Raw genomic sequence first — 72,089 nt, forward strand, 5'->3', positions numbered from 1 at the left:
AATGTAGCGCAGGGGTTTACAAAGTGACAAATCTGCCTAGATGTGTCACTTTGTAAATATGGTGTAACATGGCGCATTATTTACGGCACCGCTGCATCAAAAAATGTGACTCAACAGCGGCGCAAAAGTGACGCAAGGGCTCATAAATAAGCCCCATAGTCTCCTACGTCAACTGGTTTAACACATACACTTTTTCATATTGTAATAGTCCTTTTATTTATGTTGTGCAATGGTTACATTATTTTTCACAAATGTGTCCATACTCTGAACAGACAGATGATTCAACCATCTTGACTTCCAACCTGGCTTGAATTAAGGGGCCGATTAGGATGGCGGTGAATCCATATCCTCCGGGCTGGCGGAAGCCACCGCCGGCCTGGAGGATGCGGATTCACCGCTGCGGCTACAGACATCACCCACCGCCAGATTAGGATGGCGTGGGATTGCAGTAGGACCAGCGGCGGACAGCAGGTCCGTCCACCGCTGATCCGCGGGGTGTGGAGGGCTATTTGGTGGTGGTGTCTGCAAGACACCGTCAGCCAAATTAGGATGAGCATTGACACATGCTTTTCCACTGTGGCTTTTCCGCCGTGGAAAGGCATGTGGTCTTTGGTGTTTGGGGGCCCATTGCGTGCCCTCAGGGTGTCGGGGGTGGGGGGTGCACATGGGGGGTACCTATGGTACCCCCTATGGTACCCCCCAGCATTTACATGCACAAAGCGGCAGGCACCGCGCGGTGCCTGCCGCTTTGTGCATGTAAATGTTAAACATGCATTTTTAACCTTGCGGCGGGTGCTGCTTCAAGCAGCACCCGCCGCAAGGTTAAAGATACAGGATGTGACCGCCAGAGTGGCGGTCACATCCTAATTCCACCGGAGGTACCGCCGCTGCCCCTGCGGACGGTCCCTCCACCTCGGGGGTGGCGGACGGACGCAGGTCCGTCCCCCAACCTAATAGGCCCCTTAGTTGTGTGTTTTCTACCCCTTAGCAGCTTGAAAGGGGAGAGATTTGTAGATAACTGAAGTGTGGTCCTGTAGAACCATAAAATGTTTCAGCCCACTGCGGTTACTACACATCTGTTTGACAAAGCCCAATACACACATTCTGCCAACACACAGTTGAACCACTCAACCAAACTGTTGGTTTGGGGGTGATTAAGTGAGCTCATGAGATGTCTGATACTACTCGACTCCAGAAACTCTTCCAATTCAGATGACACAAATTGAACCCTATTGACAGAAACCAAGATTTCTGGCAAACCTTCTCTCAAGAACATATCTTTTAAAAAATTCAGTACAGATTTAGAGTCTGGTTCCCAAACAAATCTAACCTCTGACCACTTGTTGTAAGAATAAATTAGTACTAGGGCATCACGTGAATGGTTAGGAAGAGAGTTAAGTGGAGTTAAAGGGGGATTAGATGTTCTCAAAGTTTTGTCACTGGTCGAACATACAACACAATCTTTAATCAATAGGTCGATCTCCCTGTCCATTTGTGGCCACCAAAATGCAGATTGCACCCTGCATTTCATCAATGTGGCTCCCAAATGGCCATCATGCTCACTTTTCAGTATCGACATCCTGAGTCTCTCGGGAGGGATCAATTTGTCAAGTCTCATAATTAACCCATCCTCCAGAGACAATTCTTCTGACACTTTACTAAAAAGCTGGATACATGAATCAAGGGTTTTTAGCTTAGGCCATCCTTCCTTGATGTTTTTAGAGATTCGACACAGGTCAGCATCTTCACTAGTGTCAGACTTCCATTCCATCTCCGAAAAAGGGCACACCTTCCTGACCTCCACTACTGTGATTATCCAGTTTTCATCATCATTATCATCATCCACGGCAGCCTCGCCCTCTTCATTCTCTTGCAACCCTATCGTACTGAGAAAACATGACAAATATTCTGCTCTGTTTTTTTTCCCCAGGAATTTGAAACTGGAAACAGGAAATTGAAACTGTAACGTTTCAATACTTTATTCGACAGCATTGTCATAAAAGCATTTTCCCCTATCCTAAACAATTATAAATACTATGCTAACATTAAGATCAATCTAAAATACACATTAAATACAATCAAGTATGATAAAAATGCTGGCGAATATTTACATTTTAAAAATACATTCAATTAAAAAGAAAAATCAGAGTCACAGTACTTAGTTCATGAAAAAGTGGGGCTAGTCCTAGAATAAATATAGTTAATCAGTTGGATTTTAAAGTGCGCATCCGAATTATCCAGGCCCATCCCAAGTATTTGGCTAAAGCGATTGCAAGATTAGGAGCACAATTTGATCTCAATATTCTCAGTGCTTCTCGGTGCTTTCTTGTACCCAGATTTCTGCAAACCGGTTTTAGCCATCTACTTCTTGGTGCAGCATATGATGGGCCAACAAACAAAAAATGTGGGATGTCTTCAACATGTACCTTACAGTAACAACATGTATTTACATTGCCTCGTGACCATTTAAAAGTGAAAGCATTTAAAGGCAGGGAACCAACTCTAAACTGGAAATACAGCTTTCTGTCCATGGGTTTTGTAATCAGATCCCAGTACATTTCATATTTTGGGATTGTTTTCATCTCCAAGTACTGGGATACCATCATGGACGAATGATCGGAGATTAAAGCGGAATGACATACCATGTCCCAGTACATTTTTTTCAATATCGCTTTAGATGGAAAAGCGGAGGGGTCAATGGCAGTCCACAAGTGATCTAGGTGCAACTTTTGAAGCAAGTTCCTAATTTCTTTGAGCCAAGCTATTTTATGGAACCGATCAGATTTAACAATGTCCATAAGAGCTGACGCATAATGGCTCAATTCCGGGGTAGTCTTTATGCGCCTCCAATATAGAAGTGGGTGCAATCGAGCCATGTCTTCAATCTTTTTCCTCCCAAGGTCATAAAGGAGCGGAATCGATGGAGTACTCTGTGGGACACCAACCAGTCGGCGAAGAAATTTATTCTCCGCAATAGTCAAAGCGCTCAGGTTGGTAAAGCCCCATAGCTCTGATCCATAGAGACAAGCGCCCAACACTTTAATACTATAAATCTCCATTATAGGCTGAATAGGTTTTGTTAATGAAGGTTTATATTTTTGCGCTATGGCCCCAGCCAGCTGGTGGAATTTTAAGATCACAAAATCCAAATGAGATTTCCACTTCATATTCCCCTGCAAAGAAATGCCAAGGTAGGTAAAAGCGTTCACCTCTTCCAAAGGACACCCATTAAAATATATTTTTCCCTTGAATTGTTTAACGGGATTCAAATTCATGAACTTGGTCTTTGTAGTATTTAGCTCCAAACCCCGAGTCCGACAGAATTCTCCAAATGCATCAATTGTCTTTTGTAGGCCACTGGGGGTCCGTGAGACCAGTAAAGTCTCATCAGCAAACATTAATACTGGAACCCGCTCCCCATCTAACAATGGAGCATCTGTTGGAGATTTCTTTAAAAAATCTACTACACCGTTAATATAAAGAGAGAACAAGGCAGGGGCCAGGACACATCCCTGCCTTACCCCACGCTCCACGGGGAAGGAGTCTGTGATGTCTCCCTGTCCCCCCCACCTAATTCTTGCGTAGTTATTTTCGTGCATACGCACGAGCAGAGTCAATAACTCGGGGCTAATGCCAAGATCACTTAAAACAATCCAAAGTTTTTGTCTGGGTACTAAATCAAATGCTGCCTTCAAATCTACGAAGACAGCATATAATGGGCCATTTGTCAGAGACACGTTTTTCCAATAGAGAGTTAAAAAGTGGAACACCTGGTCAACGGAGCTAGTTAATGGTCGAAAACCGGCTTGGTACGGAGAAAGGATATCCCTATCATCTATCCAGGCTTGTATTTTATTTTGTATCATTCTATCCATCAGTTTCTGTGCTGTGTCGATAAGGCTGATGGGCCTATAGTTATTTGGTAAAGCCTTATCCCCTTTTTTAAAAACAGGAATAATCTCCGCACCCTTCCATGAAGATGGTATCATAGCTCCTTGTGCAATAGCATTCGCAAGCCATAAAAAATATTGGCACCAGTTTGCCCGGTCAGATAAAAATACATCTGCCGGTATACCATCAATACCTGGAGCCCTGCCTCTGGTCACCCCGTCCAATGCTACATTTACATCTTTCAGAGAGAATATTTCATAACTGTAAAAGACCATTTTGGGGAGTGGAAGGGGTGACGAGATTAAATTATCAGCATATTGGGGTTTAAAAAATTCCACCCATGCTTCTTTTGGAACATAATTTTTCGAACACTCTGCCATTCCCCCTCTACCCCATTTTAAAATGGCCCAAAACTCTTTTTGTTGTTTAGCTGCACAGGCTTTTTTGAGATCTAACCATTGATTCTCATCCCACAACCTTTTTGCCCTAGCTTGTACTTTCCTATACTCATCCCTGGCCTCCAGCACACCTTCTTTAGTCCTCAGGGCTAGGCTAAGGTTCTGCCGTGCCTTTCTACAAGAGTGGTCATACCATCCTCGATATCTCTGAGGGCCGGCGCCTTTCCCCTTATGTGCCTTGTTTAGGAAAAACCCCTGTAATTTAATAACTTAGGGCCCGATTCACAGAACTAACTTAAGACAAAATCCTAAACTTACTACTTTTGGTATTCACAGAAGTTAGGATTTTGTCTTAAGACAGACTTAAGACAGACTTAAGACAGACTTAAGTTAGGATTTTGTCTTAAGTCTGTCTTAAGTCTGTCTTAAGACAAACTTAAGACAAAATCCTAACTTCTGTGAATACCAAAAGTAGTAAGTTTAGGATTTTGTCTTAAGTTAGTTCTGTGAATCGGGCCCAAACTTAGGATGTGACTCTTCAATGAATTTGTTAAAATTTAACTCATTACGGTAAACCTGCAAGCTACTGACCTCTTTCTCAACAGCCTCCATTAAGTCCTGCATATCCCCTGGGTTATCCATCAGAGTTGCCCATTTAATATGTCGGAGGTTGTTGGTAGAGATCACATCTAGCGGGATAACACCCTCTTCCTGGATCGGTGAATTTTTATTTTGGTCCTGGTTAAAGAGCAAGCACAATGGATTGTGATCGCTCTCTAATTTAGACATCACTTTCATGTCTATTATCTTATCCCAGACCCTGACATCTACAAGGATGTAGTCTATCCGACTACTTGACCTTGTGTTGTCAAAGGTATGCACACCCTGAAGGTCTGAAGGGGTGCGGCCGTTTACTGCTCTCAACCCCCTTGCCAAGCACATACTCTTAACTTGTATAGCCACCTCAGTCCATTTCTTTATCACTGGTAAATCCAGATGTGGGACTCCCCATTTGATGTCTTCTTCTAGGGACAGTTCGTTGTCCTCATTGCCTAGAGGTTCAAACGTGGTATTCATGTCCCCCCCCACTATAATGGTGGTATGCGGTGAGAGATTCTCTAAGTCATTATCTAGTGCTACTACTACCTCGGAAGCTTTACCCCCTTGGGTTCCTCTGGCGTAAATGTTATATAGTGCCATGTCTTGGTTATCAGCCCATGTTATCACAATTGGGAGTAAATCATTGTTGCTAACTGGCCTCACTTTAATAGAACATTTTAGAGATTGGCGTACCCGTATAATTAGTCCCCCTGAGGGCCGCCCTTTTGGGTTCTTTTTTGCAGGGGCGAAGAAGTTTAAAAAGCCCTGCCGATAAACAGGATCCACAGCCCATGTCTCCTGCAACATGATAACATCATGGCTGTCTATAAATTCACACCACTCGGGGGACTCAAGTTTAGAATGGATTCCCGCCAGATTCCACGAAAGGAATTTGAGACCTGTCTTTAACTGCCTATCCCTCCTGTGAAGTGACATTACATGGGGGGAATTAGTCAGATTAGAGGGGGGGCTAATTTCACCTCTGCATTCAATGCTGTGGTGAATCGGTGTCAAGTGCCCCACAGTGCTATAATGATCCCATTTAGAGCTAGGTGTTCCCACATTGCTAGATTTAGTTGCATTAGACTTCATAACAGTACCTATTCCCCTTATTTGTAACCCTGCAGTTATATCCGCATCTATGCTCATCCGCCCTTTCAGTCAATCACACTCATTGAGATCGGAAAGGGCAGAGAATCTGTTCTCTATGGGTACACTCCAATTATTTGTTTTGAGAAACGGTTTACCTTTTTTCACTACGGGGTTCCATTTTGTTTTGAGGACTGTGGGGTTTATTAAATTCCCTTTTTTTGCATAAAAGAAGTCTAGTGTTAATGGAACTATTTCTGTGGATCTACGCTGAGGGGGATATGTATTTGCAAGAATGTTTGGGAGCACTTCGGGGTCAGAGAGATGTAGCACCACACAGTCCCCTTTAAATTTTTTAATACCACCCCCGATCCATTCTACTCTTCTAGCTTTTACTACTTCTTGAGCCAGCTGGTCCATGCCTCCCGGGGCAAAGGCCATATTCTTGGATAACCAGTGAAGTGACTTATTTATCAGGGAAGAAGTATTCTCTGCATGCCCGGGCTCTAAAAGAGGAACATTTGCCAGAACGAGTATCAGGGGAGATGCCTCCACAATTAGTTCTACATGCCCTTTCTCTACATTTGGATCTACCTGGTTATCCCTTAGAACCAATCCTTCTGGATCACCAATAATAATATCTGATCCCTTAACAGCCCCCCCTCCCATATCAGTAGTCAGCATAGGGATAAGAGGAATATTTTCCAATAGTTCTGTTCTTGGGATTGTCTGTGTAGTTTTCGATTCAACTCTAAGAATTTTCTGGTTAGGAATGTTGGTAGTCTCTTCTAACGATTTTTGCAAAAGGACCCCCAGTCTATTCACCTCTTCCGTAAGATGGTCTATTTTACTTAAGAGGGGTTTGATGATAGTTTTAATTTTATTATCTAGGGCGTTTAGCAATTTCTTGAGTTGTTCTTCATCCAAGAGTAACTTCCCTCCAGGAATTCCCCTTGTATCTTCTCCAGTATTTTCGGATAAGGATGCATCGGGACGTTTTTTACTTGAACGAAGCCCGCCCCGTTTTGAGAGATTCTTTCCACCCCCCTAACAGCTCTAGGAGCCGGTACCGGAGCAGGGGGCTCCTCTTCTACCAGTATTATTTCTTCCCCTGGAATGCTCTCCAAAACTGAGTCTTCAATTGCTACCAGTAACTGGGTTAGGGGGTTAATCTCTGGAGACTGAAATACCTCATTACTGATATCAAGGGTAGAAGTAGGTAGGGGTGTGTCCTCAAGTAGCAAATCAGGTGAAAGACTCAACCCCAATGACGATCTTCTGTCGCTGTTAATTTTTGCAACCTTCTGGACCATATAATTATCAATAGTATTAACTGGTGGGATCGGTTTTGCCTTTGACATGATGAGTGGTAACGTGGGGGTTTGCACAAGGTGATGCAATACTAGCTGGACCCTAGGAGGCTTTCTTGAATGAGCAGATACGTTGTAAATAAAAGTGACTTACGGGCAATGAATCTGGCAGAGTTTCTGGGCCCTGTCCCTGTCTCTTCCTGCCGATGAGGGCCGTAGAGGGCCTGCCCTTTGCCCGGGCTGCGCCCCGGGCGTCCCGCGAAGTGGGGTGCAGCGCAGCTTTTGTGCGCCTCCTGGCGCACCCGCGGCGTCACAGAGCGCGCCGCCGCGTAGGCTGCCGGGAATTGTAGTCCCGGAGCGGCGGCGCGAGTAGTCAGCTGTAGGATGACTCCTGGAGGTGGCGGCGTGCTCCCGAGTGCCTAGCTGCCCCTTTGAGACTCCAGGCGGTGGCGGCAACTCTCCTGCAAGTAGGTAAGTGGCGGCTTTCTCTGGCTTGTAACAGTCTTGTAGATAACCTGGCTATTCTACATGTGTTACTCTTTGAATTGATACTGCCAGGAATAAACACTAAGGGGCAGATTTACAAGCCCCTTACGCCACGTTTACGCCGCCTTGCGTGACGCAACAGCGGCGTAAACGTGGCGCATCCCTGAGAGGCATTTCCAACGTGACGCATCTGGAGAGATGCGTCACGTTATAAAGCCCAGCGTCACAATGGGGGCGTTCCCACACAGGGTGGGCGTTCCAGAGCCTGTGCGCCTCGCAAAAGTGCCTGCGTGAAATCTACTAGATTTCACGCAGGCACTTCCGCGACGCTGCTACGTCAATTCCTTACGCCTGCTTGAAGCAGGCGTAAGGACTGACGCAGCATGTTAAGTATTGGGCGGCCCTGAGCATTGCTGGAGTTGCGTCTCACTTGCGATGCGACTCCAGCGATGCGCCGCCCTTACGTCACGAGATGTCTGCCTACCCTTGCGCCACGGCGCATCTGCCGTGATGCAAGGGTAGTTTTGCGTGACGCATTTGTTCTGGCGCATCTCTGCTGATATGCAGAGATGCGCTAGAACTCGTAAATATGCCCCTATAGCCTTGTGATCAGTCTGCAAAACAAAATGCCTACTCCACAGGTAGCTCTGAAACTGTCCAATGGCCCACCAACAAGCCAAGATCTCCTTTTCGATAATTGAATAGGGTAACTACACATCATGGAGTACTCTTAATGCAAATCCAATAATGTGTTACTCCTTTCCCAGTCTTTGTGTCGACACAGCCCCCAATCCTAGGTTGCTGGCATTAACTATCAACACACATTGGAGCAAGGGATCACAAGGCCTAAGCGTCTTGACACTTGTTAACTGAGACTTCTTCCAATCAAACGCTTTCATGTACTCCTAATCCCAGCAAAATTCAATGCTCTGCTTCATCAAATTGGAAATAGGTATATCCTTAGATGCATAATCTGGAATGAAGGACAAATAAAACTCACTTAGGCAAAGCGAAGACTTCACTTTAGATTTATCAGTGGGAGGTGGTGCTTCTAAGGTGGCTTTTACTAACCCTGACCTAGGTTGAATCCCTGAACTAGAAATAACATGACCTAAGTATTCAACAGTTTATTATAAAAAAATTACATTTCTCCCTTTTCAAAACAACTCCCTGCTGCTGAAAATTGGTGAGGACTTGGCTCAATACTGCATCATGTGTCTGGCACTCATGCACATAAATCAAAACATCATCTTGAAAGATAGCTACATTTATTAGTAATGTGAACTTCACCCGTTGCAAGGTTGAAGGACCCGACGCGAAACCAAACGGCATGTGACAGTACTGATACCTCCCTCACAGAGAGACAAAAGCAGTGAAGTGTCAGGACTCTGGATCCAATTCAGTCTTGTGGTAGGCAGATGCTTATTCAAGTTTGGTGAAAAACGTTTCACAGGCAACTGTAGCCAACATCTCATTTATCTTCGGAAGGGGATGAGAGTCCGCCCATATCTCTTTGTTGAGACTTCGGTGAGCTATGCATATCCTCAACTCCCCATTCCTCTTGCATGCAACCACTAAAGGGCAGAGCCAGAGTGATTATTCCACAGGCTCAATGATGTCCTTTTGCACAAAGTTTTCTATTCCTTCTCCAGATCATCCCTTACAATGAAAGGCACCACTCTCAACCTGTGTCTAATGGGTATCACTCCACCCTTGATTTTAATCTTATGTCTTATGTTTGAAACCTTTAATATTTCCTCGTTCCCCAGAGAAAACACTTGGGAAATGATTTAGTATCTCTTTGACTATGGCTGTGTTTTTGATACTCAGCACATTGTTTTTCCTCACATCTTAAAATCATGCTAAACAAATGATAATGGAACCATCCAAGTGTGTTCAGACCTTTAACAGCAAACCTTGGGGCAGATTTATGAAGGCCTTGCGCTGCCGGTGCGTCACTTTATTTGACGCAACGGCGGCGCAAACAATGCGCCCTATTTACAACGTGACGCATCTAGGAGATGTGTCACGTTGTAAAGCCCTGCGCTATCAGGAGGCATTCCGGCGCAGGGTGGGCGTTCCGGGGCAGGTGCGCCTCGCAAAAGTGGCTGAGTGAAATCTATAAGATTTCACTCAGTCACTTTCAGGACAATGATGCGTCAAAAGCCTGCGCCTGCTTGAAGCAGGCGTAGGTCTTGACGCAGCATTGTGGAGATGGGGCACCCCCGAGCCTTGCTGGAGCTGCGTCGCGCTTGCGACGCAGCTCCAGCAATGCGCCACCTTTTCGGCACAGAGGCGTCACGCATCTGTGCCGTTTTTGCCCCATGGTGCGCCGCATTGTAAATGCGGCGCACCATGGGTGGCGGAGCAGGGGCGCAGGATGACTGGCGCATCCCTGGGGATGCGCCAGTCATCATAAATCTGCCCCATAGATTTTACCTTGAGTGCACCTAACCTTATAAACTAAGATGTCTTTGAAATAATCCAGCAACTCCATGCCAAATCCTTCATAGCACACTGGTGACCAATCTGGGGGCAATAATAGTCTGTCTTTCCAGGTGGATTGAAACAAGTCTTGAGTAATCATGGGGATTATCGCACTTTAGTCAACTAATAAACATATCACTTTGTCCCCTACCTGGATGTCTACATAGGGATCTACACACTCAGATGGATCACCACACTTCAGTTTACTATCACACACATGGACTATATCTTTCATATCACTAATAAGATCTTTGGAATCACTCTCTGTATCTTTAGACACTACTGCCACCTTCCCACTCCCGTGTTTGGTGCCTTGGAACACCTTTACAAAATATCCCAATTTAATGAACAGTCTACAAGACACATCTTTAGCTGGGCATGGTTTGCCACCATTTGTGCGAGATTGATTCCCACACCTGGACATACATTAGTCTGTTTTAAAAATAGGTTTGGATGACTTAACAAATTTGTTTGATGAGGTTTTTTCCCCTCTCTAATATTCTTCCTTACACCGAAATAAGTTTACATGTTCACTGATTTTATCATCTAATTCCTTAGCAGATTTAAATGAGGCCTTGATACTTTTAGCTATTCAAATGGTCTTTAAGTACGAAGGATTACTCAATGAAAGGAGGTTCTGCAGTATGTTTCTATCAGTACAATGGCTAATGAATTGGGCACAAATCAGTTGGTCACTGAAGTTCAGCAACTAGTTTGGACAATTCAGCGACTAGTTTGCGTAAAGCTGAGTTTTGCATATCCACATCCTCACTGGGTTTTTGGGTTCTCTTTATGAACTTGTGCCTAGAAACCACCAAACTTGGTGGTATATCAAATCTGTTCACTAGTTTTTTTAACTGCTTCCTGACGCTTGTCAAGTTCCTCACCCTTCAGTAACTCCACATCAAGATGGTGCTTAGACGTGGACCTTTCCTCGAAACCTAGGAAGTAAAGTAACAAAAATGTATTTCATTCCAGTCTGAATCTTAATCCCCCAATAGCCCCTAAATACATCTCAAAAGCGTCAAGCCACTGCCTCCAGGGAATGGGTGGTTCCCGTGGAGTGTCCATCCAATCATGGTGGTGGAGGATTCCCTGACTGCATAGTTTCAAGAGCTATTCAACTACATGAATAGTCCATATGAGGTCAGGACACTGTTTGTGTTTGAATATAGGAAGTTGACCCTACAATCAATAAAACTGTAGTCAACCCAATACTCATAGTATACGAGCATATGTACAGATTACTCCCTAAATTATGTGAAGAGCTGTGCACATCACCATGTAAGATATACGTTGACGTATTTTGTCACAGACCATTAGATGTTAACATCACCGTCAGATGTGTCACTAAAGTTTTCATAGAAGCAACATGAAGAAAGATAATTAAAAACAAGAGTACCTTTTTAGTCTGCTTGTATAAACAGCACACAGTCTCTGTTCTAAATGACACTCGAGAGAAACAGACTGGAATGCGACGCTGCAAGCATCAGATGTATCACTACATAATGCACCCTGGCAGAAGCCATTCGTAGAGCGTAACCAGTTTAGAGTTGAAACACAGTACGCATGCTCCCAGGCTGCGTTACGTCGGATGTAAAAACTCACAATGTACTCCCTCCATTCGTAGAACTCACCCAGCTTAAAGGAGAAGCGCAGGCTGATACCTTATATTGGAACCAGCAGACCAGCATGCATGTGCAGCAGACCATCAGCACCTTCTTCTGATTCCGCCTAATTTCATGAAATCAGTTGACATCAGATATTTTCAGGGCAGGACGAATGTACGAGCAGGCTCATACTCATAGGATGGTTTCTCGATGCTTGTTGCCAGATTTCTTATGTTGTATTCACGCACACAAGCCAAGCTTGAGTTGAAACCTGTTTATTCTGAAGTATTAAAGGCTGAAACCACCCAGAGCTGCTGGCATGAACAAACCGCTCTGTCAGCTCACCAAATCGGCAGTATCTTTCAAACATAACATTCCATGTCACAGAGTGGAGTGTCGTAGAGTAGACTGTCATAAAGTGTCATAAAGTGGAGGGTCGTAGAGTGGCATAGAATGGAGTGTTGTAGAGTAAGGTAAAGGGAAGTGTTGTAGAGTGGCAAGTCGTCGAGCGGAGTGTCGTAGAGTGGAGTGTCATGGAATGTCGTAGAGTGGAGTGCAGTAGAATGGAGTTGAATAGAGTGGAGTAGAGTCGAAAGTGTTGTGGAGTGTTGTGGAGTGTCATAAAGTGGAGTGTCGTTGAGTAGAGTGTTGTATGGTGGAGTATAATACAGTGTCGTACAGTGGAGTGTCATAGAGTGGAGGGACGTACAGTGGAGTGGAATAGAATGGAGTAGAATAGAGTGTTGTGTAGTAGTGTATAGTGTCAAGTAGTAAAATGGAGTGTCAAAGAATATCGTTTGAATTTTTTTTTAAAAGGATCTCTAGTTCAATATTAGACTAGAGAACAGTGAGAACACAACCTTCCCCAATTGATTTTTAATGTACATAATATTAATATTTTATTGTAAATTCCTTTTGTAAAATTGGTTTAGGCATTGCATCTCATATATGAATTGTATCTCTTGCTTTTATGATAATTGCTTTGCATTCAGGACCATGTATATTTGCACAAATGTTTCCTCCCCATGAATTAGCCATCTACTGTTGTGAATATTACCAAACCGGATCTAATGAATGTGTTCCCTTTCTGCACTAATCTGATTGCACTTTAAACCATGTATTGCATATTTGCACAAATGTAATATTGTACACTTTGGCAATCTACAAACTGTGAACATATTTTAACTATTGAAAAGGCTTGTATATTTTATGCTTTGTCTTCTTTTATGATTCTTTGAATCGAATAAAGATATTTTGATGATGGATATCATTGAGGGGCATAGAGTGGAGTGGCGTAATAAAGAGTGAAGTAAAGTGTCATAGAGTGGAGGACCATAGAGTGAGTGCCATAAAGTGGAGTGCCATAGAGTGCAGTGGTGTGGAGTGGCATAGAGCAGAGGGGTGAAGAGCGGAGTGCTTTAGAGCGGAGTAAAGTATTGTAGAGCAGAGTGACTTTGCATAGAGTGGAGTACAGTTTGGTAAATTGGAGTGGTATAAAGTGGAGTAAAGTGTCATAGAGTGCAGTGGCTTAGAGTGGCATAGAGTGGATTGTCGTAGAGTGGAATGTGGTAGAGTGAAATAGAGTCATAGATAGGAGTTCCATAGAGTGGATTGTCGTAGAGTGGAGTGGCATAGAGTGGAGTGGTTTAGAGGAGAGTGGAATAGTGAAGGCATAGAGTGGAGAAAAGTGTTGTAAAGTGAAGTAAAGTGGCTTAGAGTAAAGTGGCATAGCGAGGTGTGTCATAGAGTGCAGTAAAGTGGTGTGGAATGTAGTAGAGTGGAGTTGCATAGAGTAGCGTAGAGTGGCATACAGTGTCGTAGAGTGGAGTGACGTACAGTGCTGCATAGTAGATGGCACAGAATAGAGTGGCATAGGGTGGAGTGGCGCAAAGTAGAGTAGATTGGCGTTGAGTGGATTAGAGAGGAGTAGTGCGGAATAGAGAAGATTGGTGTAGAGTCTCGTGGTTTGGTGTAGAATGTCGAATGAAGAAGGGTAGAGTGGCATAGAGTGGAGTAAAGTTGACTATCATGGAGTGTAGGGGCATAGAGTTGAGCGGCGTAAAGTGGAGTAAAGTGTCATAGCATGGCATGGAGTGGAGTGGTGTAGAATGGGATGGCATAGCATGGAGTAAAGTGTCAGAGTCGATGGCGTAGCATGGAGTAAAGTGACATGGAGTGTCATAGAGTGTAATAGAGTGGCATAGAGTGTTGTGGAGTGGCATAGATTGAAGTGTTGAAGAGTGGAGTGCCACAGAGTGCAATATGGTGGAGTGGCAGGTGGTGGAGCATAGTGTGTTGGAACAGAGGGGCATATGTACAAGCCCCGATCGCCACGGGCGATAGGGGCTCCACCTTATTTACAAGGCAGCGTTAAGCCACTTAAGGTGGCTTAGCGCTGCCTTGTAAATAAGGCCCGCTTTCACACTATGCTTAGCGTGAAAGGGGTGGACAGTGGGTGTTGCATGGGCATTCCACTGCAACACTCATTGATTTTGACGCTGCCCCCTATTTACAAGGCTGGCGTAAATTAGAGGCAGTGCCAAAATTAAGACCTGGGAAAACCCATGTGTGCTGCCTTGTGCAGCACACATGGAAAAAGCAAAACACCTTGGATTGTTAATGTGTAGGAAGGTGTACCTTCCTGCACATAAACAATCTTTAAAAAAATGTGCAACTTCCATGTGTGCTGCATTAAGCAGCACACAGAAGTGACAAAAAGGCATTTTAAGATTGTATATGTGCAGGAAGGGACACCTTCCTACACATAAACAATCTTCCCCTGCACGCTAAGCTGTTAAACTTAGCGCCAGCGCAGGGGGAAATGCAAGGCTGCACCATATTCTTGTAAATATGGTGCAGCCTTGTTTCTGAAGTGGCGGAGTAAGGCGTTAAGCCATGACGGCTAACACCTCACTCCGCCACTTCTATTTACATATGGACCAGAGTGTCATAGAGTGGAGTAGAATGTCGTAGAGTACAGTGTCAGGGTAGAGTGCAGTAGAGTGGAGTGGCTTAGAGTGCAGTATGCATGGTGTATTAGCGCATTGCCATTTTAGGTAACACATTTTCAATTGAAATGACCATTACGTTTGCACTTACAGTTTTAGTGAAAACAATATACAGATCACAAAATCACCTGGTGTACTGATTTTTTTTGATCGTATTAAAATATTTGTTTCCACCACACTTCAGAATTACAAAAAAGTGCTGCGATTGTACTTTTCTAAGATATATTATGAAATATTTGCACAGTTCATTTACAGACATTTATACTTTGCAGCGTCCTAGAACAAACATTTTTCTTTCCCAGTACACAGCAAGATTGTCCCATAAATCCTCCAACTTTGAAGTCAGAGAAAGAAAAGTGAACACCAAGCTCCCTCGGAAGACAGAGCCTGACATTTGACCTCTGTCTTTGAACATATAGCAAATGTGACAAGATAAGAACAAAATGTAAAGGCCTGTTTACAGAAAGCTAGCAATCACTGAAGAATACAATAAACAATCGAAGCTCCACAGGAAGGACAAAGACATGCTGAACAGCCTACAACAAATAAAGCCAGCAAACATAAAGCCAGAAAATATGAGTTACAATTTACAAACCACAAAGCCAATTGTAAGCAATAGGTGAATACATTCCAATGGAAGCTTTCAGAATGCCTAAAAGAAGTATTTTCGCAACAAGATAGCTCATATACCTCGACCTAAAAGGCGAGAGACCAATGAAGTGAGAGAACAAGAAAGAAGAAAGGACATAACATTGTAACTAAGTAAAAAAGATGGTCAGAAAGAAAGGTAGCAGGATTGAAAGAAGTGACTAACAAATAAAAAGAAGGCAAGGAGAAGATAAAAAGAGTAGGAAACAGGTTGAAAGTGAAAAAGGAAGAAAGGAAGGAATGAAGCATGTGAAGAAGGGCTGTGAGAAGGAAATAAGGAAGGAACAAAGAAGCAAAAAAAGATATCTGGAAGAAGAAAAATGCATAAAAAAAGCTTGAAACAGAATTAAATAATAAAGAAGAACAATAAGGAAATCAGGAATGAGAGACGAAGGCAGGAAAAGACAGGAAGGAAAGACAATGAAAGAAAGGAAACAATGAGAGAAAGATAGAAATAATTAAACAAGAATCAAAATAATGAAAATAAGGGGAGGGGGTGGATAGGAAGATTATAATGGCAGACAAAATAATGAATGAAGAGAGAGGGTAAGGTGGAAAAAGAAAAGAAAAGAAAAGAAAATGATAGAAAGATGGCAAGGAGGTGAGACCGAATGAAGAGAAAAGAGAGAACAGGATTGAAACACGAATTTAAATGAGAACGGGTAGAAGGAAAGAAAGAATGATATACAGAAAGAATAAAGGAAAGAATGGATGACAGAAAAAGAAAATACATGGATGACAAACGAAAGAAACTAAATGAAAAGTAGAAACTAAAGAATGAATGAAAAAAGCTGTTTGGCGGAATTCTTTTAAAAACATGCTATAAATGCATCATTTTGTACCTTTTTCCCCTATGGAACAATTCCCACAGGCCTTCATAGAAAGGCTTGGAAACCCTCACTTGATCAGTGCCCTTTTGTTGAAAGGTATAGAGAGAGGGGAATGCTATTTTTCTGGCTACTCCCTTGTGTATCCAGAAAAATAATCAAAACGGAAGCAAAGCCTCTGCACCTTTGTTGCACCAGCTTCAGGTAGAACATGGCCTGGCTCATTGCGCAGACGCAGTCAGGCCCTTCTGTTGTTAGGTCTCGCCTGGCGTTGCAGCGGGAAGCGCTGCCACCAGCGAGACTTATTGTCAGCGTGATGCCTCTCAAGGGAGACAGACCAGGGCACACGCAGATTCTGGTCTGTGAACGAGCAGATTCTGGTCTGTGAACGCGCCGCGCACACACACACAGCGTTACTTAGGCCGGCCAAAGGCACGCACACACGCGCATACACACACAGACAGACACACACACACACGCCCACACACACATACACACACACTGCCGCCGCCCCCCCACGCACACACACACAGACGCAAACACACGCCAGCCGAAGGCACGCACACACGTGCATACACACACAGACAGACGCACACGCGCACACAGACACACATACACACACACTGTCGCCGCCCCCCCACGCACACACACACACACACACACAGACGCACAGACACACAAACCGTTGCCGCCCCCCCACTCCCCCTCCCACGCCCCTTCCCTCCCACAACTAAGCCCCACTTACCGCATCAGCGGCCTCAGCCGCCACTCCTGACTTCTGCTGCCACCGCGGTGCTCTCCCTCAGGCATGGGCTTCTCGCAGAAGACGGAAGCCCCGCCCCACGACAGGCTTGGCGCTCCCAAACTTCCGGTTTCTGGATGTGCACGCTCACGGCTTGTGTTGAAAAGGTGACTGGGATGTGTATGGAAAATAGTAAGTTGTATTTAAAAATAATTGCTCAGAAAGTCAGTTCTTAGAAAGATTCTGAAATACGTTGTTAAAATTCTACTCTAACGGTTCTCTCGAATAACAGGGTAACAGCCAGGAAACGTATCCTATTTACCGTAGAGAAAGTCCGTCATCCCGATGACCATGAATTGGGGAGAGCATTTATTGGTTAGAAGAGTTCTTCCGAATGTCCATTGGTTGTTGCTCTACACAAAAAATACAGGGGCAGTCTGTTTCAACAGCTTAGGACATGCCTCCTTGTTTTACTCTTCAGTGGTGGCGCAAATGCTCTCAAGGATGTGTGCGCGCCAATCACAAAGCACTGCGCGCTCGGGGGCACTGAGGTGCGCCCGTGCACAGGCGCGCACGCTCGAGGGAACACTGGTTACAACTCCCTGCCTGTTTCTACATATTTCTATGTCTGATTGGTCCTACCCCCTTGCTGTGTCACACTATCCATGTATCTGTTTCCCTTTACAATGTTTGTTCATCCCTGCCTCTGTACTACTTGTTGTTAAGTATGTACCTCCAGGTTTCCACATTTGTGTCTCTGTGTCTGTCTGCGCAGTCGTGTGCAGGTCTGTCCTTTCCTATCACCAAATACTTGCTGCCATATTCCAATTGTCCCATGTTGTCCCTTCCTGTCCTCCTTTCCACGTCGCCCCTCTGTGTTGGTGTATTTTCAGAGTACTGGGATGCCTGCCCATGTCCAGGCGCTCTTCCTCTCCCTGTTCCCGTGTCTACTTCTGTCTTAGATCCCTGGTGTCTCCATGTCCCCATGCTCCAGGGACCTTGCCCACAAGAACACCGTCAACCATCAAACTGCTGACATTGGTTGGACATCTGAACTCCTGGAAAACATACTCAGAGTGTTCGGACTCTGTTGAGGTATCTCTTCCTCAGTATGTAGGTTGTGTATTAGGCAGGAGATTTAAGTGCCTCCTAGTCTCAGTTTCATCCGGACGGATGTTTTGGATTGGGTAAGAAATGGCGTCAGTGGGCATTTTTGGCTGGAGGTTTGCAGTGTACTGGGCATTGGCAGCGGTCACTCCTCCTCGATGGGTAGTGGATTTATTAGCTGGATTGTGTGCAGTCATTGGATTTCTAGTTGTGCCTGGTCAATGTGCTTGAATGTGAATTACTTATGGTCGGGTCATGCAGATGGCAACTTGCATCTCTGATAAACGGCACCCAAAGGATTTTTTGTTATGCCAAATAGTTACTAGGAAGTCAGGGTGTGGATTGAAGTATCACCCATCAGTTGTCAGTCACCTGATATGATGTCGGTTTTGGGTGGGTAGTACAAGCCTTAATGCATTGAATAAGAAGTTGTAGGAGTAAGTTGTGTTCTTGTGAACTTGGCTGTAAAGGTTTCAGTCGACTAGGTCAGTGGGGTGACGAGAGAATGAAAACACTTCGGTGCGGGTTAGGTATGATGGCTCATAGTTTGAAGTTTATTTTATTATGCTTGATTAATTAAAACCATTGCATACAAAAGATAAAAATGTCTTGTGTTAAAATTGTTCTGAAATGAATGATTTTACAGTGTATTAAAATAACACAAATTATTATCACAAATTATTAAAACATTCTGTACTTTGGGGGCGTGGCAACGACAGCCGGCATGGCGGACGTGGCTTAGTAGAGCTCCGTCCCGCCGCAACTCTCCTGCTCACACTATCCTGCCTTCCCCCTTTACCTGACCCTCCCCAGCGGCAGCGTAGGTGGCAGAAGACTTCCGACGGCCGCTCTGAAAGTCCTGGCGGCGTCAGAGGTGGTGTGGCTGCGTAGCGAGCCCCGGAGGTGGTGAGGCCTACACCGCATACTGAAGCCGGGACCTCGAGTTTGGAGGCGCCCGGGGACGCAGCGAGCACCGGCGGCCGGCTGGGCTGGGTGAGGGTGCGGCCCGCCTCTACCTCCGGAATATTGGGTGACACGCTGGAGCTAGTGGCAAGCCTAGACGACCCTGATACAACGCCAAAGGCCTAGGACGAGGCCCGGAGGCTGGGACTGGCTGGACCGGGACTGGACGGAGGGCCCACGCATAACGTCACCCCGGCACAAGGTAGCCTGCACTGCGCTTCCATATTTGGCGCTATTGGTGTTGTGGGGTGGTCCGAAGGGCTCGGCGGTCAGGTCGGGGCCGCGGCGAATTGGGCCGCTGTGGCGCAGGTAGCTGGTCCCCCTCATTACCCGGGCAGATCCTTACAGGGCCTCGGTGGTTGGGTCGGGCCACGGCGTGCTTGTCTGGGGGGGGCCCCCCTGCCTGTACTGCGGAGTGGGCGCTGTGCCCCCTTATCCCTGAGCAGAGTATATTGGGGAAGCCTGCGCAGCTTGGAGTGACGCCACAGACCGCGCCTGGGGGTGTGGAGTGATTGCACGGGCCCAAGTGTAGCGGCGGCCGGAGGATTGCGTGGTTGACCTGCCACTATTTCTGGACCTGGGGTGCCGGGGCCTAACGGCGGGGGCCTAGGTGCGGCGACTGGAGGAGAGGGGCCCCCCTTGAGTGGAGGAAGTGTCACAGTGGGCCCACGAGGTGGTATCATCGTAACCTTGCCCCCGCCGCTCGCCAACCATGACCAGAGGCGGGAGCGGCAGCGGGGCCTCAAAACAGGCTACTCTGGATAAATTTACCGGCGCGGGGGGAGCGGCTGGTGCTTCCGGGGGCCCCCCGCCCCAGGGGCCAGATAATGCAACGCTCTTGGCGGCCATTACCCAGTCCAGGGACACTCTCGACGCAAAGATTGGGGCTGTGGGTGCGGACGTGACTCTGTTGCGCCAAGACTTACGCACTGCGGTGGCCCGGATAACGGAGGCTGAAACTCGGATCACCGGAGTGGAAGACGGTGTCGTAACCCTTAAAAAGAAGGTTGCTGCCATGGAGGGTATTCAGAAGGGCCTAGCGCTCCGAGTGGAGGATGTGGAGGGGCGGGCCAGGCGCAATAACCTCCGCTTTGTTGGCTTTCCGGAGGATTGCGAAAAAGGAGATATGGAGGCCTTCCTCACACGCTGGTTGGAGGGCTGGCTACCATCGGAGTCCCTGTCCCGCTGCTTCGTCATTGAGAGAGCCCATAGGGCGCTGGCCCCTAAACCACCAGTGGGGGAGCAACCACGAGCGGTGATCACCAAGTTACTCAACTATCACGACCGGGACACTATCCTGAAACAGGCCCGATTGAAAGAACCGCTCATGTGTGGGAACCAACGGATCCTAATATTCCCGGACTACACAAAGCTAGTTCAGCGCCAAAGACAATCCTTTACGGATGCCAAGGCTCGCCTGAGAGGCCTAAAGATCCAGTATGCCCTGCTCTAGCCGGCCCGGCTGCGGGTGATCTTTCAGTCCCGCACTTTCTTCTTCAACTCTCCGGAGGAAGTATTCAACTGGACGGATGAGACGGTTCGGGTCCGGCCGCACACTCCACCGGCTCGGGATTCGGACTCTTCCTCTTCAACGGCACCGAAGCCTACACATCGACGATCTCGGAGTAGAAGTAACTGGAGGTCCCGCTCTACTAAACGCTCTCCCGCCAAGAAGACTGCAGCGGAAGGGACCGCTTCTTTAGATAATCAGACTGTGGACCCGTGAATGGGGGCGCGCCGCTCCTTGGTGCACTGAGGTGAGATCGGCGGGTGGCCCAGAGTCGCCCGGCCGGGGTAACGGGTGTCCCCGAAACACACCGACATCAGTGGACAAAACTGTGGATTTTGATATGTGATGTTGGGGGAGGGGGGGAAATGTAGGGCGGACATTTGCCTCAGGGTACTAGTCGTCCGGGTTTCCACGGGTGGTAATCGACCCCTTACGGGTCTAGTTAGAGGTTGTGGGGTTGGGTTATGGGGATCCATTGGAGCGGGTGGCCACTGACCTCCCGTTGGGGGCGGTGGCTCGCCCACACCGCGACTGATACTTCAATGTTGCTGAGGTATAGGGGGGGGTGGAGGGGGTTTGAGGAGTTGAGTTTGGCCCAGGTTTGGGGTGGGGATTTGGGAGTCAGCGGGTGTTCGGGGTGCACAGGGATTGTTCATTGCTACACGATGGTCCAGCGGGTTCGATTGCTAGATTGCAGGCAGACTCGCCTCCTGAAGCTCAGGCGAATATACATGTACTCGAATGATGGCGGATAGAGGCCCGGTTCCGGAACTCCCCAGGGTGGCGCTACGGATCATGAGCTCGAATGTTCGGGGCATGCTCGATAAAATCAAGAGGGGCGCTGTGCTAAAACAGGGGAAGAGGGGGAAAGCAGATTTACTCTTCTTACAAGCAACCCATCTCCTGGGAACCAAAACTCTTAGTTTACAGCGATTTGGTTATCAACAGGTGTACCACGCAGGGTTTGTCCGAGGGTCACGGGGTGTTACGGTACTAATACATCAGAGGGTATCCTATATACACTCAACACAGTGGGTGGACGCCCAGGGTAGATATGTGTTTGTTCAGGGAACGATTGATGGGGAGTCTTTTGTTTTTGGCAGTGTGTATGCCCCCCCCCCGCTACAGTGGTCCCTGGTGGAGAAACTGTTTGCTGTTTGGTCTGAGATCCCGGATGCCCTGGCGGCGGTTGGAGGGGACTGGAACGATGTGATGGATGGTGCGTCGGACCGATTTCGACCGGGTGGTGTGTTGCCGCTGCCTGCGTCTACGAAGTTGTGTGATATGGTGCGGAGTTTGGGTTGGACGGATGCCTGGCGCTATCAACATCCAAATAGTAGGGAATTGTTGGACAGGCCACATGAAGGGCCGCTCTCCCCCGGCCCAACCAGGCCCGAACCAGCCACGCAAGTACCACACACCACCATTACACGTCCACCGTCCCCGCAGGGACCCCTACACTCGAACCTGTTGACCGCGTAGGCCGACCCACTACCGGCCTGCGCGCCCATCCTGGGCGCCATCTTGGACACTCCACCACGAGGCCGCCTGGCCCCCGATCGACCTCAACCCTGGGCCTGGCCAGGCCTCAGACATTCCGGCACCAACATCCACCCAGGAGGTGAGCGGGCTACTTGGTCAGTCAATGGGAGCAAGAGGTGTCGATGGCTCTCCCCCGCCAAGTACCGCTCGCCCATCGCCTCCCCGGGCGCTGGCTCCACCCCCCTGCTGGGTGTCTGAACCCCCTCATCCCGGACCTCCCGACCTCCAAGTGCGAGGGTCCGGACATCAAAGCACACCAGCCCTATAACTGGGGCAGCTCCAGAGCCGGACGGGAGTTGTATCTTGGAGTCGAGAGACGCAAAGAAGAACTCATCCTTGACGGACTACTGGCGCTGCCGTAGCTCTGTCTTGTGCACCCTCGTCTTGCCTGCTGGCGCTGCCGCGGCTTTGGGAACCACCCTATCCTTCATCGTCGTCGGGACCTGCTGGCGTGGCCGCGGACCGTTTGTAACCACCACCTTCATCGGGACCTGCTGGCTCTGCCGCGGACCGTCGTCTTCCTTCATCCATCACGGGACCTGCTGGCTCCGCCGCGGCCCGTTCATCTACACCACCGAGCTCGAGGATTGAGAGCTATTTCCATCTCTTTGGTAACAAGACTGTCCCGCTACCCTTTTCCCAAACAGAGACCAGAATAGAGGGGACCCCTGAGTCCAGACCTCCTTGTACCATTCTACCGTACTTGAAGAATTGCCTATAAAGTATCGTTGAACTTTATCATTGTGTGGTGTCCGTCTGTGGGGGGGGGGTTACTTGTCTGTACGATTCACTGGAGACGGCTCTCCCCGGAGACCTCTCCCCTTATCCTCGGCCGACCCTCCCGGTCCGTCTAACATTGGTGGCAGCGGTGGGATCCGAATCACCGCATAAACCGTACAGAGAGTAGCTCACCCCACGGCGAATCACGATGTCAACTAAAGACAGCGGATCAACGGAGAAATTCCAGATGGAGAAATTGGACGAGTACAGCCATCGTGAACTTAAACAGTTCTGTATCGAATTAGGTATCGCTACCACCGGACTAAATACCAAAGATGACTTTAAGCAGGCCCTGGAATCTTGGGCAGAAACCGGGGCTGCCGGAACCCCCGATCAAGACATCGCAGCACAAACCCCCATGGCCCCTGAAGAACGAAGAACGGGTCTCTCGCCAGACGAGATCCAGGAACGAGAAAGAACCCGACTACACGAGCTGGAAATGGCCCGGCTCAAAATGGACGTTGAACTAAAGTTGGCCGAACAGAAAATCAACTTAGAGCACCTGCGTCTCCGAGAAGAAAGAGAGGAGAAACAGAGACAAAGGGAGCTCGAGGAAAAGAAACTGGCATATGAACATGAGCGGAAATTAGCTGAAATCGACCTACGCAAACAGAATAAAGAAGCAGGGGTGCCCGAGCAACCCCACACTCCAGGGGCAACAGAGAAGAAGGTACACATCCCCAAGGATGTCGTTCGAGAATACTTCCGAGAGGACGACATCCAGCAATGGTTTAAGGCCTATGAAATCGCTATGACTGCACACCGGATCGATAGAAGCGATTGGGGGGCCGGTCTGTGGGGGAGATTCCTCAATGAGGGCCGCGACGCCCTGCTGCAACTCCCGGACCACCAGATGACCTCCTATGACCATATGAAAGCTGCACTCCTCACCCGCTATGGCCTCACACCCGAGATGTACCGTCAGAGGTTCCGAGACTGCACCCGCATCCCAGGTACAACTTGGGTGGACTATGTCAATTACTTTAGCCGAGCCTTCGAGGGCTGGATCAAAGGAAGCAGGGTCACAACCTACGAACAACTGTTCAATCTTATGGTATGGGAGCATCTGTCGAACAATTGCTTCATTGAACTTCGTCAGCACCTCCTCGACAGCAAGTTAACGGATCCCCGGCAGCTCGCAGCCGAAGCAGACCGGTGGGAGATCACCAGAGTGAGTCGAAATGGGTCCTCCGAACAGAACCGGAACAACAATGGTCAGCACCGTCCCCGAGGAGGTGGAGGCCAAGGACGCGGAAGAAGCAACGCTCCGGTCACCCTCACTACCAGCCCCACCCCCCCGGCCAACCGGGGCAGCACCCCAGCGCGACCGGGACATCGAGCCAATGTTACCTGCCATCGATGCCAACGAGTCGGACACTATGCAAACGACCCAAACTGCCCCCAGTACCAGAGCCCAAGACCCCGCCAAGTAGCCGCTGCTGCTCTGGGGGAGGAACAGATCTCAGAGGAACAAGAAGAATATGAACAGGAACACCAAGAATGGGAGCCAGCCGCCATGGCTCTCGCCTGCCTAGGGGGGAGAGACATGGTCCCGCGGGTCCCCCTACCCGCTAATACCCAGAAGTACAGCCAATGGGTGGGCATCAATGGACGCCGGGCTGAAGCCCTTCGTGACACTGGGGCCAGTGTAACAGCCGTCCGCTGTCACCTGGTGACCCCCGAACAATACTTACCAAACATTCTCTGCCCTGTACGTTCAGCCGATAACTCAGAAAGTCTGTGTCGGATGGCCTGCGTCCCCTTCGAATGGGGAGGGGTCTCCGGCATGTTGAAGGTGACGGTCCGAGATGATGCCCCCGTAGACTGCCTCCTGGGTAATGACCTGGAAAGCTCTCCATGGGCAGCAGTCGAACGAAAAGAGCACCTGGGGATGCTGGGCGTCCCGGACTGGGCGTGCGTCACCACCCGGTCCATGACCGCCCGTGCCAACACCCGCCCAGAGGAACTCGAATGGCCGGCGCCACCGCCTCCGGTCGCCCCCGCCGAAACCACCGACCGTGACGTCCCCCCCGAACCAGCTCAACCTCCAGACCTCGCTAACCTCGACAGAGGCACGAACTTTATTTCGAAATATATGAAATCTCTCTGGCAACAGTGCGGGGTTACCTACCGGTTCACGACCCCCTATCACCCTCAAGGAAACGGCCTCGTTGAGCGGTTCAACCGCACGCTCAAAGGGATGATCGGGGGGTTGGAAGAGCCCCTCCGTCGCCAGTGGGATGTGCTGCTGCCGTGCCTCCTCTTCGCATATCGAGAGGTTCCCCAGAAGTCCCTGGGCTTCAGCCCATTTGAACTGCTATATGGACACCCCGTGCGCGGGCCGCTCAGCCTAGTTAAGGAAGGCTGGGAGATGCCCCCTCTAAAGAACCCACCAGATGTTTTCCGCTACCTCCTAACACTCCGCAACCAGACCCGGCGATTCCGAGGACTAGCAAAAGCCAACCTAGAGGCCAGTCAAGAGGACATGAAAAGGTGGTATGACCGGAATGCCTCCTCCATCGAATTTGAACCTGGGCAACAGGTATGGGTGATGTCCCCCACCGAACCCTGCGCCCTACAAGACAAGTGGACAGGGCCCTTCAAAGTGGTCGAGCGCAAGGGTCCGGCTACCTATCTCATCGACTTGGAATCTTCCCGGAACCCCCTCCGGGTCCTCCACGCTAACAGACTGAAACCGCACTTTGTACGGACAGAACTCAGCCTCCTGATGGCCACAGACAATGGGGCTGAAGAGGACTCCGAGCCCCTCCCGGACCTCCTACGAACGCGGGAGAAAGATGGTTCCGTAGAGGGGGTCCGACTCTCAGAGGCCCTCACCCGAGAGCAACGCCAGGAGTGCCAAGTTCTCCTGTCACAATTCGCCAGCCTGTTCTCCCTCACCCCAGGTGTCACTTCCTGGTGTACGCACGATGTGGACACGGGGGACAGCCCCCCTATCCGCCACCGGGCCTACCGCGTGCCAGATCGGGTACGGGCCTGCATCCAGGAGGAAGTAGCCAAAATGCTCACGCTCGGGGTCATCGAGCCCTCAGACAGCCCCTGGGCCAGCCCTGTAGTACTGGTCCCCAAAGCAGCTGCCCCCGGCACCACACCAGAACTCCGGTTCTGCGTCGACTACCGGGGCTTGAATGCGGTCACCAGGACAGACGCACATCCCATCCCCCGGGCAGATGAACTAATCGACCGCATGGGAGCTGCCCGCTACCTCAGTATCTTCGACCTGACGGCGGGCTACTGGCAAATCGGCCTCACACCCCGGGCACAAGAACGTTCTGCCTTCTCCACTCCCGATGGCCATTACCATTTCACAGTCATGCCCTTCGGCATGAAGAATGCCCCAGCAACATTCCAACGACTCGTCAATCAGGTCCTGGCGGGGCTCGAAGGATTCAGCGCCGCCTACCTAGACGACATCGCTGTATACAGCAACCAGTGGTCCGAGCACCTCCGCCACCTCCGAGCAGTGCTGCACGCCCTTCAGCAAGCTGGCCTCACGATCAAGGCCAGCAAATGTCAAATTGGGCAAGGGTCTGTAACCTACCTCGGGCACCAGGTGGGAAGCGGCCTGGTGGCCCCTCTGCAGCTAAAAATTGCCGCCATCCAGTCCTGGCAGCCCCCCATTACCCAGACCGAGGTACGGGCCTTCCTGGGCCTCACGGGCTATTACCGAAGGTTCGTGAAAGACTATGGTACTATCGTGAGGCCCCTCACAGAGCTCACGTCAAAAAATCAGCCCCAGAAAGTCAACTGGACCCCAGAGTGTCAAGCTGCATTTGAACAATTGAAAGCCGCCATGTGCTCCGCCCCTGTGCTCCAGGCCCCCGACTACAGCCGGGAGTTCATCGTCCAGACGGATGCCTCCGACCATGGCATTGGGGCAGTCCTGTCTCAAGTGAACACCGAAGGCCGTGATCAGCCGGTGGCCTTCATCAGCCGGCGACTCCTACCACGGGAACAACGCTGGAGCACCATAGAGAGGGAGGCCTTTGCGGTGGTATGGGCCCTCAAGAAGCTCCGGCCCTACCTTTTTGGCACACCCTTTCGGGTACAGACCGACCACCGACCCCTGCAGTGGCTGATGCAGATGCGGGGGGAAAACCCGAAGTTACTACGCTGGTCCATCTCCCTACAAGGGATGGACTTCACAGTTGAACATCGGCCTGGGCCAGATCACGGCAACGCAGATGGCCTGTCCCGGTTCTTCCGCCTCGACGAGAAGAGTCCCCAAGAGAATGGGTAACTCTCCCCGCCTTCAGCTGGGGGGGACGCATGTTGGACAGGCCACATGAAGGGCCGCTCTCCCCCGGCCCAACCAGGCCCGAACCAGCCACGCAAGTACCACACACCACCATTACACGTCCACCGTCCCCGCAGGGACCCCTACACTCGAACCTGTTGACCGCGTAGGCCGACCCACTACCGGCCTGCGCGCCCATCCTGGGCGCCATCTTGGACACTCCACCACGAGGCCGCCTGGCCCCCGATCGACCTCAACCCTGGGCCTGGCCAGGCCTCAGACATTCCGGCACCAACATCCACCCAGGAGGTGAGCGGGCTACTTGGTCAGTCAATGGGAGCAAGAGGTGTCGATGGCTCTCCCCCGCCAAGTACCGCTCGCCCATCGCCTCCCCGGGCGCTGGCTCCACCCCCCTGCTGGGTGTCTGAACCCCCTCATCCCGGACCTCCCGACCTCCAAGTGCGAGGGTCCGGACATCAAAGCACACCAGCCCTATAACTGGGGCAGCTCCAGAGCCGGACGGGAGTTGTATCTTGGAGTCGAGAGACGCAAAGAAGAACTCATCCTTGACGGACTACTGGCGCTGCCGTAGCTCTGTCTTGTGCACCCTCGTCTTGCCTGCTGGCGCTGCCGCGGCTTTGGGAACCACCCTATCCTTCATCGTCGTCGGGACCTGCTGGCGTGGCCGCGGACCGTTTGTAACCACCACCTTCATCGGGACCTGCTGGCTCTGCCGCGGACCGTCGTCTTCCTTCATCCATCACGGGACCTGCTGGCTCCGCCGCGGCCCGTTCATCTACACCACCGAGCTCGAGGATTGAGAGCTATTTCCATCTCTTTGGTAACAAGACTGTCCCGCTACCCTTTTCCCAAACAGAGACCAGAATAGAGGGGACCCCTGAGTCCAGACCTCCTTGTACCATTCTACCGTACTTGAAGAATTGCCTATAAAGTATCGTTGAACTTTATCATTGTGTGGTGTCCGTCTGTGGGGGGGGGGTTACTTGTCTGTACGATTCACTGGAGACGGCTCTCCCCGGAGACCTCTCCCCTTATCCTCGGCCGACCCTCCCGGTCCGTCTAACAGGAATACACCTATGTCTCGGCGGTTCATGGCTCCTTCTCACGATTGGATTACCTGTTTGTTCCCTGCTCAATGATAGGAAGGGTAGCATCGACGGCCGTGTTGCCGCGTGGGCTCTCCGACCACTCCCCAATAACTATGGATATCCGCCTTGATCGGTGACGGCAGCCGTTTCGATGGCGCCTCTCCACCTGGCACCTTTAGCAGGATGAGTATCAATCTCAAATGCGGGAGGCGATAGCCCACTACTGGTCAGATCATGCAGGATCGGGAGTGGACGACATGACCCTCTGGGAAGCTCTGAAACCCACACTCCGGGGAGTGGACATAGCCTGGTGTGCGGGGGCACGTAAGTTGCGCGGCACGGAGCTGGAGAGGGCTGCGGACCGGGTGCGAGCCCTGGAGAGCTCCTGTGCAGAAACCGGAGAGGGTGAGGATGTTCGGAGGCTACTGCAGGCGCAGAGGGATGCTGCTTCCCTGCAACTGGAGGAATCACGCCAGGTGTGGCTTGCGACACAGAGCAGAATCTACCAGTGGGGGGACAAGTCGGGCACAATGATATACAGACTGTGCCAGGGCGCGCTTCAGGCGCCGGTACTACCAGCCCTACGAGATGGAGCCGGTGGCTCCCTTTTAGGCCCTAAGGCGATCGCCGACAGCTTCGCTCGCTATTTTGCGGACCAGTACTCCCCCAGGGAATCCTTTCCGGTGGCGGAGGTTGACAAATTTCTGGCAGATCTTCCGCCGCGTGGGGTCCCCGATGATGAGCGTACTAGACTTGAGCTTCCTCTATCGGCAGAGGAACTGGGGACGGCCTTAGGAGAGTTGAATGCAGGGAAGGCCCCCGGGCCTAACGGGTTCCCGTGTGAGTTCTTTCGAACATACCATACTCAGCTAGGGGCGCCCTATAAGAGGGTGTTGGAGGCTGCAAGGGAGGCAGGTCGCCTACCGGGAGATTGGAGGCACGCTGAGATAGTGGTCTTTTGCAAACCAGGGAGGCCCCCAGATCGTCATGAATCCTATCGCCCTATCTCATTACTGAATACCGAAGCTAAGATACTCGCCAAGGCCCTTGCCAACCGCCTCCTTCCGCTAATCACCACCCTGGTCCACCCAGACCAGGCTGGGTTTATGTCCCACAGGGCTACTAGGCACAATATCAGAGGAGCCCAAGTGGCTCTCGAAATGATGAAAGCTACTGGAGCCCATGCAGCGTTGCTGCTGGCGGATATAGATCGAGCATTCGATTCCCTGAGCTGGGTCTACCTGCAGGCACTCCTGTCGCGGCTGAATCTTGGGGCCCGCTTTCTTTCCTACGTTCGGCTGCTATATACTGATTTGACGGCGTCGGTTTGGGTGGCGGGAGCTATCTCGGAGGCCTTCCCTATAGGACGGGGTACCCGCCAGGGCTACCCTCTCTCGCCATATTTATTTGCTCTCGCCATGGAGCCCCTGGCGGCGTGGGTCTGCATGGATGCGCAGATGAGGGGGTTCGAGTGGGACTCTGGGCCGTCGGATAGGATTGCTCTTTATGCGGACGATGTGCTATTCTTTCTCACTGACCTTAATAGGTCGGGCCAAGATTTCAAATTCTTGAAATTATGAGGATATTTGGTGAAGTTTCGGGGCCCTATCTTAATATACAGAAATCTATACTATGGACCCTTGGCGATGGTTCGGCGCTTGGCGACTGGGCGTCGGCCCTCCGGGTGGCAACCGGGGGCATCAAATATCTTGGGGTGTTCCTGTCGGATATACCGGGAGTCTCGTGGGAACGCAATATCGTTCCGGTGTGGGACAAAGTTCGTTCTGATATGAAGACGTGGTCCCGCATGCCCCTCAATATCTATGGCCGCTCGGCCACATTTAAGATGGTAGCCCTCCCGCGTCTACTTTATCAACTACAAAATCATCCATACCCTGTCTCGCCGCACTGGTTCCGTCAGGTCAACTCGGCGCTAGGTCGCTTTCTCTGGGCTGGGGGCGCGGTCCGGGTGGCACTTCGCACCTGCTTCTTGTCCGCATACAGTGGCGGCCTGGCATCTTCGGATATTCTGTCCTACTACCAAGCTTCCCACCTGTTGGTGTTGAACGAATGGTGGTATGGCGACCGCAGCCACCCGGCGTATGCCCTGGAGAGGTACCTGATGGATCCTGATACCCTTCATGAGCTTCTCTACTCGGCGGCCAAAAGAAAGATCCTTCCGCAGGTTACACAGGTGGTGTTTCGGGTGTGGCGGGGGGCGCTGGGCCGTATGGGGTGGTGGAATACACTGACGCAGGAGACTCCTCTGTGGCACAACGGCCGTTTGCCGGCTCTGGCGGCGTTGCGGGGATTCCGAGGCTGGGACACTATAGGGATCTCGATGCTGGGGCATGTTATGAGGGGGGACGACTCTTAAGGCGTTCCAGGCTCTGAGGGACGAATATGATATGCCGCACTCCCAATTCTTTTAATACATACAATTTAGACACGCTATTTCCCCTGCCCTGGAGGGGCTGGAATCATTGCCAGAATTCATCCCCTTGGAAGCCAAGCTGTTCATGGGGGAACTGGAAGATAAAAAAAATCCCGTATCTATCAATCCCTCGTTACCCACTGCTCCTCCTCCCTGGACAGACTGAGATCTATATGGGAAAGAGAGGTTGGGGAATTGGATGAGGAGAGCTGGAGAGAGGCCCTGGCAGCCCTGAGGGAGACGGCTATTGCAGTGCGATTACGCTTCATTCAGTTTAAATACTTGCATAGGGCCTACTATACTAGAGAGCGATTGCATAGGGCTGGTCTGATTGCTTCCCCTGACTGCTTGAGGTGTGGCCGTGAGGTGGGCACGTTTGTGCATACGTTGTGGTCTTGCGGGGTATTGGAGGGGTGCTGGAGGCGGGTTTGGGATTGGCTGGATGAGGTGCTGGGTTGGACACTCCCCCGTACGGCACAGCTAGTCTCCTACATGTTCTGGAGCAGGTGGGAGGCAACATCTATAAAAGACACTTGTTACTCCTAGGCCTGGTGGTGGCCAAAAGGGATGTAGCCCGTGCCTGGAAAAATACTCGAGCTCCCCCGATAGAGGCCTGGAAACAGGGTTTGGACTACTATATGAGTTTGGAACGCCCGGTGTACGTAGCACGAGGCTGCCCTAAGAAACATTTCAAAATCTGGAAGAGGTGGGCGGACTATAGGGGACTGTGGCTGGAGCCGCCGGCTCAACAGGATGCTGTCAGTGAGCAGCTGTTGGATGGACCTGGGCGAGGGTAGGAGGGTACTGCCAAATGTACGTTGACTGTATTATCGGATATGGATGACATCGTGTTTGGGGTTAGGGGGGTCATCAAGAAATATTCCCTCATGACCTAAATAATTCTAAAAATAACAAATTTTATGCTTTCAAAATCGTCTTTTAACACAAGATGACAACATGTGCTTTTTTACATGTGAATTTGTATTACTTTTTTATATAAGATACATTTCTCATTTTTTTCCTTTTTTCAATTTTTACTTTAAAGTCATTACAATCATTTTATAAAACATGTAATTCATCATTTGAGCAATAAAAAACATACAAATACCATGCAGAGAAAAGAAAAAGCTAATTCACTCTCACAGAAACTTCATACAAACTCTCTCATACATACTACATTCATTCTTTATTCTGTGTCTGAGGGATCGCAAGTTGTAGCGCGAAATTGTTATGCAAGGTCGACGCGTTTCGGTGGTTTGAGACCACCTTCCTCAGGACCTTTTAGCAGAACATACGATCTTTCACAAAGAAATTATAAACACTGCATGGATATCCTTATAACTTTAGTAGGGTAGATCAACACTTCAATTGTAACTTCATGTCAATTAATTTGTTCACAAAGAAGCGTTCCACATGACGCTCAATCCATTCACAAACAAGTTGATAATGCGGAGGTTGACCTGAGCTGTAAACCATGGCTGGTTAGTGTGATTTTCCTTCCGATTATCCGGAGCGGCTCCTAAAAAATCCCTTTATGTGTTTCGACTGGTTTCTATTTCTCGACTTGTTTGGGGCATCTCACTCATTTAATAACATTTTGGTTCCGTGTGCTAGGATGCACGCTCCAAGCCGCTTCCTCCAGCACTCCGGCACGTAATCCCGTAGCCCAGCTGGGGTTAGGGGGGGACCCGGGTGGAGGGTAGTTTCTGTGGGGGGGTGGGATCGGGGGGTTCTTCGGCAAAACTGATTCCGTTGTATTCTGCATTGATTGCTAATCTCTGTATCTAGATTTTCTGCTCATGGCTCCTCCTCCGGGGTTCGGAGTACCGTGGAATGTTTTTGCAATCTTTCCTGATATGACAATAAAGCTTGTACTGAAAAAAAAAAACATTCTGTACTTTAGCCGTGCTCATTACTAATGTTATTTTGAGTATGGCTATTCTTGTTACGTTCCAGTCAGTTCATGTGAAGATTAGTCGTTTTGCAGCTCTTTCCCATATTTTATTCTTTTTGCAGTTATGTCGAGGAATTTCATTACCCGGCAGTTTAGCTGAACCAGGTCGGAGTTGAAGCACAACATTAGCGCTTGTCTACATGTTCTGGCTCCGTACTGTTTGAGTGCTGGCTTTAACAGGGTGACCCTTATATCTTTTAGCCTGATACAGATGCATATAACATGAATTACGTCCTCAACACCGCTGCCGCATAAACAACACTGCTGGGCTCCTTCGTTTCTCTCCCAAGGCGGCAGAAATTGTTTAAAGGGGCCGACCCCCAGTCGGAGTCTTAGGAATTTTTCCTTGATGTTGATTTTTAATCCCATTTTCAGGTAAAACTGGGGTTTTAATTTGTTGTATGTATGTAGGACCATCCAGTGGTGTGATCGTTTGGCTAATGTTTTCTTGTCCTCAATTGCAGATAGTAAACGAGTTACCTTTGTCACCGTTTTTTTGAATGTTAGATGGTTTACCTGAACTTCCCACAACTCTCTTAGACCTAGGTGTTTGATAGATTCCTCAAGATAAACGCTTGCTGGTGTTTTTCCTGGACATTTCACAAATGCTCCCATGCATTCAAGGGACTGTTTTTGGAGGTCAAATTCCAATCGTATTTGGGCCAGGGACACCATGTTCGGAAGTTGGAAAATTGCTCGGTATGATTTAGATATTAGATTGTCGAGAGTTGTTGCATCTTTTCCCTTCAGCGCTTCACTCCCATAAGTAATCGTTGGCTGGAGTTTTGCTTGCAGGATCCTTAATAGAGGGTCGAATGTCAGATCCGGTAAAAGCTTCTTTAGGGGCTTTATGGCTAGGTAGGCCGTTACCCCCTTTCTCCGCAGGGCTTCTAATTGTGGTTTAATGAATTGTTTTGGTCCAACAATACCCCTAGGTATTTGTAGCTCACTCCTTGTTCCAAATGATGACCGTCAAGGAACCAGCTCAAATGTTTCTTCTTGCGGTATTTAACTGGTATTTAACATAGGGTAGTGCTAGAGTGCCTCTTTGAGGAAAGTCTTTCCTCTGCTGGGTGAGTGTTAACTTTTCAGCACCTGGAGTCCATTATTACACCTAGTTTTTTTCTTGGTGTTATTTTGGCTTGGAGTGGGTGCCCAATATGACTGTCCAGGTTACTGAGATACACATTTCAGGCAGATTGCAACATATGAGTATTTCAATCTTAGAAGTACTCAGAGGATTTTTACTTGTATGTATAGAAGTAGATCTGGGGCGTCAATGGCAGTCTGTTTCAAGTGAAAATTATTTAATGAGTAATCTGTACAGTTAAAGAAGGTAAGGTCCCAGGAGGGGAATCAATGAAATTACCGGTGATTTATGTATTGAAACGAGGGGACTATGCCGGGCTTTACGAGACTCCACAAGTGATCTGTAGTGTCTGAGTATTAAGAAGCCAGGTACATGGTTTGTAAGCTATCAAACAGGAAATAGATCACCCAGGCAAGGGTGTTGTCCTCAGTTCCCAGGTTCTCAATCCTGCTAGTAAAGTGCATAGATGTTTAGACAGTCAAGGGAAGAGGACTGGATTGCTGTAACATTATTATTCTTGCCAAGATGCCAGTCATCACACATTAATTTTAAGAGATTATGTATCCCATATTTGCTAGTTTGAAGACTATATGAGAGTTTCATTTTTGTGGGTTTAGGGTGAGAAAGTTCTCAGACATACCGATTGAATACCGAGAATGACATATTTTTGGGGGCCATCAGCAACGGTACTTTCAGTAGGACTAGGTAAATGTGGCCTTCGTAGCACAATTTGCCCCTTGCAGAGGTAGGTGGTATGTCAGTTGTTCTGAACGGGCAGTTGGTAAGTCAAATGTATTTACTTACCTGTAAATATAAATCATTCTTCTTTGAATATATAGCACAGATTGAACATTGATTTTGAGATGGCTGTAGATGTTAGGGGGAATTTGTCTAGAGGGAGCAGGTTTGGGATAGGTCTGCAGTATAAACATTTACGTTCTTGAAAAGTGATTTAAGCAGCGTGCTTTTAAACTGTTCACACATCAACTGGGCAAGAGCTCTCCGTTGAGCTTCAGTACTGAGACACACAAATTAAGGAAGGGGACTGTAGCTTCTCTGGGGCATTAGTCTAGGGGAAATCACACTGTAGTGATCAAGTGATTTAGATCACATTGAGATGAGCGATGGGATGCGCTTGGGATATTTTTTTCAATCTGTATGCACGCGTGTGGGAGTCTAGAGCAGTGGTCTGAAGGATGTTCTGTAGAGGAATGACGGTTAGTAGCATCTGCATTCAGTGCATTATTGGTCTCAAGTGAACACTTAGCAATAACAAGCATTTACAATGCAATGGTCTCGTCAATATTATTGGTAGAGCTATTGGTATTGCTCATTATTTTTTTTTATTTTTTGTATCCCTAAATAAATGGCATTGTTATTTCTATTGGCATTAGTTTTTTTTTTGCATATGTGATTCCTATTGCATTAGCAGAGAGAGAGTGAGGTAGTGAGCTAGAGAGAGAGAATGAGGTATTGAAATAGAGAGAGAGTGAGGTAGTGAGAGATAGAGTGAGGTAGATAGAGAGTGAAGTAGTGAGATAGAGAGAGTGAGGTAGTGAAAGAGTGAGGTAGTGAGGGAGAGGGATGTTGTGAGGTAGTGAGATATAATCATAGAGTGATGTTGTGATGTAGTGAGATAGAGAGAGAGGTTGTGAAAGAGAGAGTGAAAGTGAGTTAGTGAGATAGAAAGAGTGAGGTAGTGAGATAGCGAGTGAGTGATGTAGTGAGTTAGAGAGAGAGAGTGAAGTTGTGAGGGTGTGAGGTAGAGAGTGAGGTAGTGAGAGAGTGAGGTAGTGATGTTTTGAGAGAGAGAAGTTGTGATATAGTGAGGTAGTGAGCCCCACACACACACAGAGAGCCCCACACACACCCAGAGAGCCCCACACACACTCAGAGAACCCCACACACACTCAGAGAGCCCCACACACACTCAGAGAGTCCCATACACACTCAGAGAGCCCCACACACACTCATAGAGCCCTACACACACACAGAGAGCCCCCCCCCACACACACACACACACAAAGAGAGCCCCCCATACATTTACAATGCAACGGTCTCGCCTTTGCAAAAGTTAGAGCTATTGGCATTGTAAATGACAATTTTTTTATTTATGTGTTGGTTTTTAAAACATAAATAAATGGCATTGTCATTTACAATGGCAATTGCTGACCATTGATGTGTGTGTGCTCACACTGCGGGTGAGAGGAAAGTACCAGCGAGAAAAACTGACTAGTGAGAGAAATGTACAGTTCAGCTTTCTGCTTCCCTGTGCACCTTTGTTTCACCTCATTCATTTGACAGCATGGTTGATGGGACTTCAAAGTGGTCATTATGGGCATGTGCAACACTTTTTATTATAACATAGCAACCAAAACCCAACAATTCCTGGTCAATGCACAACTGACTTGTGTGTACCATTTTCTCTACATCTTACTCTTCTTTTACTTGTTGATATTAAGACACGTAAAGAAAGAGTAGACGTACTTCACCTGGTAGGAAAAGATAGTAGGTCGGGTACACTGACGCAATGATTACCTTTGAAGCTTGTTGCTTGAACCACCATTTTATGGTCTTTTCTCTAACACCTGGCTTTAATGGAAGCTGCTTGAATTAGAATTAGATTTAACACAATCATGTAGTAAAATTGTGATAATTATAAATAAATTAGGGGTAAAGTAAATGTAAAATCGACCATCTCATGCAGGCGATCGTATCAAAGTGCATAAGTAAAAGCAGGCCACAGGGGACAGTTTTTGGAGAGGCAGAGAAAAGAGTCAGGGAGAGGCAGAGAGCAGGGCAGGGGGAGGCCGAGAAAGCAAGAGGCAGTAAACGGGCAGTGAGAGAGAAAACGAGGGGCGCCTGCGGGGGGGGGCACAGAGAGTAGAGAGGGAGAGGGCAGTAAAGAGGGTAAGAGTGAGGCATGAGGAGGGAGAGGCACGTTACGGAGGGTGGAAGGCAGGGAGACGGGGAGCAGAGAAACGAGGGCGAGGCACAGAAAAGAGAATAGGGCAAAACAGTGAGAGGGAGAAAGGGGCAAAGTGAGAGGGCTACATCGGGAGGGCAATGGAATGAATGAGGGAAGGGAAGAACAGCAAGGGTGAGAGGAAAGTACCAGCGAGAAAAACAGACTGGTGAGAGAAATGTACAGTTCAGCTTTCTGCTTCCCTGTGCACCTTTGTTTCACCTCATTCATTTGACAGCATGGTTGATGGGACTTCAAAGTGGTCATTATGGGCATGTGCAACACTTTTTATTATAACATAGCAACCATGACCCAACAATTCCTGGTCAATGCACAATTGACTTGTGTGTACCATTTTCTCTACATCTTACTCTTCTTTTACTTGTTGGTATTAAGAAACGTAAAGAAAGAGTAGACGTTCTTCACCTGCTAGGAAAAGATAGTAGGTCGGGTACACTGACGCAATGATTACCTTTGAAGCTTGTTGCTTGAACCACCATTTTATGGTCTTTTCTCTAACACCTGGCTTTAATGGAAGCTGCTTGAATTAGAATTAGATTTAACACAATCATGTAGTAAAATTGTGATAATTATAAATAAATTAGGGGTAAAGTAAATTTAAAATCGACCATCTCATGCAGGCGATCGTATCAAAGTGCATAAGTAAAAGCAGGCATAAAAAAATGTCACATCCCTTTGAGCAGACCGACTGCCTTTCTTGCGTAATCACGGAAGAAATAGAAATGTGTGCTCTAACACACCATGTACATGGCAAACAGCCACTCCTTTGCCCCCGCTAAACATTTGTGACTTGCTTTTCCAGACCAAGGAAGATCCCCTTGGTTACAGTCAACAAAAGCTACCAAAACCAAATCATGAAAACACGCCGACAAATAGTCTAGTGCACGAGCGACAATCTGAAGCACGCTCTGCTGATATTGGAAACCTTATTTACGGAAGACAAAAATATGCTCACTCTAGGAAGAGAGTCTACAAAAGAAGAGCAAAGCAATTTTGCTGTCACGGCCAACCAAATAGCAGTTAAGAGTACATCCAAAGCAGTAGTTTGTTCTGGTGGTAATACGCCCACTGATGAATTACTCCGGAATGAAATGGTTCATGGTTTTCGACGAAGCACACAGGGCTGAGAGGTGCGCGAGACATGCAGTGTACTAACAGACCGGGGCAGAAAATAAGAGACAGACCCGTGAGATCAAAAATCATGTGCTTTACCTTCAAACGGAGCCGGCGGCAGCAGTGATCTCCGGGCGCCCAGGGGACAGGAGGGTGGGGGACTGGGTAGAAGAGGCGGCGGCAGGGTCCTGCGGCATGACGGGGCCTCTTGTAGATCTGGGCAGATGATGTTCTTACACCCAATCAGTGTAAACAGTGCAATCTGTGGGTAGATATGCGCAATTGGACTCATAGTCTTAATGTGTTCAGCTTCAAAATAACGGGCAGATAATACATTTGAAAGGCAGCATTACCATTTTGCAGGGCTGAGAGGTGCGCGAGACATGCAGTGTAGTCCGCGGAAGCTTAACAGACCGGGGCAGAAAATAAGAGACAGACCCGTGAGATCAAAAATCATGTGCTTTACCTTCAAACGGAGCCGGCGGCAGCAGTGATCTCCGGGCGCCCAGGGGACAGGAGGGTGGGGGACTGGGTAGAAGAGGCGGCGGCAGGGTCCTGCGGCATAAGACGATCGATCCTCACCTCACCGCAGACGAGAATAAATGCCGCCCGCCAGCTTCTGAATTTTTCGGATTCGGGGGCGTGGTTTTGCTGTTTTGAGTGACAGACGACGTCACTGTCTAAAGAACAGCAAAACGTACGCCCCCAAATCCGAAAAAGACGGGGCTAAATCGGAGTGACGCATCTCTCCTCCAATGGCTGGCCTCCGTTTAGGAAGCCAGCCAATGGAGGAGAGACAGGGCAGGGAGGCGGGGTCCAAAGCGCTACTAAGGGACATTAAATCTCCGACCCCAGACTGCGCATGCGCAGCCTTTAGGTCCTCGACCTAAAAAGGCTACCTCCAAAGAATGTTGCTTTTAGTTACTTCCAGTAACAAGCATTTGCAATGCAATAGGTCTCGCATTTACGCAAGTTTAAACTTTTGGCATTGTGAATGACAATGCCTTTTATTTATGTTTTGGTATGTACAACATAAATTAAAGGCATTGTCATTTACAATACCATTTACAATACCAATTTAGCTCCAAAACTCGCAGTTGCGAGACCTATTGCATTGCAAATGCTTGTGTATTGAGCAATGGCCAGGCATACCGCGGCCTGCAGTCCCGCTGCACGACCACCAATGCGCCCCTGCTCGGGTCGCCGCTCGCCGTCCTGCTGCTTTGCTTCTGAACGCAGGCACTGCTAGGTTAAATCACATCCCCTTCTCTGGAGCGCTTGTTAAACTGGCTTGGCAGACGCCACTAACATCGGTGACCGCTGCTTCTGGGCCTCCAACTGTTGCTTAAGCTACACTGCGCACGTCAGGATTTCAACCCCAGTGTTGCCGCTTAGTACAAGGTAGTACTCGGGCCAAGCGCGTGGAACAGCTGGTATTTAATTGGGGCAGGGCCGGCTCTAGGCATGTGCAAAGTGTGCACCTGCACAGGGCCGCCAAACCCCAGGGGCCGCCACGACGAGGATCGGATCGGAAGGATCACTGGCCCTGGCGGCCCCCTGCCAGGATTTGGCGGCCTCCGGCTCCGACCCCGGTCTGCAATCTGCAAGGATGGGTCACACACACTAATCAGCCAGGTTCTTGAATTCCCGAAGCCGGCGGCCCGACCCAGTTATGCATAATTACCAAGCAATGGCAGCGTTGTTGTTTTAATTTCAGTTTCACTCACTTGCCCAGCCAGCCAGCAGTTTGGGTCCCAGGGCCGTCAATCGTAGCCCTACTACCAATGACGTGACGGCCCTGGGACAGTCAGCCCCCGCGTGCTGTGCGCAGTGCGCAACTCTGACGTGTCACGGTGGTCACGCTCCCGCCAGGGAGAGTGCGTGAGTCACTGTGAGCGGTGGTGCCACTGTGCGTGCGTCGTCATCGTCAGAATAAAGAACAATTAATTATACCAACGCCACTGACGATCATCAGAGAACACCTGTCCGACTCCGGCACTATCTCGACTCTTCCCCGGGACCGACCCTTCAATGTGGAACGGTGATACTGAGAGTCGGACTCTGAGACCAGATGACACTGCTAGAGAGAGTTTGAGAATTAATTAAATAGTATAATTTTAATTTATAATATATAATATACTGTATATATGATATGATATGAATATACTGACTAAGTTTAAGTTAAAAATGTGATTGTGGCAGTGCATTGGCACACAAATGAAAACACGGCCCTGAGGGCCCTCTTCGGGGGGGTGCACCACCAGCCAGGCTCGAGTCCCCCCCCTCAGAGATGACCCCTTGCCATCTACGCCTTGCATGGCATGGTGTGCCCAATGGGGGTGATGCTCTGAAGACTATCAGATTTTGTGCACTTGATCCTCTTCAGATTAATGCAGTGGGCGTGTGTGGACAAATCTACCTGGCTGGGTGGGAATATAATGATGCTCTCCAGTTGACAAAAAGGGCACCTTGGCAGATCTTTCGAGTGAGTGTTGACGGGGACTGCGTGGTAATGGCATTTTGTTTGCTTTGATACTTGCACAAGTGCCACCATTGCCTTTGCCTACGAACGTAACGTTTGTTCTTGTGCTCGAGTGTCTACCATATATTGCTGTATTATACCACCTCTAATTATACTTTGTTTTCTCTCGAGCAGGCTTCACTTATAAATAGTTTATTGCAGGGGATTAGACTGTAGACACCTAGATCGTTGTTTACCCAACAAATTCCAAAGCATTGTAGCTGTAAGATAACTTTGGTGGTGAATACACTTGCTGGCGACTAGCGAGATCTGTGTGCAGTCTAGTTACAGGCCGGCCTCAGTCACTCATACAAAGTATAAAGAGACAGAGTTAAATGTGATGTCCCAGCTGCAAAGTGAAGCATGCACCATGCAGGTCACAGATTTGTATTTTACGTAGGAAGCTCAGCGAGTTACTGCTTTCATCATTGCAGACATTCTTTAGTGAGATAGGTCTCAGGTTACCACCTTGTAATATACCTGCTTAATGAATTATGAACCATCTTTAAGGAATTGCATGGATGGTAACTGCAAGGTATAAGTTTAGAAACAGTGCTTTTTGCTCAGTATTTCATTATTCAAATTTTTCCCATAAGTGTTCCTTTAGTAATAAAGACGCATTAGTAGTAATTGCTTTTATACACTGTTATTAGTTTAATTACTCGTGTAGATAATTCATCTAGCATTCAGACAGTGGATGTGAAGCTCTTACATTCAGGGATTGGAAAATTCAAAACCTGCCTTCAGTCATCTTTTAAGGACTTGTGTAACCTGCTGCACACATGTCACTTTTTCCTCCTGTAATGCACCGTGTGCAACCTCATGTATTTTGTTTGCTCACAATTGTCCCTTTTGCCAATTGTAACTTAACGTTTGCTTTTGTAATTTGTTCACTTGTAATTTTCTCCTCATGTTTCATTACTGTTCCTAGCAGCGCGCGTGCCATCATTTTCGCTTTTTTTTTCCAAACAGGAAGGTTTTTTTTTCAAGGGCCAACAACACTTAAAAGAATGATTTGAGCGGAAAGCTAGGGCTTATGGCAAGTGTAACAATGTGTGTGAATTATATGAGTGCACAAACCATAGATTGCTTAAAAACAACAAGAAAATGGCGCCTTGTTAGAACACCGCTGCTGGCATAGTTCCTTCTCCAAAACACATAACATTTCAGAGCCAACTGGATTAGGTCTTTTTTTTGGGGGGGAAGGCAGAGCAGATTTTTTGTAAGGATGAAAGGCTTCCTATCTTGGATCTCACTGGACGTGCTCCTTGTTGTTTTTGAAGCCCGCTGGGGTATTGGTACAGTGCCCTCTCACCAGTCTAAGGGAGACAGGCAGCTAGCTGGTGGCAGCTATGACTAGTGAGTGGAACAGGGGGGCTTAATTACAAGCCCCTTGCGCGACCAGTGCGTCATGTTTAATATGGGAAAAGTGGCGCACCGGCGGCGCAAGGGGCTTGTAAATAAAATAAGCCCCAGGGTTTTTACTGGTATCCTTGGTCCATGCGGTAAGTCGTGAGGGGGTGACACCATGAGTTACCCGCACCGGGTGACACCAACCCTAGTGGCGCCACTGTATATAGGCATAGAAATCATAACCATATTTAGACTTGGCCCATGCAGTCCAAATACGGCATGGCTACTTCCACTAGTTCCGAAAATCCGTAACGATTTCTTGGAAAAACTAGTCTTCAGCAGTCAGGGACTTCCCCTTGCTTGAATATTGATTTATCCAAGAACTCATGGAGTTTTCAAAGAACTGCGAGTCTTTAATGACGTTATTATGTCCAACGTTACGTCAAACTCGGCACCTTCAAGGTATAAATATGCCCACACTTGCCCTAGCAAACACAGTGCTTTGGAGCAGTTCGACTATCTACTTGCTCGACGCAGCTCCGAGCTCGCTACAGTAAGTGCAGAAGGAAGCCGACCCTGCTAGCTGGCACACACAAGTCTAGTATATTCGATAGACACCTAGTCGACTTAAGTCCTACGTCAATTCTATAGTATATGCTATTCCAATGCGCAGAGCCTATTGGGAATATAGGAACTACACAACAACGTGACCTATCAGAGTCCTAATTTCTTTAGGAAATATCCTTTGATTTGGTAATTTGTGGTTTAAATGAAAATGACACATCAAAATCTTTCACCAGCCGCCACTGCTGATTGCCAACTTTTTTTCCCTACCCACTGTCAGCCCGGCCCGTTGTATTGCAAGCAAAATGAAGAGAATTCGAGTACACGAATCTGGTTCTTCGAAACGAAAGAGAAAGGTGGCTCAGCAGGCTTTCGTAGCGTCACAGGAAGGAGCAATCCTGAACTTTCTCACCCAAGGGAAACCTAAAGATGGAGAATCCTCTGGCCAGAGTACTGCTGATGCACTAGGTACAACAGGCGCTGATGACCATAAACAAGAACAAAAAAATGATGATAATATCCATGAGCAGAATGATACTCACGAGCAGACCAATGAAAATGAACAAGGTGACTCTGACATTGATACAAACATGCAGCAATTACCAACTCAGGATGAGGAACCTGACAATAGACCCTCAGACAGAGAAACTGAAACATCATTCATCGGTCCATCAACATCTGGCATTCTGGAGGAGGTTCAGAGTTTACAGACGGATGATGCTGGTAGTGAAAAGGAAGCCAAAGAGCAAGACCATGTTACAGACCTGTGTTCTGAATATGATTTATGTGATTGGAGTGATCCTGCTTCGTGGCCGAACTCTCTTACTGACGCGCAACGTGTTCTTCTTGTTGAAAGGGGTCCCTCCAGAGACCCAGATTCTAAAACAAAGTATCCAAGTGATGAGCACTCAAAAAGTAAACGTCGTTTTTCTGTTACCATGTTCTCACAGAAATTAAGGAATGGTGAAATTATAGATAGGCGCTGGCTTGTCTATTAAAAAAAAAATAATGCAGTATTCTGTTTTTGCTGTAAATTGTTTTCTGACGCAGGGATCAAATTTACTAATAATGGAAATGACGACTGGGCACACATGCACAGTTGTCTGTCTGATCATGAATCCTCTTCAAAACATATGCGCGCCATCAGTGCCTGGGTTGAATTAGAAAGAAGGTTAAAACAAGGACAGACAATAGATAAAGAACAGCAGAAGTTACTGCAAGTGGAAAGTGATCGTGGAAAGGATCACATCCATTGTTCATTTTCTAGCAGAACGAAGTTTGGCTTTTCGTGGTACAACTGATACTTTGTTCAAACAGAACAATGGCAATTTTCTAGGTCTTGTTGAGCTGCTAGCCAAGTATGACCCATATATGCAAGAGCATGTGCGTAGAATTAAATGCGCTGAAATCCATGCCCATTACTTGGGCAAGAATTTTCAAAATGAAATCATTAATCTTATGGGAGCTTCAGTTTTGGACAACATTATTGCAAAAATACACAAGAGTAAATATTTTTCTGTCATTTTGGATTGCACACCTGATGCAAGACATCAGGAGCAAATGACGATGGTCCTTCGAATTGTGAACGTGGAAACAATGCCAGTCGAAATAAGTGAATTTTTCGTTGGATACTTGCCTGTTGAAAGCAGCACAGGTGCTGATCTCACAGAAGCATGTTTGCAAAAACTGTAGGAATTGCAATTGCCGTTTCAAAATTGCAGAGGACAAGGGTATGATAATGGGGCAAATATGAGAGGCTGCAAGAGTGGTGTTCAGAAACGTTTACTTGACAAGAATCCAAGAGCATTCTATGTTCCATGCGGTTGCCATAGCTTGAATTTAGTACTTAGTGATATGGCGAAATCATCCACTCACGCTGTGACTCTTTTTGGAATCTTGCATCAAATTTACATACTGTTTTCTGCCTCAACACAGAGACGGCAAATACTAATTAAGCACGTTAAAGATCTGACAGTAAAGCCCATATCCGAAACTCGATGGGAATGCCGTATTTATAGCATCAAGGCTGTCCGTTTCCAAGTGGCCGCCGTTTATGATGCCGTGGTTGAAGTATCAGAGGACGCGAATGACCCAAAGGCCAGAACTGAGGCAGCCGGGTTTGCTAAGCAATTAAGGAGTTATGCATTTCTAGTATCGCTGGTGATTTGGTATGACCTTTTGCAGCAAATAAATCTTGTTAGCAAAATCATGCAAAGTAAGGATATGCAACTTGACATTGCATTGAAATGCCTTGAAAAGACTGTCCAGTTTCTGGAAACTTATAAGGAGAGTGGTTTGACATCTGCACAAGTTTCAGCTAAGGAGTTGGCGGAAGAACTGGAGATGAGCTCAGATTAGATAAGTTTTCCTGCATCTACAAGTTTGCGAAGAAGAACGATTAGGAAACAATTTCAATACGAGAGTCGTGATGAGGGAATCTTAGAACCAAAAGAGAAATATCGCATTGAGTTCTTCAACGTCTTGATGGATCAAGCAATTATGTCCATGACTGAAAGGTTCACTCAGATGAAACATCACTATGATTTCTTTGGATTCCTTCACGACTGGGGGAAAATTGCTAGCATGAACGATAATGAATTGATGAAAAGATGTGCAGATTTAAGCATCATGTTAACTGACAGTTCTGACTCAGATGTTGATCCCGGAGATTTACATACCGAGCTTCGAATGTTCTCCTCCTTGGTGGCAAATAATGCAAGAGCTTTGAAAACATTACAATTCATTTATGAAAACAAATTGCACACTGCAGTTCCAAATCTTGCAGTGGCTTTACGCATTGCGTTGACAATCCCAGTTACAGTGGCTTCAGGGGAAAAAACTTTTTCAAAACTGAAATTGATAAAAAATTGTTTGAGGACATCAATGACTCAAGAGAGACTGAATCATTTGGCCCTGTTATCAATTGAAAATGACAATACTAGATCTCTGGATTACGGACAGCTTATCAGGGAATCTGCAGCACAGAAGGCTCGTAAAGTTGACTACCTTTCATAAAGAAGTACGCAAGATGTTTTCCATGGTTTTAATCAGACTCGCTATGTTGCTATTCAGCAAGTATGCAGAAATGAAAAAAAACAGGATGTAAGATAACGAAAAAAGGAAAATGGAAAAGTGGAAACAATATAGAAGGGATAGCAAACAGTAAAACACAAAAAGTAAAAAAGTAAAAGAAAAAGTTAAAAAACATAACATAAAAAAAAAAGCTGGGTATTGCTGCTACCTCCACGTGGTGCCTGGTGGAAACAGCGAAAGCTGGCAAAACGCAGCAGCAAATTTCGACAAAAGGTAAACGCTTGTTGTGTCACGAGGTGGCTATGCAGTGTCTGCAACAGACGTGGCCATCCGCCAAGCGTAAGACACCATATTCGATATGGCATCGATATTACTCTTTCCGGGCAAAGAGCCACCGATTATTTCTCTGTAGGGGGTTGTGGGGGTCCGGTGCCCCTGTCATGGCCCTGGCACTGCAGCTGTCTGTGCGCCCAGTCCCTCATGTCGTGTGTCACAATGCCCTCCTCCTCCTAAATTGTATCGTTCTGAGACGAATTCGGAAGGGTAGGAGCAGCCGTAGGTACTGGTCAATCATCTAACAACTTTTCTGGACGTATTATTAAAACACCTTCCTGAGCCCTGCCCCGTCCTGACCCCTTCTTCCGGGGCCCCCACCTACGCTCCCTGCACAGGGCCACCATGAGCCTAGAGCCGGCCCTGATTGGGGTCACGAGATGCTCTGATCTGTGCGAGGAGGAGGCGCCCTCCCTGCCTGCCAGCGGCTGCGAGTAATGCCTCGAGGCACTGATTATGCAAGCAGCATTTGTTTATTTTATTTAACATTTGCATTAGAAAAGTTTTACAGAAACCACATTGATTGCACATGGAGATGCGAGGAAGGGGTGTTGGAGATAAATTTCAATACGAAGAGCAGCGGTCAGGTATAAGTAAGTTGTGCCAGTTTAAAAAAAATCTTTATTGATTTTATACTCAACAAACATTATATTGCGTTTAGCATTTCTTAAACATGCCATTTTAGGACTTTAATCCGAGTTGTAAATGCCAGTGTGTTTAACCATAAACAATCTTACCAATTATTGTACCACAAAGGCCCCCTCCTTTCTGTCCATCTAATATTATGTGCCGGAGAGACTTAATGGAAATTCCTTTCATTACAGTGTATTATGAGCATGGTCATCATCTAAATATACTCATATTTTTTACAAATCTATCAGTCTTACAGAATAATCACCTCATTTAAAACAGAAACTATGGCCTACGCGGTCACGCTTGGTGCATCAAACTCCAGACAATACTTGTACATTGAAAAAACAGCTGCATTTCCATGCCACTGCACCACTTTGCGGCATTTCATCGTGTTTGTTTTTTAATGCCAACACTAGCACATCCCACTCGGTTACCCAGGTTCCCTTGCTTGGTTCTGAAAGCCAGGTAATGAATAACCTTCAACCTCCGCCTATTTCCCCATTTGGTGTGACCATGCCATGACTACTCCAGCTGCAAGAGTGGACTGGCTATGACATACAGACTTGGAGGATAGTCCAATATCTACAATTACTTAAGCATCCATGAGTAAGAAGCAGATACTTCCATCACTGTGGGAAGATGGCCACCACTAACTACTGCCCTTTGAGGTACAAAAGATGACCTTTCCTCTCATTTTTGAACCCCTGGAGATAGGGGGTTGAAGGCTTGGTGGTAGGAAGCTCCAGTCGAGAGGGACAAGGGGGTGAAAGGATTAGATCTTGAAGGCAGTGCAGGGGGGGGGGAATGACTAGACGTTGTAGTAACTGATCTTAAATTTCAAACACGTGTGTAGCGAGATAGGATCCCAGAGAGGTGTGACGGGCCAAGCCCTTTATTGTGTTAAAAAAAGATGTAAGTAGCTTGTATACAACCTTGTTTATGGCAGAGAGCCCACCAGCCTGGCCACGGTATGATGAAGTGGGGCTATGTCTAAGTGGACTGAACTAAGTCCTAGGAGTGGAATTTATTACCTTCTTGAGTGGTACAAAGTAATACTAGGATAGGCCCGCTACAAAACTTGGTGAATATTAATGAGTTAATTTACCTTGGTAAAGGGGGATGAGCAGTTGAATCTCATGTATGTTCAAAAGTTGGTATGTCGCGGTGGTTGCTATGTTCAAAAGTTGGGCCCAAGAGAACCCCCAAGGTTTCAAGCCAAGATCGTATATTTCAGAGTATCATGGGAGAAGGTAAATAGGGCCAGTAAGGGAGGTGAGTGCTGATGAGAAGGGGAATTATAGGACTACTAACTAATGTGTGTATTATCATAATCAGGTGGGGTGGGGCGGATTGTGGGGGGTTAGAGTAGGATAGTGAGTTGGATACCAATATAAGATCTAGGGGATTCCTATGGCAACGGGCTGCTGTGAGGTGTGGATTGATTAACAAGTGATCAGAGACAAGTTGTGAGCAAAGGGTGTCTACAACTAGTTATTAATTATCAAAGTGAAGTCTCCAAGAGGGATGATTGCATTGGTGGGTGTGAGTGAGTTTAAGAAAGTGTAGAGTGAGGCAGTTAGGGAGCTGAAGGGAATGCAGGACCAATGTGCTGGGCAGGAGAGCTGTCAGCTGAGCGCTCAGTGTGTCTCTTAGCTGTCACTCCTCTGTGAGTCTGGGGGTTAAGGTGAGGGCCAGCGATGGAGGCTTGGAGGATCAACACGACTCTCGATCAACATATTCGAGAAATGCTAGCAAGCTCTGGAAATTAGCTTTATTTTGTATCTCCATATCTGTTCTTTGCACTCTCTGTCCCCCACTTTACACTAAGCTGGCTATTGTTTCTATTGACCTTGATCCCGCATATGACTCTGTACGCACACTGCGCACTGCAAACTCACTTTCACCTGCAAGCTTTCTGTTGATCGGATCAAAAACCTCATCTCAACCTCAGGCTCTCCTCATGCTACCTTACTCTGATCACCTCAAACTCAGCTTAACCCAAGCTCAATTTTAGTTCCACCTTCCCTTCGGCCTTCTAAAACTGCCTCACTCCTCACCTCAATCTCACCTCGCCCTCCCCTAACCCTACACTTCACACCAAACTCACCTTTACATCAGTATTACCCTTCTCTTCTTCTCACCCTCAACTCCCTTTAATTTCATTTCATCGGAACCCTTATCTCATCCTCACACTCAACCTCTTAACTACTCTTCAACCTTTCAGTCTCCTGGCCATCAGAAATGTAGACCATGGTTAATCCACCATGGGTGTATAGATCATACTCCTGAAATTTCCCAGAAATTGGCTAAAATTGTTGTGGCAGTAACCAATGTGTGCATAATCAAGTTGACCATGTTGGAGTTTGCAATAAATTCATGATCACGTCCTCCGTTTGTCTTCTAACAGACAAACTGCTTGTTCGCGTGAGCTTTATAAGCTAATTACTGCCCATGATCTGTGTTTGTTTGCAGGGACACTCATGTAGTCCACTCTTGTTGGGAACCAAAGGAGTGCTGTGAATTCAAGAAAGCCGAAGGAATGTTTGAGAATATTTAGAGAGAGGCAGAGAGGAGGTGCTACCTGGTGAGGCGATAATGTTCTGTGAGATGTGCCTTCATTTTCTTGCTGGTTTGTGGAAGCAGTTTTCATGCTGATGAAGATACGCTCCCAGATTCTGGTCGGGTTGATTTCGGAAGTTTGCCTGCTGGAGTTTTCTCTCTTTCTCTCTTGCAGTTCTTAGCTTGCAAGCTGGTGACAGCATAATCTACCCAAAGGCAAGTTCTAGACCTGGTGTCTACTGGGACCTCTTGTGTTGAATTGTTTCCGAGCGCCTGGTGCATGATGGGCTTCAAGATGATGTGGCCTGGAGGAGAGCCTCCTGGAGGTTTTTTTTAAATCCTGTGGTTGCAATTCCGGGGAGCCTTGTTGAGACATGACGCTGTCACGCTGCATGTGGGGTGCTATTGTAGAGGCGAGAGGCCATTGAGCAGAGCGTTGCCTCCTTCCAGTGGCTAGATGAAGTCTGGTGAACCTTTTTCATTATACATAAGCCAAAGCAATTTCTTGTTCTCTGCAGGCTTCTGGTGGTATTTTCGATGACACATTTGGAATGAACCTTGTTCGGTCTGTTTATAAGCAGATGTCCCAAATGGGTGTCCAGTAGTTGCTCCAGTAGAAACCATCGCCTAACTGGTCAGCTGGAATTCCCACCAGAGTAATGATTATAGTTCTAAACACTGGGAAAAGCCTTTTCTGTAAGGTAAAGAAAACAGCAACCTCGGTTTAACAAGCAAACGTGAGCCACAAACGCCTCGGCTATGATTTCTCTTCATTGTACTGAAAGGCCAGGATCGCTTACAAGAAATACTTCACATCAGATGCAGATTTTCCACAGATGGTCGCTCCATTTTCCAGCTTCTCGGATAACCGCAGGTCTTTTACTTCAACCATGCAGGAAGCCTCCTCTCCAAATAAACAAGCATTGACAAAGTCAATAGGTTTTTTGACTACCTATTGGCTTGATGTGCAGCATGCTGAAGGTAAAAAGAAGCACTATGATGAGGCCAGCGCTGGCTCCATCATAGCAAATTTTTATTTTTGGCAGGATGGGAGGAAACACAAGCAAAGTAGGTCGTTTGGGGGGGCAACACAAACAATGGAGGGTGTGGGACATTTATTTTATTTATTTTGGGGGGAATGAAGGCAGAGCAAGCAAGGACAGTGGCGTAGCTAGAACTACTGTCACCTGGGGTGGACCCTAAGTTTGCTGCCTGGTGCAGGTGAGAGTGGGGGAGTTGTAGTCGACAGACATGATTTGCTCACCTCCGCCGCCCCCAAAAACAGTGCCGGCCCCTCGAGCTATGCCACTGAGCGACGAGGGAGGGATATCGTGTCAGAGGCAACATGGACAACAGATGGTGTAAGCTGACAACCTGACAGATAACAGAGGGTGTGAGTGGATAGGGGAAAGCAATAACAAATACAACAATGGAGGCACAGCTGGTAGGCTCAAGCAACAACACATACAACACAAAAGAAGGGAGAGCGGGTAGGGGCAAGCAACAACATGGACAACAATGTAAGGAGGGCGGTTGGGGCAAGCAACAACATAGACAAGAATGAATCGGAACAAGCAACACGGACGAGGAAGAGCAGGTGGTAGCTGGCAACATGGACGAGGGAGAGGGGGTAGAGACATGCAACACTGCACGGGAGGGTGGGGCCAGATGGGCGCAAGCAACACAAATGAAGGCGGGAGGCAGGGTGGGTGGGACACAGAGGGGCAGAAGTACACAAGGGAGCCAGCTGAAAAAGCAGCACTCTGGTAAAGTACTTAAACACAAAGAACAAAGTAGCACATAAATGAATGAGCAGAGGAAGTCATGGGCTCATGCTTCAGAGAAGGGACAAACCAACAAACAGGAAGGAATCCTACGCCAGCTGGCCAATTGGAAGAATAAGATGAGAATGACATTGAAGCCAGCCAATGGTAAGCACTGTTGCAAAACAAAGTGTCTCAAAGAGACAGCGCATGCGCTGTATAGACGAGACCTAATAAATAATGACTTCATGAATTCAGTATGTTTTCATACAAGACGTCAAAATACACAATTTTATTGGTGAGAACATATAATTTTCCTGTAAAATATGCCTCAATGATAATTAACAGTAATTACTACAAAGTCAAATTTATGGCTGAAAGTGGGCAGCTTAATAATAATCAGTTTTACCCAACCTTGTTTGACCTTTTAGCCCAAGAGTGAGTGGTAAATAGGAAAATCTTTCCTGGAGCTATATGGCACTGGGATATACAAGAATGTCAATTGGCCAAAATACTAGTTGTAGCAAAAGTGAAATCACACAAATTTGACCCTGAATAAAACCCACAATTAACCCCTTGACCCACTGTTGTAATCTTTCTCTCCTTCTCTCTCTCCCCGTCCACCCCTCTCCTCCCCGGCCTCTTGGTATGATCCACCCCACATCCTGGAGTGTGGGTTAGAATGTTGAGATTAGCTGCTGCCGCCAAGCTGGAAGCACCTGTTACTTATGACAGAATAAAGTTGTACTTGGAAACCCTTAAATGTAGTGGTTCTTTACTACATTTCTTGGCGACGAGGACGAGGAGCTGAGCCAGGGTCGGCTGGGTGCTTTCCTCCCTGGAAAAGTTGATGCTTGTGCGGAATTTTGAATATAGATGAAGTACTCACCAGTTGATTTGCGGATCACAGGACAACGGACAAATCGGTAACCCAGGCTGTGTCATCGAGGTGTTCCCGTGGGGGGACGTGAAATTTTTCGACTAAGTAAGGAAAAGGAAGTCGGGTGTGAAGCCTCGGTGAAGGTGAGAGGGTACCGTATGGAGCAAACCGGTAACCCAGGCTGTGTCATCGAGGTGTTCCCGTGGGGGGACGTGAAATTTCTCGACTAAGTAAGGAAAAGGAAGTCGGGTGTGAAGCCTCGGTGAAGGTGAGAGGGTACCGTGTGGAGCAAACCGGTAACCCAGGCTGTGTCATCGAGGTGTTCCCGTGGGGGGACGTGAAATTTCTCGACTAAGTAAAGAAAAGGAAGTCGGGTGTGAAGCCTCGGTGAATGTGAGAGGGTACCGTGTGGAGCAGAGGAACGTTCCTTCCTCAATTGAGGTCTGACATACGTCTGTGGATCTGGTAACCAGAGCTCCCTGGGAGCGTTCCGTGGAAGTTTAAGCAGCATAGCGGGAACCAGCGCAAGAAGAGTCGGGACAGCTGGTTGTGAAGTGACGGTGAAGGAATGGTCAGGCAGCGAAACACGGATTTCCCAAAACAGTGAAAGCTGACTCTGGAGGGGAGCAAGTGAGGAGGCTCGTTTGCTGTTGGTTGGGAGCGTGACTGCTGGTGGCAGCGCTGTGCAGGCATACCTTGCCTGCGATGTCTGAGGGGTCGAAAACGGAATTCGACTGAAGCAGCGCCCTCTTACCTAGCCGTCCCGGTGATTAAAGGGGGCAGGCTCTACCCAGACCGGATCGTCCGGGAGCCGAGGCTGAGCAGAGAATCTTTTTATGCTCAAGAAGAAAAAACTGTCAGCAGAATAAATCTCCTTTGTATAAGTTTAAATACGGCATTGAGTGGTGCTTGCCTTTCACGGAGGGAGGGGCGGTATACAATCGAGAGAGAATGGAACAGTGCTCTGGCGTTAAGGAACCGCAAGGTTGACTACAGGAAGTTCCTGTCCTGCAAGCGAGAAATAGACGAAGGACTCCGCCGCCCAGAGGTGAAGGCGCAGGGAATCAAGACCGGTCTGCACCTGAGGGATTCGTACCAGGCCAAGAGGTGAGCCGTGGAAGCTGTGGGAGCAGAAAGGGTGCAGAGCAAGGAAATAGTCGCATTGCTATTTCTGTGAAGCGGATTTATCTGAGGCGGAGCGTGCGACGCACGAGAGAAGGGTGAGTGTCAGCAGTGGAAACACTGGGAGGAGTGTACAGCGGAATCCAGCGTGAAGTGATTAGTGAAAGGAGTTGGTGACAGCGTGTGATAGGTGTGAGGACACACCCGAGGTATTGGGGTTTAGCGAACCTTAATTCCTGTGAGAGAAATTTAACAGCGGCAACCGATTGAGCCGTTCGAAATATTTGAGAGGATCAGAGAGGGTGTGTAACACCTCTGGCCCAGCGAAAAATAGAACTGAAAAGGTGTATTGAAGCAGTGTGAGGAGATCCAAGAGGAACAGAGTGAGATCCAAGTGGAACAGAGTGAACAGAGGGTGCAGTGAACACTAGTTCCCGTGAGTCTAAACTAACTGAGGCAGCATATTGAGTCATTGGTAATATCGGTGAGGCAACGCATTGAAACTGTGTGAGGATATCTTGGTGGAGCAGGGAGTGCTAGGTGATATATTAAGTGACCACCCATCAGTGGTAGCACCCCATTAGAGTTCAGACGCAGGATCCCTGTCTCTATATCCTAGTGCACATGCAGCAGGGAAAACCTGTCAAGGAGTAGGAATTGAATTTCGGGGGTCGTGCAGGGCACCCAGCTTCCGACCAGTCCTCAGTTGTTAAAGGTGCATTAGTTCCATTCTAAGGTGTGTGTTATTCAAAGTCGAATGCCTGACGGGGCAGTTTGGAGCGAAGGGGGAGAGTGTAAAGACTACGACAATGTGTGGAGGCGATCGCCATAAGGACAGGCGGTTGATTTATTAAGGCACCAGGATTCAGATTGTGCAACGATAATTTAGGAAAATCCTCTAAGGAACGTGGGGTCTGCAGGGGGTAAGCGTGAGAAGTACCCAGCACCCTGTGAGTATCTCATAGCGCTGCAGTTAGAAAATTCAGTCACGTCCTTTTTCATTCCTCAAGCCCTTGTTCAATAAGCACACAGTCAAAACAGTCTAGTATTTGCCATCAATATTCACCCTTTGGAGTTTAGCAGCACGTAACCAGACCTTCCCATTTCGGAATCCAGTCAGAGTTTATCCGTTCCGTGCCATTTGGGCACTGTAGTGCAGTATTTGTGGTGAGGCGGCACATTCCGGGGAAGAGCAGAAGTATTGCAGCACACTCAACATGGAGTGGGGTCGAAAGTACAATCTCTCTCCACCTGAGCCGTTCATGGAGGAGGTAGATAAAAACATTGCAGAGTGGAGGGAGTGGAAAGTGTATTTTGAAAACTATGTGTCCGTTTTGGAAGAAGAAGTAGCATCCTTGTCACCGGAAGCTAAAGCGGAAATTCTACTCCACAGCTTAGGTAAGGGTGGAAGGAAAATGTTTCACAACATGGAGAAAGTTTTCATGTCAGGCACTGACAGAAACATGTATGAAAATATTCTGAACGTGTGGGATGAATATTATATACTAGCCACCAGTGGTATAGCACATATGGATGAAAGTTTCAAGGAAAGAAAGGAGGGCAAAGAGGATATCAGTGCCAGCATGGTAGCTCTGAGATGCACTGTTTTAATAGAAGAAGTTGAGACGGAAATGATTACTGACACTGGTTCGAGATATAGTATGGTGAGCAAAAAAGATTGGGACAGAAAATTTGCAAAAAAATATGGCAGTGAACTTAAAGAGACCAACACAGTCCTGAAAACATATGCAGGGGAGGAAATGCAGATTATAGGTTATAAAGTCATGGATGTAGTTTATAAAGAAAACAATACGAGGAGTACTATATACATAACGAGAGGTAGTATCAACACACTAGGGTGGAGAGATCAACAGATGTTGAGGATTTCATGGGAAAGAAGAATAAAAGGACACAAAAATGAGATGGCAGAGTATCAAAGCAAACAAAATACCAGAGGAGAAACTGTTGACGTTCGCATGCAACCACCTAATATCACGGCAGTATTTGAAAAAACGGCAAAGGAAAAGAAGTGGGAGAGTGAAGCTAGTAGGGATGAACACAACAAGAAAAAAAACACATATCAAAGCCAGGTGGAGGAAAGAGAAATACGTAAGAAACCAGACAGAATGGACAGTAGTAAACAAAAAGTGAGGATGGCTGGAAATTTGGGAAGACTGGTGGTGAGTGTAGATACCACAACCAATGAACGGAGATGGCAGATGAATAAAACCAACCAGTCCGTTTGCAAAGTGATGCAGCACAGAATGAAGCCGGATGAGTTCCGACCCAAGTGGTCAGAGGAGCTTAAGAACAATATTGAGCTAGAAAGAGTGAGAGATGCGAGATACATCAAGCCTAAAGGAGAAATAAAAAATGAATACATACAAGGGATCGAGTATGGAGTGATGGAAAGGAAGTGCAACATAAAGCCGATAGACCTAGAAGGATCCCCACTAGAAGTTAAGGAAGGGAAGAGGGGTCCAGTATATGGTATGTGGAAGAAGCCGAAGAGCAAGGGCTCAGAAGACACGTTTGATTTCATGTATGGCAAACCCAAGAGGGAACAGCAGGACACACTCAAGCCTGAGGAGACTCATGCAAATGATCGGGGGTCGTCTAAAACGAAACGCGACAAAGGTGGCAATTATAGTCATGACCAAGGAAGTGGGAGCAGAAGGAGGCCCAGTCCCGGTATCGATAAGTACATGGAAAAGGAAGTTGGTTTCATCAGTGGTAGCCTCAGGGGTGCGTCCTGGCACAATCTACTGCCCAGAGAAAAGGATTGTACAGCCATGCTAAATCTTCGGGCAAGGGAGGGGAATTCCAGCAGTAGGAGTTCGGAATCCCAGAGAGAAATAGACGGAGTAGTAAGCTTGGACATGGGAGAGCTAAATGGAAAAGGTTATGATGCCTTGATTTCACCAACATGGGAAGGCCCGTAGTGTTACATAATGCACACATGGATTAGCTTCTTCCATTGTCATGAGGACACTCCCTGTTGGTTCCAGACTGTTCCGGTTGCCTAATGTTTGACAAAGTAACCGCATAGCCTTCTTACTCCTGTCCTGAGTTTTTAAAGGCACCAGACTTATTACAGTTGTTTAACGTGGGTAATGCTACCCCGTAACTATTTCAAATTCATATTTCAGTCACAGTTGATTAACATAGGAAATGCAATCTGTTATCGCTTCCCTTCCCTTGAGCAATGTTTTATAGAGTTTTACCATATCTCTGCAAACGTATATCAGAGCAGGGACCCCCACCTCAATTGATACAGCGTGTGCCTTGGGAACACACCTATATTTTCTCTCCATCCCAGCCTTCCCTGTGTACCCTCCCCTCGCCCATCCTCTCTCTATCTTTTCTATAGGAGGGAGGTGTGTTGTAATCTTTCTCTCCTTCTCTCTCTCCCCGTCCACCCCTCTCCTCCCCGGCCTCTTGGTATGATCCACCCCACATCCTGGAGTGTGGGTTAGAATGTTGAGATTAGCTGCTGCCGCCAAGCTGGAAGCACCTGTTACTTATGACAGAATAAAGTTGTACTTGGAAACCCTTAAATGTAGTGGTTCTTTACTACACCCACCCTTCACCCTAGATAGTTTCCTATTTGCTGCTGATGGGCTAAAGGAAAGGTAGGGCGTAGAAACTATAGAAAGTGAACAGGCCTCTTAGAACATTGTATAGTTTCTGTGACTGTCCCCATGATCTGATCTCTGAGACCATGAGACGCAAGGGCAGTGCTAGGGGTGTGAAAGCACAAGCCAGGGGTAGACCTCAGCTTCTGAACCACGTAAAAGGTCCATGAACGAAACTGTGGCAACAGGAACAGGACTCAGCAGCCACGGTAAGACTGCTAAAGGATCAGTTCCAAACGTTGGTTAATCCCTGGAGAAAACCAGAGACAAGCTACAAACTACCTATGCTATTTTGGTCTGGCCTTGAAATATATCTATCTGTTTCGACTGCCTTAGGTTATAAAAATAATCTTAAATAAAAATTGCATACATGCATACATACTTAGAGGGGCTTTCTGTCAGCCCTCTGCATCTATTGGTCTATCAACTGTTATTCACATTTTGCCCAAGCAATAGCTCTCTTGCACTGTGAGATTCTGATCACATGGCATAGCCACTCAGAAAGAAGTGCACTTCAGTGCCAAGGCTGGTGGGCCAATACAATATTTTGCCATAGCTTTTTTCTTTCCATTCTTTATTTTTTTTATAGTCATTTTGTGTATTTATACTATATTTTGAGGTTACAGTGTTCTAAGCTGATAGCACTTTTTCTTTGCTTTAGTAAGAATTATGGGGCATATTACCAACCAATAGAGATAATTTTTGTCTCTAACTTATTTAGAGACAAAAATTATCGCCGCAAATCGGCGATTTTTATCGCAGATAAACCTTGCTACTAGCAAGGTTTATCGCAAATGCGATAAAAAACGGCCGCAATGCATGAATATCGCTGAAAAGTCAGCGATATTCATGCATTATCGAGCAAATGCTCTTAGTCATGTTATCCACCTCCCATTGGATAACATGGCTAAGAACTGCTCCTGGGCAAGTGTTAGCTTTTGGAGATATTCGCGCTTAGCGCGAATATCTCCAAAAGTTGGTAATAGGAGATAGCGATGTTAGCGACTGTTTTCAGTCGCTAACATCTTGGCACGCCCACTTTGCATGTCATTAGTGATAAATATCACTGACATGCAAAGCGGGGCCCAAGATGGTCACTATCTCCTATTAGCTGTCGCTAACTGGTGTTAGCGACAGCTTGGTAATAGGGAGATAATTTTATCTCTGCTTTCTTGGCTTTTAAAGCCAAAAAAGCGGAGATAAAGCCCCTTGATAATATGCCCCTATATTTCCATGTAATGTGCATTAAAACTAAAAAGGATTTATATACCTATTTTAAGGACACCTGCCTGCTAAGAAGCACCCGTTCTGTTTTATTAAAATTAAATGCAATATCCCCAATACCCCCAAGTCTAAAAAAATTCATCAAACCTTATAAAGCCCCTAGATCCCTCCGCTCCGATCAGGAACATCTCATCGTCATACCCAGAGTCAAGAAGGCCCGAACTGGAGGAAGGCGCCTTTCGGTCCATACCGCACGCCTTTGGAACGCCCTTCCTCATTACCTGAGAACGGAACCCAACTACTTAAGGTTCAGGAAGCAACTGAAAACACACCTCTTTCCTTAAAATTGCTCCCCCCTGCCCCCACTGACTCCCAAGACGTACTGATTCTAGCGCTGGGATACCTACGGGTGACTACGCGCTCTACAAAATTAAATAATAATAATAATAATAATAATCTATTTCTTTTTAAATTTGATATTTTTATTGCAAGCATATAGATGTCAAGTTTAGGCAGCAGCATTTTGTTTTCTTTGTTTTATTTTTGCAACATATGTTTCCAATACAAAGGTAGCAATTGCACCAGCTTACCAAGGTCAGGCCTATTGGCTTTGCCATTGCTTGTTTCTCTTGCGTCCTCTGTACTCCTAGGATAAAGAAGAGCAATGGCTCGCGAATGTTCGCTGCTCTCACGGACATCAGGAAGCACATTTAGAAATCCTCTGACCCACCTCCCCCCATTCTCGGGGCTGTCCGTTCTCGCGAGGCTCTATTTTTCACTGTTTACATCTTCTAGTTTTAGAGGCGTGTTCTCTCCTTGACTGTCTCCATATTGCAAATCCACGGTCTTGCCCTTCATTGGCCCTAGGCATGCTTCGAAAGGACTTGCTGGGCTGTCTTGGTTGAGGTGGAAAACCCAAGCCTATGTAGCTTGTGCGGCTGGAATTAAGCCATCAACCCACTCTCAAATGTGAAAACCTGGTGTTGAACCAACTATCCTTGACTTCTGTTGCTCCCCCTTTCCTGTCTGGAATGGGTAAAGAGGCGTGACATGGAAGCCTGCTCCCTGGATGAATAGGGAGCGCTCCCTACTGCCATATCCTATCACTGGAGACACACTGAGAGTAGATGCTGACAGTCATGCACCTAAGGGAGCTCCCCTGCAACTGAGTCCCCTCTGCTCCTATGCCCAGCTCCACCCATGAGACCTCGTTGAACATCTCCCTGGGGAGCACTCCTCTGCTGCACATGACCCTGTGCTTTTGCAGCTTACCTCCCTGTGCAGCCCTGCTGCACATGACCCTGTGTTCTTGCTGCTTACCGCCCTGTGCACCCCTGCTGCACATGACCCTGTGTTTTTGCAGCTTACCGCCCTGTGCACCCCTGCTGCACATGACAATGTGTTTTTTCAGCTTACCGCCCTGTGCACTCCTCTACTGCACATGACCCTGTGTTTTTGCAGCTTCCCGCTCTGTGCACCCCTGCTGCACATGACCCTGTGTTTTTGCAGCTTATCTCCCTGTGCACCCCTGCTACACATGACCCTGTGTTTTTGCATTTTACCTCCCTGTGCACCCCTGCTGCACATGACCCTGTGTTTTTGCAGCTTATCTCCCTGTGCACCCCTGCTGCACATGACCCTGTGTTTTTGCATTTTACCGCCCTGTGCACCTCTGCTGCACATGACCCTGTTTTTTTGCAGCTTATCTCCCTGTGCACCCCTGCTGCACATGACGATGTGTTTTTGCAGCTTACCGCCCTGTGCACCCCTGCTGCACATGACCCTGTGTTTTTGCAGCTTACCGCCCTGTGCACCCCTGCTGCACATGACAATGTGTTTTTTCAGCTTACCGCCCTGTGCACTCCTCTACTGCACATGACCCTGTGTTTTTGCAGCTTCCCGCTCTGTGCACCCCTGCTGCACATGACCCTGTGTTTTTGCAGCTTATCTCCCTGTGCACCCCTGCTACACATGACCCTGTGTTTTTGCATTTTACCTCCCTGTGCACCCCTGCTGCACATGACCCTGTGTTTTTGCAGCTTATCTCCCTGTGCACCCCTGCTGCACATGACCCTGTGTTTTTGCATTTTACCGCCCTGTGCACCTCTGCTGCACATGACCCTGTTTTTTTGCAGCTTATCTCCCTGTGCACCCCTGCTGCACATGACGATGTGTTTTTGCAGCTTACCGCCCTGTGCACCCCTGCTGCACATGACCCTGTGTTTTTGCAGCTTATCTCCCTGTGCACCCCTGCTGCACATGATCCGGTGTTTTTGTATTTTACCGCCCTGTGCACCCCTGCTGCACATGACCCTGTGTTTTTGCAGCTTACAGCCCTGTGCACCCCTGCTGCACATGACCCTGTGTTTTTGCAGCTTCCCGCCCTGTGCACCCCTGCTGCACATGACCCTGTGTTTTTGCAGCTTATCTCCCTGTGCACCCCTGCTGCACATGACCCTGTGTTTTTGTATTTTACGGCCCTGTGCACCCCTGCTGCACATGACCCTGTGTTTTTGCAGCTTACCGCCCTGTGCACCCCTGCTGCACATGACCCTGTGTTTTTGCAGCTTACTGCCCTGTGCACCCCTGCTGCACATGACCCTGTGTTTTTGCAGCTTACCGTCCTGTGCACCCCTGCTGCACATGACCCTGTGTTTTTGCAGCTTCCCGCCCTGTGCACCCCTGCTGCACATGACCCTGTGTTTTTGCAGCTTATCTCCCTGTGCACCCCTGCTGCACATGACCCTGTGTTTTTGTATTTTACCGCCCTCTGCACCCCTACTGCACATGACCCTGTGTTTTTTCAGCTTATCTCCCTGTGCACCCCTGCTGCACATGACCCTGTGTTTTTTTATTTTACCGCCCTGTGCACCCCTGCTGCACATGACCCTGTGTTTTTGCAGCTTACCGCCCTGTGCACCCCTGCTGCACATGACCCTGTGTTTTTGCAGCTTACCGTCCTGTGACCCCTGCTGCACATGACCCTGTGTTTTTGCAGCTTACCGCCCTGTGCACCCCTGCGGCACATGACCCTGTGTTTTTGCAGCTTACCGTCCTGTTCACCCTGCTGCACATGACCCTGTGTTCTTGCAGCTTACTGCCCTGTGCACCCCTGCTGCACATGACACTGTGTTTTTGCAGCTTATCTCCCTGTGCACCCCTGCTACACATGACCCTGTGTTTTTGCATTTTACCTCCCTGTGCACCCCTGCTGCACATGACCCTGTGTTTTTGCAGCTTATCACCCTGTGCACCCCTGCTGCACATGACCCTGTGTTTTTGCATTTTACCGCCCTGTGCACCTCTGCTGCACATGACCCTGTTTTTTTGCAGCTTATCTCCCTGTGCACCCTTGCTGCACGTGACCCTGTGTTTTTGCAGCTTACCGCCCTGTGCACCCCTGCTGCACATGACCTTGTGTTTTTGCAGCTTATCTCCCTGTGCACCCCTGCTGCACATGACCCTGTGTTTTTGTATTTTACCGCCCTGTGCACCCCTGCTGCACATGACCCTGTGTTTTTGCAGCTTACAGCCCTGTGCACCCCTGCTGCACATGACCCTGTGTTTTTGCAGCTTCCCGCCCTGTGCAACCCTGCTGCACATGACCCTGTGTTTTTGCAGCTTATCTCCCTGTGCACCCCTGCTGCACATGACCCTGTGTTTTTGTATTTTACCGCCCTGTGCACCCCTGCTGCACATGACCCTGTGTTTTTGCAGCTTACCGCCCTGTGCACCCCTGCTGCACATGACCCCGTGTTTTTGCAGCTTACTGCCATGTGCACCCCTGCTGCACATGACCCTGTGTTTTTGCAGCTTACCGTCCTGTGCACCCCTGCTGCACATGACCCTGTGTTTTTGCAGCTTCCCGCCCTGTGCACCCCTGCTGCACATGACCCTGTGTTTTTGCAGCTTATCTCCCTGTGCACCCCTGCTGCACATGACCCTGTGTTTTTGTATTTTATCGCCCTCTGCACCCCTACTGCACATGACCCTGTGTTTTTTCAGCTTATCTCCCTGTGCACCCCTGCTGCACATGACCCTGTGTTTTTGCAGCGTACTGCCCTGTGCACCCCTGCTGCACATGACCCTGTGTTTTTGCAGCGTACTGCCCTGTGCACCCCTGCTGCACATGACCCTGTGTTCTTGCAGCTTACCGCCCTGTGCACCCCTGCTGCACATGACACTGTGTTTTTGCAGCTTATCTCCCTGTGCACTCCTGCTACACATGACCCTGTGTTTTTGCATTTTACCTCCCTGTGTACCCCTGCTGCACATGACCCTGTGTTTTTGCAGCTTATCTCCCTGTGCACCCCTGCTGCACATGACCCTGTGTTTTTGCATTTTACCGCCCTGTGCACCTCTGCTGCACATGACCCTGTTTTTTTGCAGCTTATCTCCCTGTGCACCCCTGTTGCACATGACCCTGTGTTTTTGCAGCTTACCGCCCTGTGCACCCCTGCTGCACATGACCCTGTGTTTTTGCAGCTTATCTCACTGTGCACCCCTGCTGCACATGACCCTGTGTTTTTGTATTTTACCGCCCTGTGCACCCCTGCTGCACATGACCCTGTGTTTTTGCAGCTTATCTCCCTGTGCACCCCTGCTGCACATGACCCTGTGTTTTTGCATTTTACCGCCCTGTGCACCTCTGCTGCACATGACCCTGTTTTTTTGCAGCTTATCTCCCTGTGCACCCCTGCTGCACATGACCCTGTGTTTTTGCAGCTTACCGCCCTGTGCACCCCTGCTGCACATGACCCTGTGTTTTTGCAGCTTATCTCCCTGTGCACCCCTGCTGCACATGACCCTGTGTTTTTGTATTTTACCGCCCTGTGCACCCCTGCTGCACATGACCCTATGTTTTTGCAGCTTACAGCCCTGTGCACCCCTGCTGCACATGACCCTGTGTTTTTGCAGCTCCCCGCCCTGTGCACCCCTGCGGCACATGACCCTGTGTTTTTGCAGCTTATCTCCCTGTGCACCCCTGCTGCACATGACCCTGTGTTTTTGTATTTTACCGCCCTGTGCACCCCTGCTGCACATGACCCTGTGTTTTTGCAGCTTACCGTCCTGTGCACCCCTGCTGCACATGACCCTGTGTTTTTGAGCTTACCGCCCTGTGCACCCCTGCGGCACATGACCCTGTGTTTTTGCAGCTTACCGTCCTGTGCACCCCTGCTGCACATGACCCTGTGTTCTTGCAGCTTACCGCCCTGTGCACCCCTGCTGCACATGACACTGTGTTTTTGCAGCTTATCTCCCTGTGCACCCCTGCTACACATGACCCTGTGTTTTTGCATCTTACCGTCCTGTGCACCCCTGCTGCACATGACCCTGTGTTTTTGAGCTTACCGCCCTGTGCACCCCTGCGGCACATGACCCTGTGTTTTTGCAGCTTACCGTCCTGTGCACCCCTGCTGCACATGACCCTGTGTTCTTGCAGCTTACCGCCCTGTGCACCCCTGCTGCACATGACACTGTGTTTTTGCAGCTTATCTCCCTGTGCACCCCTGCTACACATGACCCTGTGTTTTTGCATTTTACCTCCCTGTGTACCCCTGCTGCACATGACCCTGTGTTTTTGCAGCTTATCTCCCTGTGCACCCCTGCTGCACATGACCCTGTGTTTTTGCATTTTACCGCCCTGTGCACCTCTGCTGCACATGACCCTGTTTTTTTGCAGCTTATCTCCCTGTGCACCCCTGCTGCACATGACCCTGTGTTTTTGCAGCTTACCGCCCTGTGCACCCCTGCTGCACATGACCCTGTGTTTTTGCAGCTTATCTCCCTGTGCACCCCTGCTGCACATGACCCTGTGTTTTTGTATTTGACCGCCCTGTGCACCCCTGCTGCACATGACCCTGTGTTTTTGCAGCTTATCTCCCTGTGCACCCCTGCTGCACATGACCCTGTGTTTTTGCATTTTACCGCCCTGTGCACCTCTGCTGCACATGACCCTGTTTTTTTGCAGCTTATCTCCCTGTGCACCCCTGCTGCACATGACCCTGTGTTTTTTCAGCTTACCGCCCTGTGCACCCCTGCTGCACATGACCCTGTGTTTTTGCAGCTTATCTCCCTGTGCACCCCTGCTGCACATGACCCTGTGTTTTTGTATTTTACCGCCCTGTGCACCCCTGCTGCACATGACCCTGTGTTTTTGCAGCTTACAGCCCTGTGCACCCCTGCTGCACATGACCCTGTGTTTTTGCAGCTTCCCACCCTGTGCACCCCTGCTGCACATGACCCTGTGTTTTTGCAGCTTATCTCCCTGTGCACCCCTGCTGCACATGACCCTGTGTTTTTGCAGCTTACCGCCCTGTGCACCCCTGCTGCACATGACCCCGTGTTTTTACAGCTTACTGCCCTGTGCACCCCTGCTGCACATGACCCTGTGTTTTTGCAGCTTACCGTCCTGTGCACCCCTGCTGCACATGACCCTGTGTTTTTGCAGCTTCCCGCCCTGTGCACCCCTGCTGCACATGACCCTGTGTTTTTGCAGCCTATCTCCCTGTGCACCCCTGCTGCACATGACCCTGTGTTTTGTATTTTACCACCCTGTGCACCCCTACTGCACATGACCCTGTGTTTTTTCAGCTTATCTCCCTGTGCACCCCTGCTGCACATGACCCTGTGTTTTTGTATTTTACCGCCCTCTGCACCCCTACTGCACATGACCCTGTGTTTTTTCAGCTTATCTCCCTGTGCACCCCTGCTGCACATGACCGTGTTTTTGTATTTTACTGCCCTGTGCACCCCTGCTGCACATGACCCTGTGTTTTTGCAGCTTACCGCCCTGAGCACCCCTGCTGCACCTGACCCTGTGTTTTTGCAGCTTACCGTCCTGTGCACCCCTGCTGCACATGACCCTGTGTTTTTGTATTTTACCGCCCTGTGCACCCCTGCTGCACATGACCCTGTGTTTTTGCAGCTTACCGTCCTGTGCACCCCTGCTGCACATGACCCTGTGTTTTTGAGCTTACCGCCCTGTGCACCCCTGCGGCACATGACCCTGTGTTTTTGCAGCTTACCGTCCTGTGCACCCCTGCTGCACATGACTCTGTGTTCTTGCAGCTTACCGCCCTGTGCACCCCTGCTGCACATGACACTGTGTTTTTGCAGCTTATCTCCCTGTGCACCCCTGCTACACATGACCCTGTGTTTTTGCATTTTACCGCCCTGTGCACCTCTGCTGCACATGACCCTGTTTTTTTGCAGCTTATCTCCCTGTGCACCCCTGCTGCACATGACCCTGTGTTTTTGCAGCTTACCGCCCTGTGCACCCCTGCTGCACATGACCCTGTGTTTTTGCAGCTTATCTCCCTGTGCACCCCTGCTGCACATGACCCTGTGTTTTTGTATTTGACCGCCCTGTGCACCCCTGCTGCACATGACCCTGTGTTTTTGCAGCTTATCTCCCTGTGCACCCCTGCTGCACATGACCCTGTGTTTTTGCATTTTACCGCCCTGTGCACCTCTGCTGCACATGACCCTGTTTTTTTGCAGCTTATCTCCCTGTGCACCCCTGCTGCACATGACCCTGTGTTTTTTCAGCTTACCGCCCTGTGCACCCCTGCTGCACATGACCCTGTGTTTTTGCAGCTTATCTCCCTGTGCACCCCTGCTGCACATGACCCTGTGTTTTTGTATTTTACCGCCCTGTGCACCCCTGCTGCACATGACCCTGTGTTTTTGCAGCTTACAGCCCTGTGCACCCCTGCTGCACATGACCCTGTGTTTTTGCAGCTTCCCACCCTGTGCACCCCTGCTGCACATGACCCTGTGTTTTTGCAGCTTATCTCCCTGTGCACCCCTGCTGCACATGACCCTGTGTTTTTGTATTTTACCGCCCTGTGCACCCCTGCTGCACATGACCCTGTGTTTTTGCAGCTTACCGCCCTGTGCACCCCTGCTGCACATGACCCCGTGTTTTTACAGCTTACTGCCCTGTGCACCCCTGCTGCACATGACCCTGTGTTTTTGCAGCTTACCGTCCTGTGCACCCCTGCTGCACATGACCCTGTGTTTTTGCAGCTTCCCGCCCTGTGCACCCCTGCTGCACATGACCCTGTGTTTTTGCAGCCTATCTCCCTGTGCACCCCTGCTGCACATGACCCTGTGTTTTGTATTTTACCACCCTGTGCACCCCTACTGCACATGACCCTGTGTTTTTTCAGCTTATCTCCCTGTGCACCCCTGCTGCACATGACCCTGTGTTTTTGTATTTTACCGCCCTCTGCACCCCTACTGCACATGACCCTGTGTTTTTTCAGCTTATCTCCCTGTGCACCCCTGCTGCACATGACCGTGTTTTTGTATTTTACTGCCCTGTGCACCCCTGCTGCACATGACCCTGTGTTTTTGCAGCTTACCGCCCTGAGCACCCCTGCTGCACATGACCCTGTGTTTTTGCAGCTTACCGTCCTGTGCACCCCTGCTGCACATGACCCTGTGTTTTTGTATTTTACCGCCCTGTGCACCCCTGCTGCACATGACCCTGTGTTTTTGCAGCTTACCGTCCTGTGCACCCCTGCTGCACATGACCCTGTGTTTTTGAGCTTACCGCCCTGTGCACCCCTGCGGCACATGACCCTGTGTTTTTGCAGCTTACCGTCCTGTGCACCCCTGCTGCACATGACCCTGTGTTCTTGCAGCTTACCGCCCTGTGCACCCCTGCTGCACATGACACTGTGTTTTTGCAGCTTATCTCCCTGTGCACCCCTGCTACACATGACCCTGTGTTTTTGCATCTTACCGTCCTGTGCACCCCTGCTGCACATGACCCTGTGTTTTTGAGCTTACCGCCCTGTGCACCCCTGCGGCACATGACCCTGTGTTTTTGCAGCTTACCGTCCTGTGCACCCCTGCTGCACATGACCCTGTGTTCTTGCAGCTTACCGCCCTGTGCACCCCTGCTGCACATGACACTGTGTTTTTGCAGCTTATCTCCCTGTGCACCCCTGCTACACATGACCCTGTGTTTTTGCATTTTACCTCCCTGTGTACCCCTGCTGCACATGACCCTGTGTTTTTGCAGCTTATCTCCCTGTGCACCCCTGCTGCACATGACCCTGTGTTTTTGCATTTTACCGCCCTGTGCACCTCTGCTGCACATGACCCTGTTTTTTTGCAGCTTATCTCCCTGTGCACCCCTGCTGCACATGACCCTGTGTTTTTGCAGCTTACCGCCCTGTGCACCCCTGCTGCACATGACCCTGTGTTTTTGCAGCTTATCTCCCTGTGCACCCCTGCTGCACATGACCCTGTGTTTTTGTATTTGACCGCCCTGTGCACCCCTGCTGCACATGACCCTGTGTTTTTGCAGCTTATCTCCCTGTGCACCCCTGCTGCACATGACCCTGTGTTTTTGCATTTTACCGCCCTGTGCACCTCTGCTGCACATGACCCTGTTTTTTTGCAGCTTATCTCCCTGTGCACCCCTGCTGCACATGACCCTGTGTTTTTTCAGCTTACCGCCCTGTGCACCCCTGCTGCACATGACCCTGTGTTTTTGCAGCTTATCTCCCTGTGCACCCCTGCTGCACATGACCCTGTGTTTTTGTATTTTACCGCCCTGTGCACCCCTGCTGCACATGACCCTGTGTTTTTGCAGCTTACAGCCCTGTGCACCCCTGCTGCACATGACCCTGTGTTTTTGCAGCTTCCCACCCTGTGCACCCCTGCTGCACATGACCCTGTGTTTTTGCAGCTTATCTCCCTGTGCACCCCTGCTGCACATGACCCTGTGTTTTTGTATTTTACCGCCCTGTGCACCCCTGCTGCACATGACCCTGTGTTTTTGCAGCTTACCGCCCTGTGCACCCCTGCTGCACATGACCCCGTGTTTTTACAGCTTACTGCCCTGTGCACCCCTGCTGCACATGACCCTGTGTTTTTGCAGCTTACCGTCCTGTGCACCCCTGCTGCACATGACCCTGTGTTTTTGCAGCTTCCCGCCCTGTGCACCCCTGCTGCACATGACCCTGTGTTTTTGCAGCCTATCTCCCTGTGCACCCCTGCTGCACATGACCCGGTGTTTTGTATTTTACCACCCTGTGCACCCCTACTGCACATGACCCTGTGTTTTTTCAGCTTATCTCCCTGTGCACCCCTGCTGCACATGACCCTGTGTTTTTGTATTTTACCGCCCTCTGCACCCCTACTGCACATGACCCTGTGTTTTTTCAGCTTATCTCCCTGTGCACCCCTGCTGCACATGACCGTGTTTTTGTATTTTACTGCCCTGTGCACCCCTGCTGCACATGACCCTGTGTTTTTGCAGCTTACCGCCCTGAGCACCCCTGCTGCACATGACCCTGTGTTTTTGCAGCTTACCGTCCTGTGCACCCCTGCTGCACATGACCCTGTGTTTTTGCAGCTTACCGCCCAGTGCACCCCTGCGGCACATGACCCTGTGTTTTTGCAGCTTACCGTCCTGTGCACCCCTGCTGCACATGACCCTGTGTTCTTGCAGCTTACCGCCCTGTGCACCCCTGCTGCACATGACACTGTGTTTTTGCAGCTTATCTCCCTGTGCACCCCTGCTACACATGACCCTGTGTTTTTGCATTTTACCTCCCTGTGCACCCCTGCTGCACATGACCCTGTGTTTTTGCATCTTATCTCCCTGTGCACCCCTGCTGCACATGACCCTGTGTTTTTGCATTTTACCGCCCTGTGCACCTCTGCTGCACATGACCCTGTTTTTTGCAGCTTATCTCCCTGTGCACCCCTGCTGCACATGACCCTGTGTTTTTGCAGCTTACCGCCCTGTGCACCCCTGCTGCACATGACCCTGTGTTTTTGCAGCTTATCTCCCTGTGCACCCCTGCTGCACATGACCCTGTGTTTTTGTATTTTACCGCCCTGTGCACCCCTGCTGCACATGACCCTGTGTTTTTGCAGCTTACAGCCCTGTGCACCCCCGCTGCACATGACCCTGTGTTTTTGCAGCTTCCCGCCCTGTGCACCCCTGCTGCACATGACCCTGTGTTTTTGCAGCTTATCTCCCTGTGCACCCCTGCTGCACATGACCCTGTGTTTTTGCAGCTTCCTGCCCTGTGCACCCCTGCTGCACATGACCCTGTGTTTTTGCAGCTTATCTCCCTGTGCACCCCTGCTGCACATGACCCTGTGTTTTTGTATTTTACCGCCCTGTGCACCCCTGCTGCACATGACCCTGTGTTTTTGCAGCTTACTGCCCTGTGCACCCCTGCGGCACATGACCCTGTGTTTTTGCAGCTTACCGTCCTGTGCACCCCTGCTGCACATGACCCTGTGTTTTTGCAGCTTACCGCCCTGTGCACCCCTGCTGCACTTGACCCTGTGTTTTTGCAGCTTCTCGCCCTGTACACCCCTGCTGCACATGACCCTGTGTTTTTGCAGGTTACCGCCCTGTGCACCCCTGCTGCACATGACCCTGTGTTTTTGCAGCTTACCGCCCTGTGCACCCCTGCTGCACATGACCCTGTGTTTTTGCATTTTACCACCCTGTGCACCCCTGCTGCACATGACCCTGTGTTTTTGCAGCTTACCGCCCTGTGCACCCCTGCTGCACATGACCCTGTGTTTTTGCATTTTACCGCCCTGTGCATCCCTGCTGCACATGATCCTGTGTTTTTGCAGCGTACCTCCCTGTGCACTCCTCTGCTGCACATAACCCTGTGTTTTTGCATTTTACCACCCTGTGCACCCCTGCTGCACATGACCCTGTGTTTTTGCAGCTTACCGCCCTGTGCACCCCTGCTGCACATGACCCTGTATTTTTTGCAGCTTACCGCCCTGTGCACCCCTGCTGCACATGACCCTGTGTTTTTTGTAGCATACCTCCCTGTGCACCCCTGCTGCACATGACCCTGTGTTTTGCAGCTCCCTGCCCTGTGCACCCCTGCTGCACATGACCCTATGTTTTTGCAACTTACCTCCCTGTGCACCCCTGCTGCACATGACCCTGTGTTTTTGCAGCTTCCTGCCCTGTGCACCCCTGCTGCACATGACCCTGTGTTTTTGCATTTTACCACCCTGTGCACCCCTGCTGCACATGACCCTGTGTTTTTGCAGCTTACCGCCCTGTGCAACCCTGCTGCACATGACCCTGTGTTTTTTGGAGCTTCCTGCCCTGTGCACCCCTGCTGCACATGACCCTGTGTTTTTGCAGCTTACCGCCCTGTGCACCCCTGCTGCACATGACCCTGTGTTTTTGCATTTTACCACCCTGTGCACCCCTGCTGCACATGACCCTGTGTTTTTGCAGCTTACCGCCCTGTGCAACCCTGCTGCACATGACCCTGTGTTTTTTGCAGCTTACCGCCCTGTGCACCCCTGCTGCACATGAACCTGTGTTTTTTGCAGCATACCTCCCTGTGCACCCCGGCTGCACAATATACCGTGTCACCTGCTGCACTGGGCTATTCATGACGGTTGATATGTGTGCATGGATGCCAACATGTTTGTTGGCTATTCATGTGGGTGCCTATTTGTGGCTTGTCTGCATTTGTGCAATGATGTGTGCACGTCTGTGTTAGACGGGGACCCTGAGGGTCGGCCGGATACTGGGGGAGAGATCCCCGAGTGGGACCGTCTCCGGCGATCGTACAGACAAGTTACCTCCCTCCCCACAAACAGGCACCACACCAAGTCGAGTTCAATGCTTTATGTAAGGTTCTTAAGGCAAGGATATCAGCGATACAGGATATCTCGGACCCGGGGGTCCTCTCACTTCTAGTCTCTGTAGGGAAAAGGGGGTAGCGGGACAGTCTTGGTACCGGATCGGTACAGGTGGCGTTAAGAGGCGAGCTCACAATCCTCGAGCTGGAGTGTCTGTGGATCAGGCCGCGGCGGCGCTAGCAGGCCAAGATGATAGTCTCACAAAGCAGAGGGCCGCGGCAGCGCCAGCCGGCCCAGTCGATGGATTCACGAGGCAGGGGGCCGCGGCAGCGCCAGCAGGCCAAGACGATGGTTTCACGAGGCAGAGGGCCGCGGCAGCGCCAGCAGGCCAAGACGAAGGTTTCACGAGGCAGAGGGCCGCGGCAGCGCCAGCAGGCCAAGACGATGGTTTCACGAGGCAGAGGGCCGCGGCAGCGCCAGCAGGCCAAGACGAAGGTTTCACGAGGCAGAGGGCCGCGGCAGCGCCAGCAGGCCAAGACGATGGTTTCACGAGGCAGAGGGCCGCGGCAGCGCCAGCAGGCCAAGACGAAGGTTTCACGAGGCAGAGGGCCGCGGCAGCGCCAGCAGGCCAGTTACGGATGAGTTCTTCTTGGGTCTCTCGACTCCAGGATACAACTGCCTTCCTGTCCTGGGGCTGCCTCAGTTATAGGTCTGGCACTCTTTGATGTCCGGACCCTCGCTCTTGGAGGTCGGGAGGTCTGGGATGAGGGAGTCCAGACACCCAGCAGGGGGGTGGAGCCAGCGCCCGAGGAGGCTGGGGGTGCTCGGCACCTGGCGGGGGAGAGCCATCGACACTTCGTACTCCCATTGACCTGCCAAGTGGGCCGTTCACCTCCTGGGTGGAGGGTGGTGCCGGGATGTCGGGGCCTGGTCAGGCCCAGGGTTGGGGTCGGGCTGAGGCCGCACGGCCGCGTGGTGCCGTGTCCAAGATGGCGGCTGGGCCGGGCAATGGTGCTGACGGTGGCCCGGGCCCTGTCCTGCGGGGAGGGAGCGAGCCCTCCATGTGGCCTGTCCAACATGCGTCCCCCCCAGCCGAAGACGGGGAGAGTCACCCATCTTCTTGGGGACTTTCCTCGTTGAGGCGGAAAAAGCGGGACAGGCCATCCGCGTTGGCGTGGTCTTGGCCGGGTCGATGTTCCACAGTGAAGTCCATCCCCTGCAGGGAGATGGACCAACGTAGCAGCTTCGGGTTCTCCCCCCGCATTTGCATCAGCCATTGCAGGGGTCGGTGGTCTGTTTGCACCCGGAAGTGGGTGCCGAAGAGGTAGGGCCGGAGCTTCTTGAGTGCCCAAACAACGGCGAAGGCCTCTCTCTCAATGGTGCTCCAGCGCTGTTCTCGGGGCAAGAGGCGTCGGCTGATGAAGGCCACCGGATGGTCGACCCCTTCGGTGTTGAGTTGGGAGAGGACGGCCCCCACACCATGATCGGAGGCGTCCGTCTGCACAATGAACTCCCGGCTGTAGTCGGGAGCCTGGAGCACGGGGGCCGTGCACATGGCGGTCTTTAGCTTTTCGAAGGCCGATTGGCAGGCCGGGGTCCAGTTGACGGTTCTGGGGCTCTTTTTGGAGGTGAGCTCCGTGAGGGGCCCCACGATGCTGCCATAGTCCTTCACGAACCGCCGGTAGTATCCGGTGAGCCCCAGGAAGGCTCGGACCTCCGTTTGGATCGTAGGGGGTTGCCAGGCCTGGATGGCAGCGATCTTGAGTTGGAGAGGGGCCACCAGCCCGCTTCCCACTTGGTGTCCTAGGTAGGTCACGGACCCTTGGCCAACCTGGCACTTGCTGGCTTTGATGGTGAGCCCGGCTTGCTGGAGGGCGTGTAGAACCTCCCGCAGGTGGCGGGGGTGGTCGGTCCACTGGTGGCT

The sequence above is a fragment of the Lissotriton helveticus genome, chromosome 3_1 (assembly GCF_964261635.1).
Source record: "Lissotriton helveticus chromosome 3_1, aLisHel1.1, whole genome shotgun sequence".
Taxonomy (NCBI): domain Eukaryota; kingdom Metazoa; phylum Chordata; class Amphibia; order Caudata; family Salamandridae; genus Lissotriton; species Lissotriton helveticus.